The sequence below is a fragment of the Apium graveolens genome, chromosome 4, assembly GCF_009905375.1.
Source record: "Apium graveolens cultivar Ventura chromosome 4, ASM990537v1, whole genome shotgun sequence".
Lineage (NCBI taxonomy): Eukaryota > Viridiplantae > Streptophyta > Magnoliopsida > Apiales > Apiaceae > Apium > Apium graveolens.
The window spans coordinates 315,489,036-315,560,048 of NC_133650.1; the positions used below are offsets into that span (position 1 = coordinate 315,489,036).

General features: G+C 34.9%; 8 protein-coding genes across 10 annotated transcripts in view; 6 read left to right on the forward strand and 2 right to left on the reverse strand.

The window, feature by feature from the left end:
- Positions 1-7,498: 7,498 nt before the first annotated feature.
- LOC141721859 (uncharacterized) lies at positions 7,499-20,728 on the forward strand. Its single transcript, XM_074524999.1, has 9 exons — positions 7,499-7,938; positions 9,721-9,815; positions 10,528-10,607; positions 11,929-11,970; positions 12,060-12,187; positions 12,731-12,911; positions 13,195-13,373; positions 19,862-20,086; positions 20,161-20,728. The coding sequence occupies exons 1-9, from the start codon at positions 7,538-7,540 to the stop codon at positions 20,471-20,473; spliced, it is 1,644 nt and encodes a 547-aa protein (XP_074381100.1). The 5' UTR covers positions 7,499-7,537; the 3' UTR covers positions 20,474-20,728.
- A 6,993-nt stretch (positions 20,729-27,721) lies between these two features.
- Positions 27,722-33,041, forward strand: LOC141721860 (protein SGT1 homolog A-like). The gene is made up of 10 exons (XM_074525000.1): positions 27,722-28,033; positions 30,085-30,154; positions 30,318-30,442; positions 30,603-30,747; positions 30,881-30,977; positions 31,111-31,176; positions 31,838-31,976; positions 32,229-32,305; positions 32,420-32,524; positions 32,699-33,041. The coding sequence occupies exons 1-10, from the start codon at positions 27,868-27,870 to the stop codon at positions 32,804-32,806; spliced, it is 1,098 nt and encodes a 365-aa protein (XP_074381101.1). The 5' UTR covers positions 27,722-27,867; the 3' UTR covers positions 32,807-33,041.
- A 3,486-nt stretch (positions 33,042-36,527) lies between these two features.
- Positions 36,528-39,775, forward strand: LOC141721861 (reticulon-like protein B2). 2 transcript variants are annotated; one of them, XM_074525002.1, is made up of 6 exons: positions 36,528-36,866; positions 38,267-38,447; positions 38,520-38,661; positions 38,870-38,939; positions 39,061-39,239; positions 39,577-39,775. In XM_074525002.1, exons 1-5 carry the CDS (start codon positions 36,656-36,658, stop codon positions 39,228-39,230), a joined length of 774 nt encoding a protein of 257 aa, XP_074381103.1. In that variant the 5' UTR covers positions 36,528-36,655; the 3' UTR covers positions 39,231-39,239; positions 39,577-39,775. The 2 variants fall into 2 exon arrangements, with proteins under 2 accessions (XP_074381103.1, XP_074381102.1); XM_074525001.1 differs by lacking the exon at positions 39,577-39,775 and having other exon boundaries at positions 36,529-36,866; positions 39,061-39,386.
- A 1,214-nt stretch (positions 39,776-40,989) lies between these two features.
- Positions 40,990-46,126, forward strand: LOC141721862 (putative disease resistance protein At1g62630). The gene is made up of 3 exons (XM_074525003.1): positions 40,990-43,874; positions 43,948-44,364; positions 44,693-46,126. Exons 1-3 carry the CDS (start codon positions 41,193-41,195, stop codon positions 45,857-45,859), a joined length of 4,266 nt encoding a protein of 1,421 aa, XP_074381104.1. The 5' UTR covers positions 40,990-41,192; the 3' UTR covers positions 45,860-46,126.
- A 3,391-nt stretch (positions 46,127-49,517) lies between these two features.
- LOC141720266 (F-box protein At1g47340-like) lies at positions 49,518-50,212 on the forward strand. The gene is made up of 2 exons (XM_074522616.1): positions 49,518-49,646; positions 49,742-50,212. The coding sequence occupies exons 1-2, from the start codon at positions 49,518-49,520 to the stop codon at positions 50,210-50,212; spliced, it is 600 nt and encodes a 199-aa protein (XP_074378717.1).
- Positions 50,213-51,043: 831 nt separating this feature from the next.
- On the forward strand, positions 51,044-52,270 carry LOC141720267 (F-box protein At2g21930-like). The gene has a single exon (XM_074522617.1). It carries the CDS (start codon positions 51,044-51,046, stop codon positions 52,268-52,270), a length of 1,227 nt encoding a protein of 408 aa, XP_074378718.1.
- An 89-nt stretch (positions 52,271-52,359) lies between these two features.
- Positions 52,360-58,603, reverse strand: LOC141721864 (cell division control protein 48-like). Its single transcript, XM_074525004.1, has 9 exons — positions 58,334-58,603; positions 57,314-57,614; positions 56,660-56,818; positions 56,193-56,488; positions 55,184-55,288; positions 54,420-54,720; positions 53,501-53,659; positions 53,096-53,391; positions 52,360-52,639 (listed from the first exon to the last, which is right to left on the reverse strand). Exons 1-9 carry the CDS (start codon positions 58,487-58,489, stop codon positions 52,562-52,564), a joined length of 1,851 nt encoding a protein of 616 aa, XP_074381105.1. The 5' UTR covers positions 58,490-58,603; the 3' UTR covers positions 52,360-52,561.
- Positions 58,604-67,265: 8,662 nt separating this feature from the next.
- LOC141721865 (uncharacterized) overlaps positions 67,266-71,013 on the reverse strand; it is a 7,186-nt gene continuing 3,438 nt past the window's right edge. Inside the window, exons 8-16 of one of the 2 annotated variants that reach the window (XM_074525005.1) lie at positions 70,857-70,921; positions 70,256-70,752; positions 70,080-70,167; positions 69,812-69,970; positions 69,077-69,642; positions 68,364-68,499; positions 68,215-68,283; positions 67,985-68,110; positions 67,266-67,808 (exon numbers count right to left, since the gene is read on the reverse strand). In XM_074525005.1, coding sequence (XP_074381106.1) covers positions 67,695-67,808; positions 67,985-68,110; positions 68,215-68,283; positions 68,364-68,499; positions 69,077-69,642; positions 69,812-69,970; positions 70,080-70,167; positions 70,256-70,752; positions 70,857-70,921 — 1,820 coding nt within the window. In that variant the 3' untranslated portion in view covers positions 67,266-67,694. Of the gene's footprint in view, positions 67,809-67,984; positions 68,111-68,171; positions 68,284-68,363; positions 68,500-69,076; positions 69,643-69,811; positions 69,971-70,079; positions 70,168-70,255; positions 70,753-70,856; positions 70,922-71,013 lie in introns of those variants that run through there. The other variant, XM_074525006.1, reaches the window with a different exon arrangement.

Here is a 71,013-nt window from a genome sequence, read left to right on the forward strand (position 1 = left end):
TGATCTGATGTCAAAAATTAATGTCAAAGATTACTGGAGCTAACAATGTCATTAATCTTCAATGATCTGATGTCAAAGATTACTGTCAAAGATTACTGGAGCTAACAATGTTATTAATCTTCAATGATCTGAGGTCAAAGATTACCGTCAAAGATTAATGGAGCTAACAATGTCATTAATCTTCAATGATCTGATGTCAAAGATTACTGTCAAAGATTACTGGAGCTAACAATGTTATTAATCTTCAATGATCTGATGTCAAAGATTACTGATGCTGACAATGTCATTAGCAATCAGTTAAGCTTGGGGTCAACCCTAAGATTAGTTGTATTGTAACCTTAATCTGTAATTTATACTTGTAGCACTTAATGTCTGTAAAATGTAAATGGAGCAGGCTGGAGCATTTTTCCCTAAACAGTGTCAAGCCTAAGAATTCTATCTGGAAGAAGATCAAGAAGGTCATGCCTCAGAAGAATTATGAAGAATCTTGGAGTTGAATAATTCTGTTTGGTGAAAAATATTCTAAGTCAAGATCTCTACAAGTCACATAATTAGTGTTATAGAGAAGTCATTCGAGAACTTAGAAAGACCTATCGAGAACTCAGGAATTGTCTATCGAGAACTCATGAAATGCTATTGGAGATATCGATAAGTCAGTTACCCATTTGAGAACTCAGAGATATCGACAAGTATACATTCATTAGATAACTCTGAGTTATCGATAAGACAAAGTCCATTAGAGAACTCTGAGTTATCGATAAACCAAAATTCACTAGAGAACTCAGAGTTATCGATAAGTCAAGTCAACGATGAAGTTTCAGATATCGACAAGCCAACATGCCTATCGAGATGTAGAGTTCTCTACAGCTTAATTGGAGATCTCGAAGTGAAGAAATTTCTCTAAGTACAGAATTGCAGAATAGTTCAATATCCAAGGTTGCAAATCAATAAACAATTCATACAGCTGAATTGACAAGTCTACAAAAAACAACTTGAGAGATGTGCAAGGTTAATGGTAAAGATTAACTGACAAAGGAAGATTAAAGTGAACACGGGATGCTAAAGATATGTTAAGCCAAAAATGGAAGATCTGCTTTTCTATAAATAGAAATGACAAGTGACAGTTTAGAAAAGCTAATAGCATGTCTTATTACACACTGTGTAAACCAGCAGTTAACTGAGTTATAAAGCTAACACTGGTCCTTAGTCAGTTGTAAGAATTCAGATTAGAAATTGTATTCTCTCTCAAGAAAGAAGCTAAGTTCTAAACCAAGAACTTAGAGATTTTGTAGCAAAACACTGCTTGATTTTTAATATAAAATTAAGTGAGTTTTGAAGATCTTTGTTTTACATATTTGCGTTGTTATTTATGTTTAACATCTATTCTACCAAGTCATTGATAACAACCAAATGCTAAACCCAAAGCCGATCAAAAAGTAAACAATTAAGCCAAAACACATTCACCCCCCCCCTCTGTGTTGTATTCATATCTAATAGTACTTACTATGTACCAAACCAATACTGCAAATAATATTTGATCCATGCATATATTGATAATGTTTTATGGATATCTTCCAAACAAAAAGGGAAGAGAATTTGGACCCCTCTTAAATTTTCAAAACCTTAGATGTTGCTAGTTAAAACATTGTGCTTATATATATATGATAAAATCTAACAAGGTTTTTGCAGGAATTATCCTAAGAGAGGAATCAAGCTAAGTCCCACGTACTGTATGTGCAAAAATATTTTTAAAACTCATGCATACACCAAGGGGAAGCACACAATTGAAAAACTTAAATTTTATGTTTGTTTGGCAAATACCAAAAAGGGGAAGATTGAAAGGATATCTTCGATATATTATTTATTTTGGTATTTGTACGATTAAACATAAAATTAAGTACACATAGATCCTCTGCATTAGGACATGATTTTTAAGTGATCCAAATCAAAGTCAAAAAGTCAAACTAGCAAAATCATGTCTTTTAAAACAGATAAAAGAGATATTTCATTTTTGCAGAAATATCAAAACTATATCTTTATGGAATATATCTCAAGGCAATATGATCAAAGAAGAATTATAAAGATATGATATTTCCTAGATCTGTGTTGCAACAGGATTATGGCAACATGCTCGAATAAGGAATATATCAGAAATATTCTTTAGAGGTCTCGTGCTATATCAAAAATATTTAACTCTTCGCTCAAAAATATATTCTCACATCAATCAAAAAGAGTTTTATTCAAAGTTTATTAATATTCATGGTTGGAATATTAATATCCAGTTTTGCAACTCATTATAAATACTCATAGTAATTTTCTCCAGTTTCGTAAAATCAGCACTTCTCGGAGAAAATTATTCAAAAATACTCAAACACATTTCCTATCATCCAAATATATTTTATATATTAGGAAAATATATATTTTAAGTATTTATCCAAGTCAAAACTTTGGTCAAAAGATCCATCTCCTTCATTTCAAGACCTATGTTATTTTTACTCGGAAGAAAATGCTGACAACACAGTTTTATTTTAGATAAAATACTTCCACAAGCTAGAATGACTTGAAATTTGGTATGGATCATTTAAATGGTATTTTCTAAGTATGATAAAAATTTCGTAACATTCAGATAATTTTTGTCCGGACACAAAAATCGAGGCAATTGGTCCCACAGTTGACCATGTTTGACCTAGTTACCATTGACCAAGGTTGACCAAAACTTGTAGAACATCATTTTATATTATTTAAGTAATTATCATATTTTTTATGGTATTTATTTAGGAGTTTTTAAGGTGGTCATAATTAATGGTGTTTAATCCTTAATTAAAGTGATTAAACAATGATTAAAAGAAAAAGGAAAATATATATTTATTCAAATATATCAGCTAGGGGTGGAAAAATCCGACACGACCCGATACACGACACGAACCCAACCCGCAAAAGTACGAATTAGGGTTGGGGTTTTTGACTTTCGGGTCGGGTTCGGGTTGGGTAAAAATTTACCCGAAAAAATCGGGTCATTTTCGGGTTGAACCGAAATACCCGAAATTAACCCAAAATATATATATATGTAACTATGTATACATGTTTACGCAGGCATAATTCACCTCATCATAATTCAGGCTATTGTTTTGGCCCAACAAGCAACAACCCAATAACATTTAGAATGTCAGTTACACGTGAAGACAATCTCAACTCAATCCAAATTGCAATATTCCATACCTATCTTCTTTTGACAACCGCTCCCACTTCTCATCTTCTCATCTATACCTTTTTTCTATCTACTTTTTTCTGAGTTCCTGACTCATGTCTTCTCTAATTCTCTCTTTATCGAGTATGTTTTACTTAATTTTTATAAATTTAAAGACATGTCCAGCCATCCATGAATTTGTTATTAAACTAATGATAGATCGAAGATCTGATTGTTATTTACATAAACATGAACGTACGTATGTATATGCGTCGGTGCAAATTTTTTACTTCAATCCTCTTTCATATTCTTCAAGAGTGATTATAAAGATTCTGAAATTGATTTTTAGTTACTTTTTCTTTGTCAGGGATTTCTAGTTGCTTAAAATTTGAGATTAATTTGCTTGTTCACTCTGGCTCGGATCGGGTTAAAGCGACCCATTTGTAATTCGTGTCGGACCAGGTCGGGTTCAGGTAAAGTATGAAATCCCCAGGTCAGGTTCGGGTTTAATTATTTCAACCCGTTTCGGGTCGTGTCAGGTTCGGGTAGACTTAAAAATTAGACCGGGTACGGTCAATCCGACACGAAATTGACCCATTACCCGAAATTGCCGCCCCTAATATCAGCTGGGTTTTTGAACCCATATGTTGTTTGTCTTATATGTCAAGTTGCAAAGAAATACACTTTGCTTTCCATGTCATCAATCCAAGTGACATACACCATCCACCATCCATTTTTCTCAAATCTCCACCATTCAATCCACCCAACTTCTCCTATAAATAAACTCCCACCCCAACCCATTTTCTTCAAGCTAAAGAACCATAAAGTTGCTGGGATTTTTTCAAGAAATACTTTTCTTCATCTCTTTCAAATTTTGTACACACACTTCTTCTCAAAAACCTTCTCTCTCTTTTGTATACTTACATATATACAAGGTTTTTGAAACCCAAGCTTAGCTTCACCCTACCAAACTTTATCCCACCAAGTGAGCTCATCCACTACCACTTCCCGGCCTCCCGAAGGGCTGCCCAAGTTCGACCAAAGTGCCAAAATCCGGACGAACCTCCGGCGAATTTTTCCGACCGTTCTTTAAAAGTGGTAACTTTTAGCTTTTTATTTGAGCTTTGTATTTAACTTCTCTACTTCATCTTAAGCTCTAATACAAGATCTCTTATAAAGAAAGTTCTCAAGGGAAAAGAGAACTAAGATTCGAACTCGGAATTCGAATAAGTACTTGATCTTCAAAAAATCATTTCATCAAGAAGATCTATAAAGATAGGTACTTAATCTCCAAGATTGAGATTTAAATTTGACACAAGTTCACGAGTTAGCCAATTATTTTCACGCTCTTTAATTGGATCTTGGCTAACAAATATTCGTGCACATAAAATAATTACGAAGCATAGTTTAATCCCTTCTAACATCTTTAGTGTTTCGGGGGATTATAACTTGATCTATAAACTCTTCGTAATTTGTCAAATATCAAAACGGATTAAGTTCATGAGTTAGCCAATTATTTTGACGCTATTTAATTGGATCTTGGCTAACAAATATCGTGCACATAAAATATTACGAAGCATAGTTTAATCCCTTCTAACATCTTTAGTGTTCAGGGGATTATAACTCTATCTATAAACACTTCGTAATCATCTGTTATTTAAAGACGAATCAAATCCACGAGTTAGCCAATTAATTTCACGCTCTTTAATTGGATATTGGCTAACACATATCGTGTATATAAACAATTACGAGACATATCGTATAAGCCCCCTCTAACATCTTTCAGTGTTCCGTGGGGTTCTTATTCGATATATATAAACTACTCATAATTATTCGTTTAAACTTTAAAAGCACGATCTTATGCCAATTACTTGCACTTATCTTATTTGGATCTTGGCTAAGACTCATAAAACTTATACAAGTACTTGAAGTTAAAAGTATACTTTGACTACATAATTGTCAAATCATAAGTATACTAAAATCCTTAAGCCTACGAGCGTAAAGGATAAGTTACAATTCCGAAATTGTAACTAACGTATTATTCGATTTATAAATACGTTATCGAAAGAAGAAGAATACTAAAGAAGTCATAAGCTATAAGTGCTCTATATAAAATACTTCTCATATTACTCCACAACTTCATTTAATCTATAAAGGAGTAATTATAAAAATACTTGGACTACCATTTATTATCTTAAGTCAAGTATTCTTATTTAGTTTTAATATTATTATTTGAATATTATACTATTTGTGGGCTAGTACCGTAACATACTAGTTCAAAACAAATCTTTCTCTACTTGTTTTGTTTCGTGGATTGTCTTATTAGTTTTGTAGCGAGGCGAAGTGACGTGAGGTGATTCTCGTTCTAAGACTCAAGTCCTAGACGTACTAACGGGGAGTTAGTAGTCTTCACACCGTGAGGAAGAGGAAAGACCCAAGACCGGATCACTAAGTTCCAAGACCGACAAAAGCTAAGGAAACCGAGTCCACACAAAGGTTCTACAACAACTTTGAAGAAATAGCGGGGAGTTATCGTCTAAGATAAGTTGTGTAGGTTTTACATTTATTTTGAGGTGGTGACCCTTGTGTTATGCACCAAGACAAATACTTGTAAGGGTGTAAAAGCTTCTCCGCCTACTAAAGGAGCGAGTTTATTATAAGGGAAAATCCCGAATCCGGGAGAGGAGCTCGGGGACTGGAGTAGGGGTGAGCGAATCTATTAGAGGTTGCACCATCGCGAACCAGGATAAAATCACCGTGTGGTATTTTCTTTCATTGCACTTTATTTTTCCGCACATATAAACTGCAAAACCACTTGGTAAAGTTTTAAAAAAGGGATAAATTATCTTAAAACGCCATAACAATTTTTAAATTGGTAATTAAGCTATTCAACCCCCTTTTCTAGCTTAAAATAACCCTCTTACGGGACCTTACAAAATTACTTCTCTATATACGAAATATATTATATTTAGATTTAAGTATAATTTATTAACATAGTTCGTCCCTTACATGGGACATTAATCACGCAATATACGAAGTGATGATATATACTCCCTTAATCCATCTCAATTCTTAATATTCTTAATACTCCCTCGCTCTCTTTTTATAAGTGGTCACATTTGACTTTCTCTTTTTAATTGTCACATTTGACTTTGGTGTAATTAAATTAATTAAAATTTACTGAAATTTATTAATATTTTATAATTTGAACAAAATAAAAATATTTTTATTATTGAAAAATATATTTAATCTATTTTAATATATTACTTTCAGTTTTTATAAATAATGTAAGACTAATGTTTAGTCTTTGGTCAAAAATTAATTAATTTGACTTTTATAAAAAAATGTGACAAGTAAAAAGGGACGTAGAGAGTAATTAAAAAAATATATAGAATTAAATGGATCCCTGCTAGTTTACTTCGCCTTTATAATTTATTGTTAATATAACAAAAATTGGGTCATGCCCACAAGGGTTGACTCAGCTGGTTAAAGAGAGGATAACTATCCTCTTGGTCACAGGTTCGAATCCCACATTTATGAATATGTCTCCTGAACCAGAGCACGTCGTTTAAATGCGGTTTACCTTGGTTCACGTGATTTGCAGACTATTGTTTAAACCCGTGGGGTTAACCAGTGCGCACCCGAATGGTAGCGGCTGCGGGTTCCCTACGATAAAAAAATAAAATCAGGTCATTTTTGGGGTGACCTGAAATAATTGAACCCGACATGTGTTTATTTAAATAATTAATATATATTATACATGTATATGCATGTCTGGTTATATTTTATAAATTTTTTATAGCATTTTAGTTTGTTACATTTCTATTTTCTCTGTTAATTTGGCATAACATTTTATTTTTATAATATTACAAATTAAAATTCGTTAATTTATTTTTTATTAGTTTAATTTAAATTTTGGGTCATTTTTGGTCAACATGTCAGTCTCGGGTAACTCGAATATTTACTAGTTCGGGTTCGTGTCACAATTTTTTAACCCGTTTCGGGTCGGATTGAATTCCGATCAAAAGAGAAAAATTCAGGTATATCCAGTCTGACACAGACCCGACCGAAACTGAAATTGCCACACTCACCCTATCCATATATTTAGACTTTAGATGGATGTGGAAATGATATTTTAGATTTATTAAAATAATAATTAAAATATTGTTAAACATTATAATTTCGATCATGCAAGGTTTAAATTAGATGGGGAAATACATTTTGCTCGTTATCCGTAACTTCAGTATGCAATTTGCTAGATATTAAACTACGGGTACACAAAATGCACCAAGTTCAAACTACAGGTACACAACTTGCTTTTAACTCCTTTAATACCATACACACCAGTGTATGCTTATGGTATCACCACTATCCATAAAAATGTCTTCCTCTTCCACCACTTCCGAGAAGCACCACCCAATTCAACACCTCTCTAGCTTCATCTCCACCACTCTCACCTCTCTCCTCCCCAAACCCACCTCCAACCCGACCCGACCCACTCTTCTCCTACCCGTTTCCTCCTCCTTCGACCCGACCCACACCCACCCATCTTCTTCTTCAGCCAAGAAAACGAGCTTGTCTTCGGATTCGGGTTCTGGGTTTCCATCCACGTTGAGAATTAGTGGGCTTGATTCTAATGGCAAGGGTGGTGGGCCCGCCTTTGTGGGCCAGGTTTTTAGTATGTGTGATCTTTCTGGAACTGGGCTTATGGCTGTTTCTACTCACTTTGATATTCCCTTTCTCTCAAAAAGGTCTTTTCTTTTTTTACCCTTTTGTGTGTGTGTTTCTTGATTTTGTGTGTGTGTTTTAGATAAAAAGTTCATTTCTTTATATACCCATGTGTGTGTTTCTTGATTTTGTTGTGTGTGTTTTAGATAAAAAGTTAATTTCTTTATATACCCATGTGTTTGTGTATGTGTATGTGTGTGTTTCTTGATTTTGTTGTGTGTGTGTTTTAGATATACCCTTTATTCTAAAAGGTCATTTCTTTGTATTGTGTGTGTGTGTTTCTTGATTTTGTTGTTTTTGTTATTGAGTGTGTTTTAGATGAAAGGTCATTTCTTTATATACCCATGTGTATGATTCTTGATTCTTTTGTATGTGTTATTGGTTGTGTGTTTTAGATATTATTAGCTGTTATTGTGGCATCATTTTGAATTTTATCAAGTGTACATTTTTCGGGTGAATATATAATTTGTTGAAGTAATTTTCATAGGCTAAGAATTTTTAGTTTGAGTTAGATGATTTTTTGGGAGAAAGGTGTTTTTTTATCTTGTTTTGCTATGTGTTTTTGTGTGTGTTTCTTGATTTTGTTGTGTGTTATTGAGTGTGTGTTTAGGATAATGGCCATTTCTTTATAAACCCATGTATGTGTGTGTTTCTTGATTTTATTGTGTGTGTTTTAGATAAAAAGGTCATTTCTTTATATACCTATGTGTGTGATTCTTCATTTTTTTGTATGTGTTATTGACTGTTTGTGTCAGATATTATCAGCTGTTATTGTAGCATAATTTTGAATTTTATCAAGTGTACATTTTTTCGGGCGAAGATATAATTTGTTGAAGTAATTTTCATAGGCTAAGAATTTTTAGTTTGAGTGAGATGATTTTTTGTGGACAGAGGTGTGTTTTTTAATCTTTTTTGTATTGTGTGTGCGTATGGGTTTCTTGATTTTGTTGTATGTGTTTTAGATAAAAAGGTCATTTCTCTATATACCCATGTGTGTGATTCTTAATTTTGTTGTATGTGGTATTGACTGTGTGTTTTAGATATTATTAGCTGCCATTGTAGCATAACTTTGAATTTTAACAAGTGTACATTTTTTCGGTTGAAGATATAATTTGTTGGAAGTAATTTTCATAGGCTAAGAATTTTTAGTTTGAGTGTTTTATCTTGTTTTGCTATGTGTGTTTGTGTGTGTTTCTTGATTTTCTTGTGTGTGTTATTAAGTGTGTGTTTTTGATATACCCTTTATCTCCAAAAGGACATTTCTTTATGTTGTGTGTGTCTATGTTTCTTAATTTTATGCTGTTATTGTAGCATATTTTTGAATTTTCTCGAGTGTACATTTTTTCGGGTGAAGATTTAGTTAGTTGAAGTGAAAATGATTGTCTAAGTTTTAGATTTTGTGAGATGTTTTTTTGGAGAAAGGTTTGTTTTTTTAATCTTGTTTTGCTAATTTTTTGTGTATGATTTTTACGTGTTTTCAAGTTTTATGATTTTGAAATGCAATTAGTCGAAGTGACAATCGTAGTTTTAAGTTTTTACACAGGGAGTGATGTTTTTTTGGAGGAACGAGTGTTTTCATATTGTATTTGGTAATTTTTTATGTATATGATTTTACACTTTTGCCACTCTTATGAACCTTATTGAGTTTTCCTGCAATTTGGAAGAAAGTTGAATAGATTTTGGATGATTACGGTATGCGAATGAACCCTTTGCATCAGTTGTACTAGGCTCTAGGACGTCGACAAGATACGAAAGCCCTGTTTTAAATCAATATATGACATTTACTGTTTTTCTTTGGTCAACAGAACACCAGGGTGGCTGAAGAAGATGTTTGCAGCTGTTACAAAGAGTGAAAGGAATGGCCCGGTTTTTCGATTTTTCATGGATCTAGGTGATGCAGGTATTGCTTGGCCATATATACGTTCACTGCATATTTTAACAAAAAGTAGATGCAAGTATCAAAATCTAACGAGTTTAATCAAATCGGTTGTATTTGACTTCCCATTTCCTAAATGTTTTGGATTCTTTTATGAAATATTTTGCTGAAGTAATCTTAATTGATTGATTTGTCACTATTGACCTTGTAAAAGGCATGGTTATGATTGGATTAAATGACAGTATATTTAAGAGAAAGATGATGGATTTGTACTGTTCATCTTGAAAGTTTTTTACCCATTTCTTTGGAAAGGAGGCATCAATACGTCTATAGATTATTAATAAATAGACAACAAGCACATTTTAAGATTTGCAGTCACTAATTACTTTATCCGTTTTAAATAAATTTCTGTTAGTACTCTCCACGACCAGAGTAACATTTTTTTAGCTTTGTCAGCAGTATATACCACTTTTGGAGTAATGTTCTTGGATAATGTTTTCTTTAACTTTTGGTGTTCGGTATTTATTTTCAAAAGATTTGCGTGATATGTATATGATTGCGTCTTGTCTTCTTTTTTCTATTGTATTTGTTTCTGAAATTGTTTCATTAAGGAATCTTAGACTCTGTTTTGTTGATTGATAATGTATGCATGTTCTATATCTGTGTATATTCGTGACTATTTTTTCAATTCGGTTATCCTTCATTTTTAAGTGACCATCTACTTTTATGTTTCTAGTTTCTTATGTTAAACAGCTGAATATTCCAAGTGGTGTTGTTGGTGCTTGTCGTCTTGATTTAGCATATGAGCATTTCAAGGTATGTATGTTCTTTTGGGTTTTCTTATGTAAGATTAATGAATTTGCATGAAATGTTTACATATACCATATTACTACAGTTTTTTAAGGTTCCATGAAAACAATTCCCCTACCCTCCCCTCTTCCTCTTTTTAGTTTGCCCTAGTTCATGGTAACCTTATATCTTTAATCCATCTTCACGTCCACCTCATTGTCTTTAGTGTTTTTGTGTCTTCAGTGATATGCTGCCATCTCCTTATGGAGTATAGGTTTTGGGAGCTTGCTATTAGAAATCGTAGTTTAAGTTTTGGTGCCCTTATTTACTTAACACTTTAGGCGTTGTAGTTTATTTGTGTGGGACTACTTTGCCACAAATTTTGCTTGTTCTTTTGCAAACATGAACGACTTTAACTGTAACAAATAACAGGTACCTGGCTAATAGTCCATTTACTGGTTCAGTTGAGTTGTATTAGCACTAAGTTACCCGGACTCTTCTATTTTACCCTCGTACCGGTGTCCATCGGACATGACATGGGTGTGGGTATGGGATCTGAGTCGGATCCTTGAGATGGAGACCGGACACTTTAACATTAAGAAATCTAGTTCAAAATAATTTACAAGCCTCGCAACAACTTAATCCTCTTAATTCTAGGGAGGGATTTTTACAGATTACTATTTTAATGTTATCCTTTTGATTTATGTTATAAATATGACATAAACAATTATGTAAATGTTTACTTTATGGGGGAGAAGACACGAATTTACAAAAAGTAGGTATAATTTCGTTATGTGAAGGTTATTTGCCAAATCCCGGCACCTGTGTCCAATTTTGGATCCATTTCCACGAATCGTAATTTTTAAAAACTAAGAGTATGACACTTGGATCCACACCCGTACCGGAGTCCGGGTAACTTAGGATATCTTATTCTTTATATTTTGTTGAAACTACTTTTTCTTAATTTTGTTTGTTTAAGATACTCTCTAGTCTCATTTTTACACCAATCCATCACCGACTTAATTGGTCTCACTTAAGGGTGTTACACTTGTCTTGCCCATTATCAATATTTTACATTAATTTGTAACTTTTGGTCTAGCTATGAGTCCCTCATATGTGAAGTGTTTCCCAAGGGTAACTTTATGTCCTTATTCTGAACGGTTTAGTCGATAATTTTTTCTATAGATAAGCAGTTTGCTTATGATTGAATGGGATGGATGTTGCAGTGACATGATATTACCCTTCGGCATTTTATGAAGTTGATTTGGTTTTGACAATTCATAACCATATTTTTGTTTCATTAATTCTTATTTATGCGGATGTATGATACATTTCTGTTTTAATGCAGGAAAAGCCACACCTATTCCAGTTTATTCCTAACGAGAAACAGGTAGAAAGAATGATCTACTCTTTCCTTGCTTACAATAATCACCCTTTTTAAGTTTAGCATTCCTTTTCATAAATGAGCTCCTGATGCAGGTGAAGGAAGCAAATAAGCTTCTCAAGACAATGCCTCAGAACGGCCAAAGAAGTAAAGTTGAGGGCGTTCCTGTTTTTAGTGCCGAAAACTTAGATATTGCAATAGCAACCACTGACGGTATAAAGTGGTATGCTCTACGCAGTTTGTTGCTGAAATTTGTTAAATGAAAAATAGGGACCTATGTGAATTCGACTTCTTTTTAATATGAATCTCTGCAGTGAGTTCACATATTACGTATGCACACATTAATGTTATGCATGAACATTTTTGTTATTTGAAGTATAATAACATCATGGAATTCTTGTTGTGGGCATACGGAGTAACCTACAAGAGAACCCTCATAATAAGGTATTACCGAACAAGAAATTTCTGATATGAGACTAGCCAGTCTTCAAGTAGGAATCTATATGATAACAATCCCTCAAACTAGAGAATAGATATTAATTATGAACAACTTCAAGAAAAATAAATAAAATTTCCTGATGAATGGTCAAATTTTCTTCCCTATTGCTTTATTCTGGTCTGTCAGTTGTATTTGCATTTTCAGGATACAAAAAATATTATATTAGTACACTAGTATATGATTGTGCAATAATGATACTAGGGCTACACTCTCATCTACTTTCAATGCAGCTAATCCATCATATCTAAAATTTTGCATATTTCGAAGGTATACACCTTACTTCTTTGACAAGAACATGCTGGACAAGATTCTTGAAGAATCTGTGGATCAGCACTTTCATTCTTTAATCAAGACTCGCCATTCAAACCGCCGACGAGACATCATTGATGACAGTATGTCATCAGACGTGTTTGATGAGAATGCAGAGAGCATATGGGAACCTCCAGAGGTACACAATCAGCCTGTTGTAGATGTTCATCAGAATTCTAAATGATGTTGTGAAGGATAATTATGTAATAGGTTAAGCAGATTGTGGACTTGAGAAATGCTAAACAATGAAAAGGAATTCTTATGTTTGAGAAATAAAATCTTCTAGTTTCTTTCTAAGTACCAGAAATCATTTATAAAGTTTGGAATTTGGATTTTAAAAGGTGGTATTGGACAGCAAATTCAATTTATCAGCTCTGTATTTGCTCTTATTTGGAATTGATTGCTGCACTTCTCATTGTCAGGTTCAGGAAGTAATGGATGAGATTGGTCCGGTTGACATCCCTATGAGTGTCATATCAAAGGCCGCCGAAATTCAGCTGCTTTATAATGTTGACAAAGTACTCCTTGGGAACAGGTGGCTGCGCAAAGCCACTGGAATTCAACCGAAATTTCCTTATTTGGTTGACTCGTTTGAGAAAAGGTAACCAACCATTCTCAATATAAAGCATTCATGGAGTCTCTGAATTTTCATGTATTTGATGGCCTCATGGAACATTTTATCTTCAGTTGTTTGGGGTGGGGGTAGCGTTGTTTCATGGATCCAATATATTTATAATTTTATTACCAACCATAGTTTGCTCTGAATGTAAAATCTGCAAAAAATAGATTACCACTATTATAACTATATAGTACTGCATCAGAAATTATATTTTCTTGTTCAAGTTCTTCCAATTGTTTTAACTTAGCCCGTCACTGTAGCATATAATTTACTTCTCACTTCTCCGATAACAATTAATAAAGATTCAAAATTTCCTGGAAAGTGTTGCTTATTTTAGTAGTAAGATAATTCTGCTTTGCGTGTTTTTCTTCTTCTTTCTTTTGGTTTACGTTTTGACATATTTAACGCTGTTTGCCTATAGTAAGTAACTACTCACTGATGTGGGCAATTTTGTTTATGTGACGTATTACAGTATCATTAATAACAAACTTTGGAACTATCACGTGAGTGGACTACCATCTTAAAATTATCTTATATTTGTACCTATCATAGCTAATGTAATACAATGCGCTGGCTCCTGGACATTTTTGGCACACTTGAATGGAAAGTTCATTTTTATGGCACAACCATTCAAAATGTTCCAAATATGGCACAGAACGCCACCACTTTTGGGGGTGAGGTTCACCCCAGAGGCCCAGAAGTAGTGGCGTTCTCGGGTTTTATATATATTTTTTCTTTTTTTCTTTTCCTCCCCCGGTTTGTGACTTGTGTTTATTGTTTTTCTAAGTACAAAAAATCCTATGGAGGTCAATTTTTTAGCTCTAATAATAAATTGTAAAAAATTTATTTTGGTTTAATATTTTTTTTTGTTGTCGAGTCATGTAAACCTATTTTTAGTGTATATTTTTATTTTAACAAAAAGTTGTAAATATACGACTTTTGTAGTTTTAAAAAGGGTGTCATGTGAGTGTGCATATGTTATGTGAGGGTATGTTTTGCAATGCTCATATTTAATTCCCAAAAAATTATTTTGGTTTAATTCTTTTTTTGTTGACTAGTGACGTAAACCTATTTGTAGTATGTATTTTTTATTTTAATTTTAATTTTTTTTTGTATGGTTTTAGTTGCTTGGAAAAGTGTAAACACGGGGGAGTATATTTTGTCCTGACGATGCCTCATATTTGTTCTTAATTCATTTGTTGATAATGGATACTTAATTTCAAACCCAAATTCCATCACAGAACATAAGTTACATAATAACACACACAGTTGAAAAACCATGCCTACTTCGATCTACAATAATAACACGATACATAGATAAAAATGAGTAAGATGCAACAATGCTAAAAAACGAGCAACTAGAAGTTCACGTGGTTAAGTGTGGGCGCCCTGGGCATTTCTTGCTACGTTTGGTGTGACCTTCTTGGTTGCATACACTGCATTTTTTTCCTAATCGCGGACCATCAATCTTTGTTCGGACCCGCACCGATTGGCCGTTATCTCCACGTTTTTTCTTAAGTTTTTTCAATGACCCATCCAACACTAACTTTCCATAGCCCCGTCAAGGTAGAGGTAATTCGTAGTTCCAGTATTCAGTTGGTTGCAACGGATAAATCATTGGCCGGTACAAGTTCTCCATTGTCTGGTTCTTATGACAATTTTCAATGAAATGATCCCAACTCAATCCATATCTTATTCAACCAGCCATTGCGTGATAGCACATCATATGATGGGTCGCCCATTTTTCACACGTGCACGTACGATCATTGAGGTTGACTACCTGGGTTTTACCTCCCTTTACCCTTCCCTTAGCAGTTGTGTACTGATATTTAACTATTTTCAAGATCCCACGTACACGGAATAACCGTATGTCTTGTTGCCTTTCTTTGAATTTTTGCTAGCATGGCGGCTTAACGCGCACATAACAGTTGACTCTGTTGCAGACCGTCATCCACTATATTTCGATGTGTCTTAATAATTGTGACCGCCTTGTAGAAGAGGTACTCCATCATTGCTGTTACTGGAAGGAAACGTGCCCTTTTTATGTTGCCTTTGACATCCTCAAGCATGTTTGTGGTTGTTTGACCATAGCGAACACCAGTGTCGTGGGAAAATGTCCACCTCTCCACGGGTATTATGGCAAGATAGTCGGGGGGGGGGGTTTACCAATCCTGCCATGTATGCGTCATGTTTCGAGACTTGCGTGCTTGTTCCAGCTTTCCACATCAATTTTTTTAGTTCACCACCAGGGTGATGATGACAAAAGTTTGCTTCTGACATGGAATAGGCAGAACCTATGAATTCCTAATGGCTCAGCAAATCTGTTTTGAGGGTCTCGTATTGCAGAGATAATACTGGCTGCACGATCGAAGATGATGCACACGCCGGTCTTTTGGCGACAAACATGTCTCCTTATACGTTGCAGAAACCAAGACCAGTTCTCGTACGTCTCTTCATCAACCAAGCCATAGCAAAGAGGAAAAGAGTGGTTGTTCGAATCTACACCCATAGCAATAAGCAGCTTGCCTCTATATCTTCCCTTCAAGAAAGTTCCGTCAATTGAAATCACAGGACGCGCATGTTGCCACCCGTCCATCATTTCCTATAAAACACCAAAAGATTAGCTTGCGTACGGACGTGCCCCGTTCCTCAGCATGAGCAAGACATCGATCTCAACTTAACAATGGTTCCATGATTTGTATTCATGATGGCTGCAAAAAACACGGGAAGAGCTTGGTATGTTGTAGCCCAACTGCCATAGACTTCTCAATGGCTATTTGCCTGTCTCTCCACGCTTTCTTGTACCCTATTATATGGTTGTGCTTGTTGTTGATAAAGGGGGTAATGGTTTTAATGGGGATTTCTGGTGTATCTATTACCTGTTTCACATATCACAGTAAATGTCAAAATATTTTCGTACCAAATATGTAGCGAAGTTGAATAGTTATGTATGTGAAGTTGAATAGTACGGTTTCTCGTAAACATAGAAACAATACTATTCGACGTCACGTACATAACTATTCAATTTCGCTACATATTTGGTACGGAAATATTCAAAAAGTGATTTCGCGGATTATGAAACCACTTGTAAGCAATTTCACATCCATAACTATTCAACTTCGCTACATATTTGGTACGGAAATATTTTGACATTTACTGTGATATGTGAAACAAGTAATAGATACACCAAAAATCCCCATTATCCCCTTATCAACAACGAGCACAACCATATAGTAGGGTACCAGAAAGCGTGGAGGGGCAAGCAAATAACAATCGAGGAAGTCTATGGCAGTTGGTCTATAACATACCAAACTCTAACCATGTTTTTTGCAGCCATCATGAAGACAAATCTGGTAACCATTGCGGAGATTGATGTTGTGCCTTGTGCGGAGAAACGGGGCACGTCCGTATGCAAGAAAATCTTTTGGTGTTTGAAGGCAATGATGGATGGGTGGCAACCTGCGCGTCCTGTGATTTCAAATGACGGAACTTTCTTGAAGGGAAGATATAGAGGCAGACTGCTTATTGCTATGGGTGTAGATTCGAACAATCACCCTTTTCTTCTTTGTTATGGCTTGGTTGATGAGGAGACGTACGAGAACTGGTCTTTGTTTTTGCAACGTATTCGAAGACATGTTTGTCGCCAAAAGACCGACGTGTGCATCATCTCCGATCGTGCAGCCAGTATTATCTCTGCAATACGAGACCCTCAAAACGGATTTGCTGAGCCATTAGGAATTCATAGGTTCTGTCTACTCCATGTCAGAAACAACTTTTGCCATCATCACCCTGGTGGTAAACTAGGGCTGTAATTCGAGCCGAGCTTTTTTGAGCTCTACTCGATTAACTTGACTCGAACTCGTTATCGAGCTCGAACAAGATTTTAGGCTCGATTAAAAACTCGAGCCGAGCCGAGTTTTTTTGAACTCGACTCGATAAACTCGAACTCGGTTAATTTTTTTATATTTTATTAATATTTTTATTTTTTATATATGTTATTAATATTACTTGCACTTTCTATATTTTTATTTTTTTCCATTAATATAACTTGATGCTATTTTTATGTGTTATTTACATGATTAATGATATTTTATTTTACTTATATTATTAATATGACTTGTGTCTTTTTATATTTGTTATTTACATGATTGATAATTTTTTCTGGATATGTATATATAATTTGATATTGGTAGTCCTTTGTCACTTTGTGTATATTTGAGGGGACCCCTTCCATACTTTTGTTTCAAAACTAATTTTGTTTTGAACTGAATTAGATTTGTATTGCATCAATTATAAATATATTTATAGAAAAATAAGAATATATTAATTTGAAATAGTAAAACAAAAAATAATCTGGAGTTGAATCAAGTAAAATTGTTATCGAGTTTCGTTTGATTTTATTTTAAAATAAAAAGGACAGTTACGAATTTTACATCAAATAATCTATTCAATATAGGGTTTTTTTTTGTTTAAATCATGAATCTATAGAATATTCCTTTATTTTAGATTCAAAAGTTATCATTTATTTCAAAATCTAACGGTCCTTTATAGTAATAATGTATTACTACTATATTGATATTTTATTATAAATTTGATTCATACTTTTGATAGTTGTCTAAATTCTAATTGAGATGTCAACTAATTAGATCTAAATTTACAATTTAGTGATAAGTTAATAGGTATATTATACAACTATGATATAAATTACACGAAAAAAAGTTTTATTATGATTTATTGCTATTAATTAAAATTATTATTTTTATAATTGTTATTTATTAATGATTTAATGTCTATTGCGTACTTTTGTTTTAAAAAAGATAAAAATTATTTTTCTCCCCCGAGTCCCGACAATAATAAAATTATCATTTTACTTTATTTATCATATATATAAGATATACAATATACAATCTAGAAAAATAAGTACATTTTTAAGAAATATGAAGATAGAGTTAAACAAAATTAATAAAATAGATGATTTGAAAAAATATACTAACAAAGGTGTTGTTATTTGTTTTCTAGTTTATACATGTATTTGAATATGTTGTTAGATTTACCTCAGAACACATGTATATTATTTTGAACATTTATTTATTGTTATTAATAGTGAAATTAATGTTTTTAAATTATAAGTCAAAATTTCAAAAATGAAATATTTTTACAAAGGTAAAAATAAAACCTGAATAACTCGATAAGAACCCGATAACTCGAAAACATGTTAAAAACTCGATAAACTCGTAGGCTCGATAAACTCGATAAGGACTCAATAACTCGAAAATACTCGAAAACTCGATAAGGGCCAATCAGTGCGGATCCGAACAAAGATTGATTGTCCGCGGTCAGAAAAGAAATGTAGTGTATGCAACCAAGAAATGTAGCACAACAAACGTAGCATAAACGTAGCAAGAAATGCCCAGGGTGCCCACACTTAACAACGTGAACTTCTAGTTGCTCGTTTCTTAGCATTGTTGCATCGTACTTATTTCTATTTATGTATCGTGTTATTATTGTGGATCGAAGTAGGCACGGTTTTTCAACTGTGTGTTATTATGTAACTTATGTGATGGAATTGTAAATAAGACATCGGCAGGACAAAATATATTCCCCATGTTACACTTTTCCAAGCAACTAAAACCATACAAAAATTAAAATAAAAAATATATACTACAAATAGGTTTACATCACTAGTCAACAGAAAAAGAATTAAATCAGAATAATTTTTTTGGGAATTAAATATGAGCGTTGCAAAACATATGCACACTCGACTCGCATGACACCCTTTTTGAAACTACAAAAATCATATATTTACAATTTTTTGATTAAAATAAAAAATATACACTAAAAATAGGTTTACATGACTCACCAACGAAAAAAGATTACACCAAAATAATTTTTTTTTCAATTTAATATTAGAACTCAAAAATTGACGTCCAGAGGATTTTTTGTATACTTAAAATAACAATAAACACAAGTCACAAACCGGGGGAGGAAAAGAAAAAAATATATAAAACCCGAGAACGCCACTACTTCTGGGTTGAACCCCAAAAGTAGTGGCGTTCTGTGCCATTTTCGGAACATTTTGAATGGCTGTGCCATAAAAATGAACTTTCCATTCAAGTGTGCCAAAAATGTTCAGGAGCCACAATGCGCTTGTATATTTTGAAGTGGCATCCAAAATAGCTAGAAGACTAAGTGCTCGTCGAAACAGGTTGCAAAGATTCACATACCTTTTTTAGCTTCCGATAAATAGAGGGTTTTTCTCATTATAAAATTTCATTTCTTAAGGTTGACAGCCAGAGCCTAGAGGCTCTCTTTTTTGTTTTCTCTTTGTCCGTTAGTAGACACCATTATAATTTGAACCAGTGTTTTGTCCATTAAATTTCCCTATTTTAAGGTATTGTATTCATCTGTAGTAGCTGATTATATATTCCTGTTTTCACTTTTCTGAGCACTTGTTTCTAATTTCATTGCAGGACTGAAGCTTCTTTTCTGAGGGCATCTGAATCATCCAACTCTACTGCCGATGCTGAATTAGAAATTAATAGTCCCGAACACCCTAGTACTTCAAAAGTTGAATCAGAAGATAACTTACAAATTTCACGAGGACAGCAACGAGATTTTCAGTTTCCTTTTGGTGATTGGCTAACAAATCCATGGTTAGAGCCCTTGAAAAAGCAACAGAGTTTACCAGATAAAAGGTGCTCTCCTAGTTTTCATTATTTGATATTACTTCACACACCTTTTGTGGTTACATTTTCAATGCTTTTTTTAGGGCACAAAGGTCTTCACATGATTGCGAGAAAAAAGAATCTCAATCAAAGGTATTGTTACCTCAGATTACAATGGTTGGTATCTCAACCGGCGAACCTGGACAAATGAACAAGGCGGCTATGAAAAAGACAATGGATGATCTGACAAGAGAGTTGGAAGAAAGTGATAAGGGAAGTGTTAGTAGCAGTAACGACTACAAATCTGATGATAGGGATCCACTGTTTGTCGCCAACGTCGGTGATTATTATTCTGGTATGTCAAAAGCTGGTTCGGGTAAATGGGTTCGTGGTGAGTCGGCTAAAATGCGTCGATGAGGAAAGCATCATTTGTTAGCAAGATTTTAGCTGGGGAACTCAACAAGGAGATGTAAATTGATGAGGAATCATGTAGTTTGATGTTATACAAGGCTTTTATTACATTTTTTTACTTGCTTTAGCTTATTTCTTAGTGTACTTTAGGCTATGTAGGAAATTGTAACAGGGGAGTCTGGAATCTACTATTGTACATTAATACTCAAGATAAGTCAGATTTATAACTTCCAAAATAAAAAAAGAGCACCTTTGGTTTCATTATGGTGTTCAAATTTGGGTTTCATTAGCGCTAATCTATATATATATATATATATATATATATATATATATATATATATATATATATATATCTTAATATATATATATATATATCTTAATATATATATATATATATAAATAGAGTAAAGTTCTATGGAGTCCACCTTTAATTGGAGTCCTGGGAGTACATATATGTTCTGCAAGTAAAATATAGTTTAAAATATTGCAAAACATATTATTTTTCGACAAACATCACTATTCTATCAAAAATCTTGTAGATTGCATACATTTTAGAAGCAGAACATTGCAAAAATATATATTCTACAAAACATGTTTAGTTTGCAGAACATAAATGTTTATGTTGCAGAACATATTGCAGAACATACATATTGTACCGTAAATATATGAGATTTGCATGATTTTGTTGAAGTTATGCTATTTGTGTAACATGTTTTGTAAAATAACACGTTTTACAATATATTTTATTTGCAGAACGTAGATGGACTCCGAGGACTCCAATTAAAGGTGGACTCCATAAAACTTCCTTTTTTAGTCCCTATTTTTTAGAAAACAAAATCGAAAGCTTTTTTAGATCGAATATAAAAACATATTACAAGTAGAATAGGTGACCATTTTTTAGATTGAATATAATAATATATTAGAAGTAGAATATGCATCCGAGAATTTATTGGGAAGAAATAAAAAAAAATTATAATTGGAATATTGAAACCTCCTCTCTATATATATTTGAATTTCCGATCCAATCTTTAGCTCATCTTTTCAAGCGTTGTTTATCTTTATGTGAAAATTTGAAGGTAAATTCAGGATTTTGTTCCGGGCATGTTAATCTTACAAGAAAATATTTGATTATATAAACAATTTAATAATTTAGTCTTTGAAGGAAATGTGAACATCTCATCCATGCTTAAGCCAGTAAAGACTATATACTCATTGTCATTACACATCTTTCTATTTTTGGGCGGCTGATAGATTTGGTGTTTGCATTCTTATTTATCTCTTGCTATAACATATGTATGTAGCCGTGTTTATGAAGTCTCACAAATATAATGATTACGCTCCAAACTTCATTAAGAGATCCATAATACGTTCAGTTTTTCATGTAATCCAAATAATTTTAATTTAATAAAATTAAATTTTCTTTTATATATTGAAGTGTAATAAATATTTAGAAGTCAATGTATTTAAAATTTGTTTATTCGAATTAATAGAGAAGATAGTAAATATATTTAGAATTGTTTGTTCGAAATAATAGAAAAGATAATAAATATTTAGAAGTAAATAATTTATATTTTTTTAAAAAAAATTACCTTATACTAAACTAACTTAAATCGTATTTTTCTATTTAAATTTGAAATTCAAATCTATTATATAAAAGAGTATATACGTTCGAATTAATATAGAATATAATAAATATTTAGAAATCAATCCTATTTAAAATTTGTTTAAACATATTTTATCTTTTTGTCAACTAACTTAAATCATAAACACCTAATTATTTTAGAGTTTAAACCTATAATACAAAGGAGTATTCTCGATATATAAAAAGTAGACATCCACGAGCTGTAATATAAATCATATTTATCTTTTTTTCTTGAACTTCTCTATTTTTTTAATATTAAAAATTAAATTTTCTTTTTAGCGAACCTAATCTTTAGGTATTTATAAGAGACAAGTGCTATAAGAATTATATATCTTAATATATATATAAGAATTAAATTTTCTTTTATACATTCGAATTAATAGAAAATATAATAAATATTTAGAAGTCAATCTTATTTAAAATTTGTTTATTCAAATTATTTCGAATTAATAGGGAAAATAATAAATATATAGAAATCAATCTTATTTAGAATTTGTTCATTTGAATCATTTCGAATTAATAGGAAAGATAATAAATATTTAGAAGTCAATTCTATTTAGAATTTATTTAAACAAATTTTTTTATTTTCCTCAAATAACTTAAATCATAATTTCCTATATAAATTTGAAGTTCACTAAAAAACGGGAACTTCCTTATTTTTTTTTTTTTTGCTAAATGGGAACTTCCTTATTTAGTTTGTATATCTTAGAAAATAAAATTCAAGTTCATGTAGAAGTAGAAATAAGATCCAAGTTTATATAGATTAAAAAAATTTCTTATTTAGGTTCCACAATTTAGAAAATAAAATCTAAGTTAATGTGGAAGTAGAAATTAAATTAAACTCTATAGCGAAGTAGAATTTTATTAAATTATATTCGAAACTTATACTAATAAAAATTTATTTCAACTTATTCAAAATATAAAAGAAAAGAAATTGTTATTAACTTATTCGAAATGAAAAAAAATTATAATAACTAAAAATTATTATAATTTATTTGAATTAGAAAAGAAAAATAATTTAACACTAACATATTCGAAATAAGTTAATACCAACATATTCAAATATGTGTGATATTTAAACAATTTTCTGCATGCAGTGGTCAGAAAAGTCATGGGAGTTAAAAGGGGCCGATAGACCCTCGATCTACAAATATTTAAATTTTTTTATCATAACCCTCTTTTTTTATTTAATTTTGCAAGACGTTGGATTTTGAGTGTATATAAAGAAATCCAATACAATATTCTTTAATTGTAGAGATCTGCATTTGTTTATTTTTTTAATATTTAAATATTTTTTGTCTAAATTATAATAATTTTTTATTTGTATTTTATTTGACGGCAGGACGACTCAACCTAAATTTTATCTACATAATAATATTTTTTTTATTAGCATTGTGTTTGACGGCAGGGCGGATCAAACTAAATATTCTCTAAATTTAAATAATTTTTTCATTATTATTGTGGTTGACTCGAATGCGACACAAACTAAATTTTATCTAAATTTTAATAATTTTTTCATTAGAATTGTGTTTGACGGAAGGGCGACTCAAACTAATTTTTATCTAAATCATAATAATTTTTAATAGTATTGTGTTAGACGGGAGAGCGGTTCAAACTAATTTTACTTAAATTATAATATTAGCTTATATTAGGATTTATCTAATTATTTAGCGTCGGCCTAACAAAACCTCCTAATTTGTACAATTATTATTGACTTGTCAAGACGTGATATAACCTGGTATCATAAGTAAAAATGTACGCCACTTTGTTATGTTATGTATATTATAACATGTGTCGGTCTAACAAAGCGTGACACAAAATGAGCAATAATTATGAATAATTATTATTTTTAATTATAGTTCATGTTTTTCTTAAATTACCTTTCTATTAATTTTTTAGAAAAAATTTGTAGGGCAGCTGCGCAGCGCGGCTTTGTCGACTAGTACTCTATAAAATAAAATCCCAGATGGATCCCGTAGATGATGATGTGTATTCTTCTCTATCTTACATTCTTACTATGCTACTTTCTCTAATTCTGGGAAGAGGTCCCTATATTTTGAATTACTAAAATAAGAATTGGCATTTAGAATTTAATAAATATGAATATAATGACTTCATATTAATCACCTTTGGTAGGGGTATACACGGATCGGATTAGGCGGGTTAGGCGAATTTAGCAATCCAATCCAATTAATTCGGGTTTTCAAAATTTCAACACCACCCAAATCGTTTAAATTTGTAAACCAAACCAATTTGTATACTTCGGTTTGGTTCGGTTTGGATCGGTTTATTAAATATACAAAATTAATATAAAAAAGTATAATAAAACATAAAGTTTCAAATTTTAAAACACTTTTTTTTTTGAACCGAAATTCTAAAACACTTGAAAATCATTCTAAACAATATTGCAATTAAATCGGGTTGACATATTTTCAACTCATAAATGTATCGGATTGAAAAAAATCGGTTTGGTTCGACCAAAATAGGATCGGTTCGGTTTGAATTAGTCAGGTTGGCCAAACCTTGTAAACCCCTAACCTCTGGCATCCCTAACTTAATTTTTTTGAGCTCTTCATCTTTCAAGATTATGTAACTGATCACTTTCATCCCATATAAATTTATGGGAGCAAAATAGTTCTCATGCCATTTTGTCATGTCTCCATTTTATGCCACATGTAACTCGTGCATTGTTTTGCATTCGTATAATATTTTGGGTTGTGTATTTTTAATATTTTGTAGCGTTTTTGTTCTCAGCATTTTTTTTTATCATGTCGTTTTATTTTGTGGTGCAGGTTTGTTATTAGTTTATGTCATCATGTTCGTATCTAATATTGATAGCCATCATTCATGTCATTAATAATTAATATGCATTTTTTTGTGTTTAAAGTTGGGGAAATGGCGCAAGACTATTTCTTTAGCACATTCCTAAAATGCAAGCCTTTATGAATTTGATATATTTTTTTCTTTTTGTCATGATTTATTTTAAAGAGTTTGTTTTGATTAATTATGATATTTGATTTTTCTTTCTAATAGAAACAATGGATGATGTGGGAAATCTAAGTGCATAATGTATCTCTACTAGGCACTGGCAGGATAAAAATAGCATCGGGATAATTTTCATAAATGCAGTTATTGGCAAAAAGTCATAAGACACAAATTACTTACAATAAAATAGCAACAAAAATTTTGAAACCCTTCTCAAAACAGCTACTCCCTCTGTTTTTTTTATTTGTCGCTTTGACTTTTGCACGTATTTTAATGTGGTTTGACCGGTTAGTTAGAAATATGATTTTAAAAATTTTCTTTTTGTGAATTAAAATATAAGTTGTCTACTCTTTTATTTACAAAAAGAAAATTTTATAAAAGATAATTTTAACTAGCCAGTCAAAAAACATTGAAATGTGTGCAAAAGTCAAATCGACACATAAAAAAAACAGAGGGAGTAAATATGTTTGATTTTGGAAAGTATAGATTTGTGTGTTGACGAATTAATAGTTCAGCACATGCAAATGTCAAAAGTTGATCTCTTAACTTCACTAGAAGGAAAATGTACCAAAAATTGATCTATTATCCTCACTTGGAGAAAAATTTATAACTACAAATATTAATTTTTCTGAAAATACAAGATTTGAGCTTTCTAACAAAATTACGAAATATAATTTTCTAACAAAATTACGAAAAATTAATTATGAAGTAAAATTATTGACATAACCAAAGTTTTAAAAAAAAATATCAGTTGTTATGTTAAATTTGATTTAGGTCTTCATAATTTTGATCATCCCAATTGTTTATGAAGTATTATGCTTATACTATATATGTTGATTTTTTTAAAAGTTAAAGTATTGATTTTGAGTTATGTGCCAAATAAAATATTAATTTAAAATCTGACGAGGATCAAAATCTGATAGTTACAATAAGTCCGCAGAACATAACTTTTTATAATTATATTAACATCAATTTATTCGAACCACAACAAACGCGATTTTTCCACCTAGTTGTATCATATATGTAAATATTGATTGCAGTTGGAGACTTGTAGTGCATTATTGATATTTGTTTATACATTTTTTCTATAAATTTAGCTTGTTTTGATTGGTTATTCACAATAATGAGATCAATCAAAATGTACCAAATTATAAATTTTAGGGGTTAAATATCAAAGTAGTCACTGAAGTGAAGGTCATATATCACTTCCTTCACTAATCTTAACGGAGTATCATTTTGATCACTAAAGTCACGTAAATATCAAATAGATAACTCTAAAAATGCGATTATAAAGTAAATATTATCATCTGTTATGTTCTACACATTTTTCTTCAACGCTCCTATAACCAAATGAAAAGTTGTGAACTCTAGTATTTTAGATAATATATCTAGATTTTAAAAAAATTATTTACTATTTATTTTAAATTTTTATAGTTATTTTATCTTACTTAATTAAAAATAAATAGTAAATAAAAGTTTTAAAATCTAGATATATTATCTAAAATACTAGAGTTCATAACTTTTCATTTGATTATAGTAGCGTTGAAGAAAAATGTGTAGAACTTAACAAAAGATAATATTTATTTTGTCGACACATTTTTGGAGTTATCTATTTGATAATTATACGACTTTAGTGATCAAAATGATACCCCGTTAAGATCAGTGAAGGAATTGATATATCACTTTCACTTTAGTGACCAATTTGATATTTAACCCTAAATTTTAGTGTTTAGGGGCACACACAAGCTTTTGTATAATCTGAATTTAATAAAAAATTGCTATTTCCTTTGTCCTAAAATAAGTGTCGCTTTATCTTTTGACACATTTTTTAAGGTACTAAAAAAAGATATTTGCATATTTTTTTTTAATTTTTTTTTCCTGAATTAAAATTTTACATTTATATTTTTATTTAGAAAAAAAAATTTATAAAAAAATGTATATAAGTACCCTTTTTTAACACCTCAAAATACGTGTCAAAAGTTAAAACGACACTTATTTTGGGACGAGTATCTATTTGTCTAATAAAAAATCTAATGATATCCAATTTTTTTCACGTGTGATGAGTGGACAGCTAGTTTGTTGGATAGAAAATACCTTGTTACAAACTTCACTTTATTTGTTTCATCATTGTACACACTACACAGGTTGATGGAAGATGACAATTGACATCTATTAAAGATGCTCTCTTATCTACATAATTTTTTTAATTATTCTAGATCTAAATTTTACCAGGTCAAATGTAATGCTTTTTTAATTGAAAAATTGTGTATAATTATGTTATTTTTAAGTAAATAATTATATATTTTTGAAACAGGTATTCCAATTTTTTCTCTAAACTTGTTAAAATTATGAGTTGACATGTTTTAGTTAGAAAATTTAGATGTGTACGAGATAAGCCCATCATTTTGATTAATTTTTTTTTTTGATTAACTTGTGATGCATGTAATCTAGAAATATTTTGGAGACAATTTTAAAACAAATATGTTAATTATTAAGGGTAATATTCCAGTAGAAAGTGATTATTGTCAGATTTTAAAAACAAATAATGTTGATAATTAGGTTGATCTACCTTAATTAAATTAAAATAATAATTTGATAAAAGGAATAGTCGTATACGAGTACAATGATAACACAAATCAATCTCTCTCCGACTCTCCCTATAAATCTCGCCGAGTTTTATATTGTGCATAATAAGTGGCATCAAAGCTGAGTCTACTCCAAGTCTTCTTCTCATCTCTCTGAGTTTTTTACTTTCTCTCTCTAGAAGCTTCTAATGGCGTCGTGGTCGGATCTCGAGAGCAAGGCGAAAGAGGCGTTCATTGACGACCACTTCGAACTCTCCGTTGACCTATACACACAAGCCATCTCTCTCAATCCTAATCTCGCCGAACTCTTCGCTGATCGTGCTCAGGCCAACATTAAACTCAACAATTTCACTGGTACTCTCTCTCCCTCCCTCTCTCTCTCCCCTACTCTCCCTCTCTCTCTCTCCCCCCTTACTCTCTCTCTCCCTCTCTCTAATGTTGTATTACATGTTTGTTTTGTTATTTGATTGAGATTTTGATTAGGTTTGACTTGATTATTGCTTTTGAATTATGGATTTTGTTTGTATTGTTATTTTTTTTGTATGTTCATGTGTCAAATTTACTATAGCTGATACTGTAATAGTGTCTAGTATGTGATTAGGTACTTGCACCGGCTTAAATTTATCGGTGTGCTTGATGGTGCATTTTTTGCTGCCTAGTATAAGGGACTAGCTACTAGGGGTCGTAAGGTCTTAAAATTGAATTTGGCTAGGGAGTTTTATGAAAAAATACGACAATAGGGGAAGGGGTACTTTTCACTACCTTGAGCACATGTTTCTCATAAGGGGGTATTTTGAAAAACTGCAAGGAGGTGCATTGCATGGAGTGGTGCGCATTATAGAGATTTGTTTTCTGGTGATGCACATGTGAGTGATGTGTATTTCCCTATTGACTATCGGTAACAAACTATAGGCAATGCATGGATTGTACAGAAATAATCCTTTGTGCAAAAGGAATGTGATGTGTCATGCATGTCTATTTCTGTGCAATGTGTGGAGTGTGCACACATTTAGGTAGTAAGCATTCTCATAAATTTTATCTAATGTCTTAAAGAAAGGGAAAAGTTTTGGAGTATCTTATTCTAGGTCAACATTCCCCAAAATGCGGTAAAAAAGGCCCTCACCTGAATTATGATAAGCACCTTTTCTTAAAATGTTGGTAGTTGTTTGAGGTTTGGTTCAACTCTAATTCTCTAAGAACGCGCTGTAGTTATTTGTTGGTTGTTTTTTTTGTACTTACCCTTTTCATGTTTAGATGTCATGTGGACAATTTGGCCAAATTGACTAAATTTTGATAATATATACGAAATTTTATTTAGTTTCCTTTTTTCTACAGTACTTTGAAATTGTCAATCTATAAATTTATAATTATTAAATTGCGGTCAAAATTTAGTCATTTTGGCCATAAATTTGTTTAAAGGAATCCCTAGATATAGGAAAGGGGGAAGTTTATATATGAGAAACAATGTAAGGCATAGGGCCACAAACCTCAACAATTTATGATGACTTGTGTTTGATAAGTGACTTGGGTGATTAAGCACGAGGTTATGGGGGGTAGATGGCATCTATCCTTAGTAATGAAATATTTACAATTACTAATCCAAAGACAAGAAAAACAGTACATGTGCAGTAGAAAGCGAACCTTGCTAATATATGTGTAGGAGACGCAAACCTTGCTTTGATTATGTCAGTTTTTTATAGGGAGCAGGCTTTCGCGTCCTTAACAATGTAAACATTGTCAGTTAGAGATGGAGGGTTTTAATTTATGTGGTTCGAGATTGCTGCTTTTAGGGTTTACGGCTGGATTATTGGAGTACAATGGGTTGGTAATACCGTACATCAGATCACATTAAAATGTAAAGATGTCCTGGAATTTATGTATGCCGCTGGGACAGTTTCTCACAATGGCACCAAGAAGTTGGATTTATAATTTGAAATATCAATTTTTAAGGGTTTAGAAAGAATATAAGAGTTAATAGTTATTGTATATTAATATTAAGGTACATGAATACATTGATTCTAGTGAATTTTGTATCTTAATGATCCTAGGATTAAGTTTCCAGGTGAATTATAATAACAAAGTGGAGTATATATCAATCATGATAGTTCTGATGCTCCACCAATCCTCACAGAAAATGATGGTGGTTGGGGCTTCTGTTGGATTTTAGGCTTCTTAACTCTCCAACTGTTTAGTGTTTGTATATATATATTCTCCCGAGTCCCTATGCGTCACAAATTCTCGCAGTAAATGTGACAGTGGTTAGTGTCCTGAGGTCTGACAGTGAGAGTACTCTCAGCTACTTGCAGATTGAGACTGACACCTTTTCTTTTGTTGTTGTTTACACTTTACATGCTATATGTAATTTTATTAGTTTATTCTTTAATTGATCCAATTTATATGTGCAGAGGCCGTTGCTGATGCAAACCGAGCTATTGAACTGGATCAATCAATGGCCAAGGCATATCTACGTAAAGGGTAAGGATCTTCTTAAACTGTTGTGTGTGTGTGTGTGTGTATATGTATTATGATTTAGTTGCCTATGTGGCCAAAGATAAGAAGTGTGACATGCAAATAAATGTTTTGTGTAGTGGTGATTAGAGATTCGAGTACTTTCTGTTCATTATTTTTTTGCTCGCAGAACTGCTTGTATAAAACTTGAAGAATATCAGACTGCTAAGATTGCCTTGGAAAAGGGTGCTTCTTTAGCATCGGGAGATTCAAGATTTTTAAATTTTATCAACGAGTGTAATGACAGAATTGCAGGTAATGTTATCTTCAAATTGATGATCTGGCTTATGTATTTTGTTTCCCGGGTACGATGAGCTTACCAGACAATGTGATGAATTTGATGGTCTATCTGTGTGTGTATTTTGGATAATTTCTGTGCACCAATTATCTTATTGAATGGATCTTATTCATCCAGAGGAAATTAATGAACTAGCAGAACAGCCTGTTCAAGTTTCAAATGATAGTGTCACACATAACACTGATGTAACAGCAAATTCCGAGCCGGTTAATAATCCATCTGATCAGGTTACAACAGCTCCATTAACTAAACCAACTTACAGGTACTAATCATCTGAAATTTATTTACTAAAATTTGTATCAGGAAAATTTTTCCAGTTCCGAGTCACGACCTATGGCTGATTCTAAATATATATCCTGTCTTGCATGATGTTTGACGCAATGTCCAATATGCAGGCATGAATTCTATCAGAAACCAGAGGAAGTGGTAGTTACCATCTTTGCAAGGGGTTTACCTGCCCACTGTGTTACAATTGAATACGGTGAACAAATAGTATGTTCACAATATCTATACTATTTACTATTTAGTATCGACATGTTATTGCTGCTAATTAAACTCCTTAATTCAGGTAATCAGTGCTATTGTCCTCATTCTTGTATTTTGTGGTTGCTAATTGCTTTTACAGTTAAGTGTTACCATTGAAAAACCTGGCGAGGATGCATTTGTATTTCAACCTCGCTTGTTTGGAAAGGTGAAGCAGCTCTACATATTAAGCCGTGTCTTTGATTATGGAGTTAATCCTTTATTCTACATATTTAGTTAAAGATTAATGTGTTGAGATGAGAGTGGGGATAATTTTAACGATAGGGCCAGACAGTTAGATACTTAAGTTGAAAACCCACTTTTTGACGGTCCTTGAGGTATAATTTTCTCAGGTAAATAATTAGAATGATTTAATATGTGTGAGTTAATTGAATCAAATAATAGCAAAGAGTAGTCACTGGCTTGAGAAGGAGAATAATGAGAAATCTGAAACCACATGTACAATTTCCTTTTTGGAAAGCCATTCCACTTCTGCTGGCCTATAATAAAACAACACTTACATTCAATGGAGTGCAACAGTATCTGAGACAGACTACAACCTTCAGAGAAGGTCTATCTTTTTCATTACATCTGAGAGGTGTGGTTTTGTTGCTAGACAATGTTTAGGAAATTTGAAATATTTATGTTCTTTCTTTTAATATAATGATAATTTTTCCTTTTTCTTTTGCATAGCATCAGTCAGGTTAGTTTTTTGCTATGTGCAAAGAGAGTCTCCTCGGAGATTGCTTTGTGTTGATTATTTTCATGTCATTGCTGCTTTAAATGTCATAAACTCTTTAGTTGTAACTTTATTTTCTAATCCTTGACAGATAGTGCCTGCAAAGTGTAAGTATGATGTACTATCTACGAAAATTGAAATTCGACTTGCTAAGGCCGACACCATACACTGGACATCTCTTGAGTTCAGTAAGAGCACTTCAGTTCCTCGGGTGACAAATGTATCATCAGGTTGAATTTTTTTTTATTAATCATTTCTTTTAGCAGTAGGAAATTCAGTCATGCAAATACTGCATTTAACAAGATTTATTGTTCATATCACTCCATCTGTTCTGCAATATGGCTATTACTCCTGGATTTTAAAACATTACCAAAACCTATGTTTGAATTCTTTGTAATGTTTCAGTTACTTGATATCTTCTAGTTTCCCAAGGACTTTTTTTTCTTTTTCTGAATATTCAAATTTCCCTGTCAATTTTCAAGGTACTCAAAGACCTGCTTACCCTTCCTCAAAGCCAAAAAAGGACTGGGACAAGCTGGAAGCTCAAGTGAAAAAGGAGGTAGATTTGTGACCTAGGAGCTCGTGTTGTTCTTTCTGCTAAACTACAGTATTTTACAGAATTGGTAAATTACAAATATAATGTGAATCTAAATGTTACCGTTGTACTGTTCAGGAGAAGGAAGACAAACTTGACGGGGATGCAGCTTTGAACAAATTTTTCCGCGAAATATATCAGAGTGCTGATGAGGACACGAGAAGAGCTATGAGTAAATCTTTTGTAAGACTGCTAGCAACCATTATAGTCTCCTTTCATTACACTACAATAAGCTCCTTTTTCCCTTGTCTTGGGAAATGCTTTACTTGTATAGATACCCATCTGAAAGGATGCATACTACTTTGCCTGGTCTATTAATCTTATTGTGAAAAATGACTCTGTGTATTCCCTGTATAGGTTGAGTCAAATGGAACAGTATTGTCTACAGATTGGAAAGACGTCGGTTCAAAAAAAATCGAAGGAAGTCCACCAGATGGCATGGAGATGAAGAAATGGGAATATTAAACAGTCTTAAATCTCCCCAGACCTTTTGGATCAAAGTTTTTTAGTTGCTTGATTGTAATTGAAGTTTTGGATCATATTCTTATATTCCATTCATTTTCTATACTTGTCTCACAAATCGTAGACTTCTTGAAAAGCTCGTGTAAATGCCACTTAATTGTCGTTTGTGTAAACTTGGACCTAGACTTTGTGTGCAGTCAGGCAAGACCTTGTGAACAAAGTTTCATTTTTTACTGTATAGTTGATCGCAATCAGATTGGTAAAATATTAACATATAGCTATGCTTTCTGTAAATTCCGTTTGACTAGTTAAACTCACACGTACCCCCCCTGTCTTTGACAAAATTCGAATACTCTATTTCTTGTTAAGTGTGCGAGATGTTAAGTATAGAAAGAAGAAAGAAAAGTGCAGTCATTTTCCTGACCTCTTCATCCTTGTTTTGAAAAACCATAACAACTATTAGAAATTTATATCTAAGTCATAAACTGAAGAAGATGAGATTATAAATATTATCAAGTTTAGAGATGTTTTAGATCCTAACATCTGTTCTGTATCTGAATTTTCTATTGTATAAAATTCCTTGTCCACAAAAAATTTCTTAACAAATCGGAAATTGTTTTGAGCTTTGACATGTGAGATTTGGAAATTGTTTGGTGTTTGTCATTTCCAGAAAGCACAATGGGAGCAGGTGAGTGTTTTCACTGGTTCCTATAGTTTAATATTTGGACTTATTTTGAGAACAACCAACATATGGAATCTTAGATGTGGACATGCGGTATATGATGCGGTACTTTTATTTACAAATATGAATTTTATAACTTTATAATTGAATATATGTTCTCATGAATTCTCGGAATAAGCGAGGATTGAACTGACAAAACACACTGTTCTAAAAATTTCCGATTTTCTAAAAAATCTCCGATTAATCCCTAATTAATCCCCTACAAAGTATCCGACCGATTCGATTTTGAAATCCGATTTATTTTTACGAACTTTTCTTTATTGCAGTATATATAATTATTTATTAAAATTAAAATACTATATTAATTTAAATATGAATTTATAGAAATTATGATATAATAAATATATATTTGTTAATAAATAACTAATATAATCATAATAATATATTAAATATAATTTAATATTATAATACATCTGATTTTACCCCGATTAATTCCCGATTTTCAATTAATCCTAAATCGGTAACTCGACCGATCTTCCCCGATTCCCGATTTTTACCACACTGACAAAAGATAAACTATTAAATACTTGAATTACTCAGCCGTTCTCCCTCCTTTTTATTTTTTTATATTTTCTATTTTAAACAGTTTCTTCCATTTTTACATTACCCTATATCATTTTTTAATATATTAAACTAAGAAGGCTTACTTCAGAGCCCTGCCCCCGCAAATCTTTTAAAATTTCTCATTTACGTCCTTGTTTCTCAGCAACTTGGCAATTAATTTTATTATTCTATTCACTGTCTTGGTCTACGTGCGTAAATCATGTGACAACTATTCAAATGGACAGAGAAAGTAATAAAAATGTAATTTTTTGACAATAAAAAAATAATAAAACCGTATCAAATTCTCTTGTTTTTGCTATTTATCAGTTGGATTCGATTCATTATATCTATAAGCACATATTTAAGTTGGGTCTTACTCCATTGAAAATCTTTTTATTACGAGATATCCAATTATAACCACTCATTTTAAACCCATTATCAACCTCTCACCACACATTAATTTTTAACATTTTAATATTTCAACATCATCTTCTTTGTAACTCTACCACCTATCACTTCCAACCACCGCCGACCACCATTTTCCGGCGACCACCACAAGTAATCACTGTAAAATAAAAAATCATTGCCGTCAAATCAAAATCACCATCGAAAAACGAAAATCACCCCAAAAAATCACAATCACCACTGAAAAACGAAAAATCAATCCCAAAAATCAAAATCACCAGATCTGACCACTATCTTCGCCCACCAAATCCAACCACCTGCTCCTTTTATCATCTCCGACCACCAAAATTATAACGATAATCACCAAATTTAATTATTAAGCAACATATTTAAACAACTACAACACCACCAACATCACCAATATTTAAAAAACCACCTGCCACAACCCTAAATCACCGAAAAGTGAACACAAATCAATTAAAAGTGGAAAAATCACTCCATTTTCGTGTCTGCTATTATAAATCCGACTCAATCGTCGGAAAATCTTCTCTCGATTAAAACAAGGAAATTGAATAAATAAAGACTAAATATGGGTTAGTAACTCGAGAGTTTGGGTTGTTCGTGGCGGTGGTGGGACGGGGTCGATGGTGGTGGTGAGTGTTGAGATAGATCAGAAATTAGGTGGGTGGAAGGATATGGTGGAGGCAGGGGAAGAGAGAGGGGGCAATGAAGAGTGCGGGAGGAATGAAGTCACGGGGAAGAGGGAGTGCAGGGGTGGGTGGGTAAAAATTAAAAGTAAAACTTAAAATATAAAGTGTGTGGTCATGATTGAATATAATAATAATAAATGTGTGGCTCAGATTAGATCTTATATCTGACAATAATAAGGGTTCTCATTTGAGGAAAAGCCTAAGTGAATATACTCTCTATTCTCAAGAAGTATAAACCTATAAATTAAAAAGGGAGATCACCAATCAAATTGATACAAAACTCTCAGAAATCATCAAAAAAATTTAAAAAGGTCTGTTTGAACAAAAAAACTTAATGCCTTTCAACTAATAATAAAAAAATTATATTATATCTTACTCCTTCCGTCCTAGTTATTTGTATACAAATGGTTTGGGCACGGAGGACAAGACATAATAGTAAAATAATATTACTTTTGGGAATTTTGGTAAGATAGTGGGATGCGAGAGAAGAACAAAATATAATTTAGTGAGAAGAAAGTATAAAGTAGGGTAAAGTGGTGGGACTAATCAATATTTAATCGATAAAGTGAGTGTAGTGGGAGTAAGTGGTGGATGTAGTCATGGTTGTAAAAATCGGTAATCGGTACTAATCGGTTTAGGTATCGATTAAGGATTAATCGGCAAATCGGGGATTAATCGGAGGGATTAATCGGAACAAAAATCAGATATATTTAAATATTTTAATAATATTGAATATATTTACCTTATTTATTATGAAATATATAATTCAAAAATAATTTATAAATATTAATCGGATTTCAAAAAATAGATCGATCAAATATTTTTTAAGGATTAATCGGGAATTTTTTTAAAAATCGGGGATTTTTAGAACACTGGATGTAGTTGATTTTTATATTAATACTTTTTTACTATTTTTTGTAAGTTTGAAATATATAGAAATGGTGTGACATCTAAAAAAGGAAAGGAAAGTGTATAAAAATGGATGAGACGGAGGGAGTAACATTTTATGATTTTTAAAATATTTTTTTATTAAAGTAATCCTCCATCCCTAATTAGTTGTTATATTTGACTTTTAAATGTATTTTTTATTTTTTCTTTTGTAAAAAGAAATTAAAAATTAAAAATTTATTTATTTTTTTTAAAAAAATATAATTAACAGCGGACAATACAGTTTAAATTGCACGCAAGATACTAGAACTAAGAAAAGGCTGGCCCATCATCCAATCCCATCCCTCCACGTGTACTAAAACTAACGTCATCAATAAAGGTCCTTCAAAAAACAAAATCTCCACCGTTAATTCAAACTTTTTCCGTAAACCATCACCTCGAGCTCTGTAAATACACTCACTCCACTCCCATCTCTCCTTTTTAAAAACACACACGCACAAAAACACACACACACGAAAAACACACAGTTAGCGAAAAAAGCGGCTAGATTTTCGGAGATCGGCGATGTCGGAGCATGGCGGCGAACACGAACCGGAGCCGAAGGTAGAGTCGGTGTTGGAGAAGATAACGGAGAAGTTGCACGGCGATGATTCGTGCACCTCGGAATCAGATGATGATCGGAAGGAGGAGTCGACGATTGAGGCGGTGAAGAATAAAGTTTATCGCATTTTAGGCAGAGAGAAGCCTATTCATAAGGTCCTTGGTGGCGGCAAACGTATTCTCTCTCCCCCTCTCCCCCCCCTCTCTCTCTCTCCCTCTCTCCCTCTCTCCCTCTCTCCCTCTCTCTCTCTCCCTCTCTCTCCCTCTCTCTCCCTCTCTCCCCCCCTCTCTCCCCCCTCTCTCCCTCCCCCTCCCTCTCTCTCCCTCCCTCCCTATCCCTCTCTCTCCCTCTCCCTCCCTCTCTCTCTCTCCCTGCTCTCTCTTCCCTCCTCTCTCTCTGCCGCTCTCTCTCCCTCCTCTCTCTCTCCCTTATTTTTCTCTCTTAAAACACGAAGTTTGTTATATATCTCTTTTTACATGTGTGTCTGTTATGATTGATCAAGTGCAGATCTAGGTGAATTTGAGATGAATTTTATAAAAATTGTGCGGAATTGTGTATTTATTTGTGTATTAGTTGTGAATTTGTGATTGATGAAGTGCAGTTTGTTGTGAGTGATGAAGTGTAGATCAAGTTGAATATAGACGAATTTATTAGGTTTTGCTTGTATTAATTTGTTGTATATGTGACTGTGTGATGTGAGCGATTAGGTGCAGATTAATGTGTTAATTTATTAGATTTTGCGATAAATTGTGTACTATATGTTGCACCAGGTTTTATTTGTTAGTGATAAATTGTGTTCTATATGTGCCTATCCTGGTTTGATATGTAGTTTGTGTGTGTGTGTGTGTGTGTGAGAGAGAGAGAGAGAGAGAGAGAGAGAGAGAGAGAGAGAGAAGAGAGTGCTGATGAAGGCGAATGCGGATTAATTTACTATATTTTGTGATGAATTGATGTTTGTTTTGATGTCTTTGTAATTGTTTTTTTAAAAAAAATGTTAGTGAGCTTGCTCTATTATTATTGCTGAAGCTAGATGGATCCTAATGTTAGATATATGTCTTGATTTGTATTTATACCGATGAGAAGGAAATCATATTTGTTGGTATAATTTTAAATGTTGAAATGAATTATATAATAGAATAGCATGTCATTACCATTTGTGAGTAGATTGAAGTTATATAATATTGTTTAATCATCTTTCTATATAAAAAATGCAAATGGAAGCTCACTACTAATTATGTGGGCGGTAGGGAGGTAAATTAGGGAATTTGAATGCAATAGTTAGTTTTTTGGGCGCAACTAAATTTACTGGATATGTAATTGTATGGTTAAAATGGCAGATGCTTGATTTAGTTTACACTAACCTTAATGCTCCATTGTGGGGGGTCTTCTGTGCGTGTGCACGTGTATTGGCAAAAACCTTTTTGTTGCCATTTTGATTTCTTGTTATTTGTTGAAGTACTGCACAGGATACTATGACTTTGAAAATAATATAGCAAAGTTTTATTTTTGTAAGCCCTAATATCTCTTTCAACATTTATTGAGGTACCATATCTCATAAACGATCTTTGTTACAGCTGCTGATATATTCTTGTGGAGAAACAAGAAGATTTCTGCTGGGGTGCTTGGTTTTGCCACTGCTATTTGGGTGCTTTTTGAATTGATGGAATACCATTTGCTCACATTAGTATGTCATGTCACAATACTAACTTTGGCAGTACTTTTCCTGTGGTCTAATTTATCAACCTTTATCAACAAGTAAGCAATTTTATATTTATGTGTTTTGTTAAGCTATTAAGTACTCTTTACTGATGATTTTTATGTTATTAGGTCTCCACCTAAATATCCTGAAGTTTTTCTTCCTGAGGATGTTGTCTTGGGGGTAGCAGGTGCCCTTCGAATTGAAATCAACAGAGCTTTTGAAATCCTTCGTGATGTTGCGACAGGGAAAGACTTGAAGAAGTTTCTTATAGTATGTTGTCCTTTTCGTAATTTCATGGATTTAATATGATAAAACAGATGTTAATGGCAAGAGTGTGCCGTGTCATTTTCAGTTTAGAATATCAAGTGTATCTGTACATGTCGCGGTGTTAGATTATGCATATAACCATATTTTTTATAATTATTGAGTTGCTAATTATTGGTGGTTGACTGATGCTAATTATTTTTTCACGTCTCAGGTGGTTGCTGGTTTATGGTTCTTTTCGATTCTTGGGAGTTGCTGGAATTTCCTGACTTTATTCTACATATGTAAGAAATTTATTGAATGTTTACCGATAAAGCTGTACTTGAATGAGTGATGTTTTATTTTTGAGACACTTGCTCTTTGCTCTCCCATATCTTAAACCAATGTTTTCCTTGTTGAAACCAGCTTTTGTGATGCTGCACACCGTTCCAGTGCTGTATGAGAAGTACGAGGACAAGGTTGATGCTTTGGCAGAGAAAGCAGAAGCCGAGTTTAAGAAACACTATGCCGAGTTCAATGTGAAGGTTTTAAGCAAGATTCCTCGAGGCCCGTTGAAAGATAAAAAGATTTTATAGAGAGGGCAGGCAGGTTTTGTAGGTTTTCATTGATAAGTGGTAGCTATGTGATCTAAATTGTTGTTGTGATTTCTATCATCATCTAAGACTTGGGAGCCTGTTTTTCGTAGTTATCGTGGATAGTAATTTACAACATGAATATGGCGTTTTATGATTTGTTCAAGTGTTAGATTTCAAAAAAGTTATCCTTCAGCATTCCTCAACTGCGAGCATATGCTTTAAATTTTGATAGTCACATAATTATAATTACAAGTTTTTGTTTGTTAATGATTTGAGCAAAGAAAAGGGCCTCTCAAAGTTTTTGGCCTGATTTGTTATATTTTGCATTATTTTTAAACTTTTACAGAGGGAAGTGGGAGAAGAAAATAGCCGGCTGAAAGTTTGGCTTGATTTGTACTCTCTCAATCCCACTAAATAACTGAAAGGTAACTTGAAGTGCATTCTAGAATATGTATATGCTCTCGAGCTTGCAAGATTATATTTCCAGACGTGTTCCTTTCATTGACTTGTTTTTTAGTACTAGTGTGTTTCTGGCTTTTGGTTTTCACTGTTGTTAAGTATGTCTTATATTTTGCTGTTTCTAGTGGGAAATTCTTATAAATGCAAGTTGTTAAAGCTATCCATCTCTAGAAATGATCCCCGCTTAACCCCAAAGAAGTTTCCAAAGCTACTGCTACAAGCAATTAGCAAAGTAATGCGGAATATGATTTACCCTATAAGAAGAAAAAGGAACACGCTACTATAAAATGCTATTAAACTGAACATATCAGATAACCCTGAGCCCTTAGTTTAAATTTTCAAATATCTGCATCGTATTTATTAAAAAATTATGTAATTATGTAATATTTTTGAGTATATCGTCCTGTAAAGCTAGTTTTCTAATTATCAATGACTATTCTTATTAAACTGTAGTTGAGAGCATCCATCCATTGACTTAAAAGAGAAACGTTAGGTTCCCAAATTTTTTCTCCAAAAACTTCCTGATTTATCATATAGTAAATAGCAACTTTTGTAAACATAATATAGACCCGTGTACGGTGTATATTAATACGCGTTCATAAATTACTCTGACTTAAAATCCTGCAGCATGTCAAACACAAAATTTAATGTTTATTACCTGCTTCGTACTAAATATTGCATGTTATGCCTGCAACTAATTCATCAATTTCAATATCATACCCATTACTCCAAGATTATACTCCTCTCCTATATGGCTATATCAATTCTTCTGCTCTTTTGTGCTTCTATTGCAGTCTTAGCAATTCAGATTGTTCTCCAAAGAAAATGGCAGTTCAAATTGTAGCGTTTCAAAGCTATTGTTATTATTATTGAATTTTAATAATTAAGACCACATTAATGATTCTTAATCGACAACTTTTGTTCAATTTTAAATATCACATCACACATGGTTGTTCGAATGGACTCGAACTAAAAAATTCTTGCATTTCAAAAAATCATGTAATGAGTGCCCGGAGCCTCTATGATTGACAATCACTGTAATGAATTTGTTTGTCAAGCAGTTTAAATAATGAAGTCTTAAAGATTGGTTAATTTTCCTGCTAGTTAAACACATTCACGCAACTACTTGGTACTTCACGAGATTCGAACATCGCGGAGGGATTTATTATTATTTTTTGTTAAGAAAGAGGGGATGCACGCAAGTGCTTGCGCCAAGAATGACTCAAAACATTTGCATTATTGCTAATTATAATTAGTATCCTTATTAGTATATAGCTAACCATCCATTGACTTCAACTCTCCAGGCTGTTAACACAAATTTTAAAATGTTGATTAGGTGAGGTTTATATTTTCAAACACTAGTACCTCGTACTATAAATTGCACGTTATACCCTGCAACTATTTCATCACCCTCAATATCATACTCACTGCATCTTTGTTTTCTTACCATTCAATTTGAATCATATTATTACTACTAGTATTATTGAAAAATAACCACCAATCATGGTGAGTCTAAAGGACATCCCATGCGTGGGAATAGTTGTGGATAAAATATCTGAATACACAGTTGCAGCATTGTTTCGGGGTTTGAGGTACGTGTTCTGTTATATGGCTCTTGTTGATGAACTCAATTCCGAAACTGAGAAGCTTAACATTGAGGTGGCCAACATGTCCCGGAAGATTCAGGAAGAAAAAGATAATGGTAAAATTATCGAATACTATGTATTGGAATGGCAAAACGATGTGGAACGAGAGATCCGGAAGAGTGAAATAGAGTTATCACCTTCATGCAGCTGCATCGAGTTTCTGCCTATTCCGGATCCCGTCTCTCGTTTTCAAATCGGTAGGAATGCAGCAAATAAGGCCAAAACCGTAGTGAAACTCATTGGCACCGGAAAGGATTACCTTACTAAAGAAATTGCACACCTTCCACTGTTTGAAAATAGACCAAAGTCTAATAATGCATACGAAGAGTTTCAATCCAGAAGTGATGTCTATCAAAAGCTCTATGACGGCCTGGTAAACAAAGATAGTCCTCTGGTCCATGGCATATATGGAATGGCAGGGGCCGGAAAAACTAGAATGATGGAAAAATTCTGGGAAGATGCCATGAACGAGAAGATTTTTGACAAGGTGGTACCAGTAAATGTGGGAAATGAAAATTTTAACGAAATTAAGTTGCAAGACCAGATTGCTGGCTGTCTAAATTGTCATTTTAATTCGCAAGATGTGGAAAGAAGAGCTTCTCAGCTGGAACAGAGTCTAAGGAATGGGGGTAAGATTCTCCTTATATTAGACGATGTTTGGACTGAGATTCCCTTGGACAATATTATTGGAACTCCATTTACCGATAATAGTAATTCCACGGGCTCGAAAATCCTGTTGACTTCTCGACAGAAAGATGTGTTAGTGCTTAACAAGTGTGAGCATCTTGTCGAAATCAAAACCTTGAGTCCTGATGAGGCTTTATATCTGTTCGAGAACGCTGTTGGTACTCATACAGTTAACTCTCTAAAGGATGATTCCTTGGTACAAGAAGTGTGTTTTGAGTGTGGTCATTTACCATTACTCATTAATGCAGTTGGCAAAGCACTGAAAGGCAAGCGTCACAATTCGTGGAAGGATGCACGTGATCAACTCAAGAAGGGCCATTTCGAAAAAATTCCTGGAGTACCTCCAAGAGTATATGAGGGAATAAAACTGAGTATTGATTATTTAGAATATGATGATGCAAAGTCATGTCTTTTCCTGTGCTCTTTGTTTCCTGAGGATGCCAACATCGATATGAAGATGCTGATCCATTTAGCAATAGGCTCACAACTTATTCCTGATGGAGAATCAAGAATACTTGCTATGGTTGACTCTCTCAAGGCATCTTCTTTGCTGCTGGACTCTGGAAGATATAATGAAACTAAAGTTCATGATATCATCAGAGACGTAGCCAGATCCATGGCTTCCACAGATTCAGAATATGCATTTTTACACGTAAAATGCAACTCACGGTATTTTCCTTCTGATGCCGGTTCTTGTACTGGAAAATTCTTACGTTTAGATGTGGAGACTCATGATGTTCATTTCAAGGAGGATCCAGTATGGCCAGACCTGCATACCTTGTGGCTACAATGCAACAACCATCCACAACAATTCTCAGGCGGCTTCTTCAGAATGTTTGTGAATCTTGGTTTTCTGATGCTACAAAATGTGAACATATCTTTGGAGCATTTCTCTCTTCAACCTTTGGGTAATCTCAGGACACTTGATTTATTTGGGTGTGACATAAAAAAGACAGATTTTAGGCTGTTTCCCGAAAACATAATTACTCTTTGCATTTGGCATTGTGATCTCCCACGGCCGCTGGATGTATCAAACCTGAAATATCTTCAAAAACTAGAGATCCAACAAGATGGTGAATTGGTAATGATGCAAAATTTCGTATCTAGTCTATCCAGTCTAGTAGAACTACATATACCGAATGGATTCATCATTGACCATGAAGAATATCAGATGGAGCCTATAGTGATGGAGATCAGTAAATTGACTTTTGAAGATACAAATAATCTCTCTAATATAGAAAGATACAATATTTGTGTGGATTTCCCTGAGGTGTCTTATTATTCAAACAAACATTCAAGAATTCCATCAACAAAGCGGATTGAGTTGTTTGGTAATCACTGGAAATCCTGGGAAGATCTGATAGCGAGGGCTGAAGAGGTGAGATTGGAGAAGAGCGATGTTGAATTGAGTAGCATTTGCAATGACAACAGAAGAGCATTTGAAGACCTAAAAACACTGTTTGTTGATGGTTGTAACAATATGGAGAGTCTAGCAAGTGCATCACAGGATGAGATTCAGTATAGTCTTCAACCGGCAAACTGTTTCTTCAATCTAGGCAGTTTAACTATTCGTTCCTGCTCGAAGTTAAAATACCTCTTCTGCACTAGTATTGCAAAAAGTCTGGTACAACTGCAAGAGCTCAGTGTATATGATTGTGAATCTATGGAAGCCATCATAATGAATGATGGCACAAGTGATGGAGAAATCGTAAATTTCCTCAATTTAAAATCACTAAAAATCTTATATATTCCGAGACTGGCAAGCTTCTACTGGGAAGAGAAAAACATGCATTCAGGTTCAACATCATTGGTGGATCCCTCTGTTCAATATCAGCCTCTTTTTGATAGAATGGTATGCTTTTTTACTTCATAATTCAATATTATTTTTTTAAAAAAAATTTGTAATTCTTTGGTATATGCTGCAGGTTATGCTCCCTTCCTTGAATTTATTGGATGTCAGGTCGGCAAATGCGAGTGTTATTTGGGGAATGGATTGCTATGCTGACAAACTGAATTCTCTAGTTGCACACGACTGTGACAAACTGGAAATTTTGATCCCACAGGCCATGTTACACAGGCTTAATTATCTGGAATGTATACACGTATTTGGATGCAGCAGATTGAGAACCATGTTCCTACCTTCAATCGCAACTGATCTTAAGCACCTTAAGGAATTGAGAGTATATCGATGTGGGGAGATTAGTGAGATTATTGAGGCAGGCGAACAAGTAATTACTGATGATGGTATCCTGTTCCCTGAGTTGACGGATCTTGAGCTAAATAACTTGCCAAGTTTGACGAGCTTTTGGTGCTACCGGAGTGGGAAACATAATACTTGCAAGGTACATTTAAATATATATTGCTAAATGTCTCAATTTCAACATTTTATATGTTGGTCTGAGGATCTTCTATCAGTTTAGTAAATATATATGCATTTACACTGGACCATATGCCTCCAAAGTAGTGTTTTTCTTTTTTTGCAAGGTATCCCTGCCCTTCTCCAAAGTAGTGTTTTGTAATATGTAAAGAAATGAGTACTGGAAGAGGGAGGATCATTTTAATTAGGATTTTGAAATATCTGTATTTATATAGCAGATTAGCTAGGTGTTTTCAGTCTTTCAAGACAGGCAGAATTGTATAGCCAAGTTGACGTCTCATTAATTTCTGTAGGTTCCGCTCAGACTCCTTCAACTCTCCTCAATTGTTCTTAATGATTTGCCTGCTCTCAAGAGTTTTTTTCATGGTTCAAATTTCGAGTTACATATGCCGGCTTTAAAGAAGGTGGAAGTTATTAATTGTGGGCTCTCAACTCTTTTCACGGTCTCCATGTTCAGAAATTTCCAACCTGTAAACTTGGAAGTAAGGAATTGTAAATTGTTGGAGAACATTGTTGAGGATTTAAGAGGTGATGAGACTAGCAACGAGATTATCCCACTCTCTCAACTTACAACAGTTTATCTTAAAAATTTGCCAAACCTCAAAAGTTTTTTCCATAGCGCAAATTATGAGTTCTATATGCCGGTTTTGAAGAAAGTGAGAGTATTTGACTGTGGATTGTCTGATACTCTTTTCACACGCTCTGTCTTCAAAAATCTCAAACAACTCGAAGACTTAAAAGTAGGTAAGTGCAAATTGTTGGAAAGCATCTTTGAGGACGCAAGGGCTGATGAGGATACGAGAGACGAGATTATTACACTTAATCAAGTCTCTGCAGTTGATCTTGGAGGTTTACCAAAGTTAAAAAGCATTTTTTATGGTGCAACTTACTGGTGCTATATGCCAGCTCTAAAGAAAGTGACAATTGCTGGCTGTGGAATCTCTGTTCTTTTCACGTGCTCGGTGTTCCGAGAAATTCAACAACTTGAAGAATTGCATGTATCTGACTGCAAATCATTGGAACACATTGTTGAGGAGGTTGGGGGTCATGAAACTTCCGACGAGTTAAAAGGTAAGAGTATCGAATCCCCTAAACTCTCAAAAATTGTTCTTACATCTTTGCCAAACCTCAAAAGTTTCAGTTGCAGTCCGAGCTATGTTTTCAATATGCCCAATTTACATATATTGCATGTGAGGAACTGTCCCCAGATAGAATACTTCAGTTCCTCGAAAACAAACACACGGGCAGTACGTGTTTATATCGAGTGGAGGTATGAAGAAGGAATTCAAGACTTGAACGACTACATAAAACAGAATCACAAAAGAGGAAGCTTCTCAAGTGATTGTGCTGGAGAATCGAGTTATCGTAGTCAAGACCTGGGAACACAATCAGGGATAATTGAAGAAGAAAAGCCTCAGGAAACTGAGACTGACCAACCTGATCACAGTTCAGTCGAGTGAATCCTCATGTCAGTACAGCATTACCAAATCTTTAACTGATTTGTCATTCTTATCAGCTACTCTCCCGTCACGAGACAACAGGGGGAGTCCACAATACAATCGGGCACAACACAACCACTTTGTCCATCTTGTTGCCAAGCCCCAAGAATGTACTTGTATGTGTAGACTGTTGAATTTTGATTTGTGAGTTTTATTTAAGTGCTTGTACTGAATTTGTTGCATGTGAAATATAATAAAAGGGGGTGCGATCATACCAGCATTAATGCACCCGATCAGAACTCCGAAGTTAACCGTGCTTAGGTGAGAGTAGTAATAGGATGGGTGAACCCGGCAAGTCCTGGGACCGTTAGAATTTAGGGACCGTTAGTAATACGAGCATTTATGAATTTTTTTAACGGGGGTGTCAGTTATATCGAAGATATTAGGGACCGTTAGAAGATGATCCATATTAAAGACTCATACAATATTTGTTTTTTGAGAATTTACAAAAAAATACCAACTTTTCTAATTTTTTTTGTGATTTTACTGTCTTCCGATTTTTTTTTTTTGTAAAAACACGGAATCAACCACAATCAATCAAAAATCAACTAGTTGAATAAAATTTTTTTGGTTGATTAGAGGTTACATGTAGTTGCAGAAACTCGTCAAAATTGCATCCAGTGTCAAAAAACCGTATTTTTTGCAAAAAAAATATTGAAAAATTGTATTTTTGCAAATTAAAAGTATTTTTGCAATTTTTTTTAAAAATTGACAGTATTTTTGCAAACATATTTTTGATCTTGGATATTTTTCAAAAAAGCCCCTTTTTATATGAATTAGCCTATAACTGTGCGATTCATGCATTTTCTTTAACATTATATGATTTTATATATTTAATTTGAATTGGAAACTTTTAAAATATGAAATTTGTCTCAACGATTTTATTTATGTTCCAGACGATGATACAAATAATAAACATTCTGCGAAGGCTTGCTGTGGAAACACTGCTCAGATTCAAATCATATCTTACTTTAGTTAATTTCCATCTTCCTCATGGCTTGGAAATCAATGAATCTTTTGCATTCCACAGCAAACGAGATTTATATAATAATGCAATATCTCTCGGCCACATTGATTCCAATATTGTCAGTCTTTCTTATGTTGAAGGTGAGTTGTCCCGTGACTTGTTTGTAGTTGGTTCTTGCAATGGCATTGTTTGCATTGCTTCAATTGATCAAATTCACAGGTGGCTGGGCTGGAGTTCGATATTCTCAGGTGTCATAAACTTCGTTGCGGTAACTTACTTGGTTATGGGTGAAGGACAAATTTAGCCTATTTTTACACAAAATTGACAAAAATAACCAATTTCTGAAAAGTTGGCCAATTTTGGCCGATGGGATACCCAACTGTCAGTGGAGTATCCACTTTATATAAGATACCCAACTGGCAGTGGAGTATCCCATATATGAAATACCCAATTACCAGTGGAGTATCTTATACAAATTGGGATACCCAACTGACAGTAGGGTATTCAATCGGCCAAAATTGACCACTTTTCTCAGAATGATTATTTTTGTTAAATTTTTTCAAAAATCGGTTATTTTTGTCATTTTTTCCTTGCTTATTGCTATACTCTACAGATATATCTTTGGAACCCTGCAACAAAAAAAATCAAACCTCCTTCCTTCTCTACATTCCAACCTTCATAAACGCAAAAAATATATTATTCAGAAAAAATATATTATCCCTTCTAGCTTAGTTGAATTGCAGTGTGATTACATGTCAGCTAAAAAAATATATTACTCCAACTATTATAATTGTTAACAAAAAAATCACATATCTTGTATTCATTTTTTATCTCGTAACCATCACATAAAATATACAACCTTCTGCCTTATTTTAACCTAACTTTGCATATCAATATATACATATATTCATATGGTTTACTTTTTTTTGTATAGAGACCACTTATGTTCTGCAAGATAAATATTGCATAAAAACATTGCAAAACATATTATTTTGCGAATTATGCTCTACAAAGTTCCTTATTTTATTCAAAATCTTGAATATCATATATGTACTGCATGTAAAACATCACAAAAATATTTTATTCTGTAAAACATGTTAAGTTTGCAGAACATTTGTTCAGCATTCTACTTATTAAACTTAAATGATCTTCAATAATTTTAATGAATTAGTGATACCGGTAAAACATAATTCACAAAATAATATATTTTATAATGTTTTGATTGTAGAACATATGAGTTCTCCAAGATCTCCGATGAAACATAGAACTTTCCTCGTATAGGGATATTATATTTATATTTGATATATATGTGTTAAAAGTCTTATTTTATATTTAATATTTTAACTTTATTTTATATTAAGTGTCAAAATATGATTTTCTTATAAATGAGAAAAAAATCAAATTAGTTATATCTTAATTTATAAGGAGTTACATTTATTTATTTCACTAAGATGGAGATTTTCGCGGAAACAATCTCTCTACTCTTACCCTCTCCGGACACTACTGGTATGGTTGATTGATTAATTAATTTATTAAGGAGAGATATTTAGATTTATATAGAAATATTATAATTTATATATATATATTATAATAATTTTGTATTATTATTGTGTTTGACAGTAAGGCGGCTCAAACTAGATTTTATCTAAATTATAATATTTTTTTTAGTATTGTGTTAGACGGGAGGGTGGAAATAATTTTTATATAAAGTATAATAATTTTTTGTTAGTATTGTATTTCATGAGAGAAGTGCTCAAACTATTTTTTATCTAAAATATAATAATATATTATTTTCATTAGTATTGTATTTGATGGAAGGGCGGCTCAACCTAATTTTTATCCAAACTATAAAAAAAATTTATTAATATTTTTTTTATGAGAGGCAGCTCAAACTAATTTTTAACTAAATTATAATGATATTTTATTAGTATTTTGTTTGACGGGAGGGCGGCTCAAACTATTATTTATCTAGACTATAATAATATTTTATTAGTATTTTGTTTGACGGGAGGACGGAACAAACTAATTTTTATCTAATTTATGATAATCTTTTATTAGTATTGTGTTTAACTGCATGATATATAGCTTAAACTAATTTTTATCTAAATTATAATAATTTTATACTATTTACTGTGTTTGACAGGAGGACGGCTCGAACTACTTTATATCTAAATTATAATAAATTTTTTAGTAGTATTATATTTGACGGGAAAACGGATCAAACTAATTTTTATCTAAATTATAATAATTTTTTTATTAGTGATGTGTTAGACGGGAGTACGACTCAAATTTAATTTTAATAAATAATAATAAATTTGTATTAGAATTGTATTTGAAGAGAATGTGGTTCAACCTAATTTTTATTTAAAATATAATATTTTTTTAGTAATATTGTATTTGACGGGTGAGCGGTTCATATCATTTTTTTTCTAAATTATAATATAAGTTCGTATCGGAATTTATAAAATATTCATAACTTCACGCCGGTTTTATGCAGTAGTTCTTATCGAATATCATGACCAGATTTTAAAGAAAATTTTCAATATTAAATTGAATATCGAAGAATTTTAAGAAAATAATAGAATCCGGATTGTGTATATATATATATATAGCCCTAAAAGTAGACATTAAAACCCTACATTCATACGATTCATGGCTACTTCAAAAGATGCTCGTCGTCGTCCCGATGCTTGGCCTGGACAATTGTTCGTGCAAGCTCTCACCAGCTATTATATTCCAGACGATCTGATAATGAACATTCTGTCGAGGCTTCTGATGTTTGTGTTGCTACGAATAATCGATATGAACATTTGAGTTATCGTAAAGATCTTCTCCTTGCCTCTGGTATATATAATTCTCGTTCCCTTACTCTACAGATCTATCTTTGGAACCCCGCAACTGAAATATCTACGCTCCTTCCTCCTCCACATTGTCTAGCGACAAATTTTGCTATGGAACACGTAGGATTTGGTTTTGATCCACTTGTAAATGATTATAAGGTTATTAGGATTCGTCACACCTTTAGCGGAGACACACATGCATTGGTATATTCTACAAATGCTAATGCTTGGAAAGAGATTGAGTGTCCGAAAAAACGTCCACATCGTCCCATCTGTGATGCTTGTGTCAATGGAGTATTGTACTGGGCACGGGACCGTAGTATGCTAAGATACGATCTGAATAACGAGGTGTTTTCTGATCATAATTATCCTGCTAATGTGCTGAGGACTGGATACGGAAATTTCTTATATGCGCGAATATTGGAGATGAAGGATTCTATTGCTATTATTACGTATACCACTTATACCTGGATTAGTAAAAGTAAGGTGAACTTGTGGACTATCTGAAGATCTCGGTGAAATGCTGATGAAGATGAAAATCGAAGATCAGGAGATGCAGATAAGAAATTAGCTGGACCTGAAGAGAATAATATAAGAGCATAGAGAATTCTCTACAGCACATCAGTTACTGCCTTGTATTGCAGGAGTGGTTAGTTACTACTCAGCCTAAAATTACTTTTTGCTATCAATTTTAGATAACACTACTAGTTAAAACTGTGTAATTTTATTTGTCGTCTAGTAGTTTAAAATTTATATTTTGAGTTGGTGTCAATTCCTTAAAAGGGTGTCTGAACCTGTTCCAACTGAATTTGAATCCAAGTTCCAAGTTTTATCTACACTACACTAAAACTTTTAGTTTTAGCAACTACAATACTTTTCCTCGTATGATAATCATATTCAAGCATGAAGAAGCAAGTAAGGGTATATTTTCACTTTTAATGCTAATTCTGAAAAACTAAAATATCATACCAAACACAGAAGTTTCGAAATTTGTACATTACTGGCTAACAAGTTTAGAGTATTGCTCTTAACTCACTCTTTATAAATAATATAAATTATTGACTCTTACTCATTTAATATATCCTAATCTCTAACAATACTCTTTAAATTGACTCCTTGATTTATTTTTTTATATTAAAAACATCTTGAATTCACAAGAAAACTAAAGTAATAAGTGAAAAGAGAAAAATAATGTATAGAGAGTGTGTTCTTCTCTTGATAACTAATTAATATTGATAGACTTGATAATATCTTAGTTATGGAGATAGAGTGGAACACTAATACTATAAGAAAGATGTTAAACGCAGACTTCAAACCCTACTTTTGGAGGATTCATTCATGGCTAGTTCAAAAGATGTTCGTAGGATACCTGGTCTGAAGAACAATTTCATTCCAGATGATTTGCTAATGAACATTTTGCGAAGGCTTCCTGTGAAAACATTACTCAGATTCAAATCAGTCTCCAAGCACTGGCTTTCATTTATCACAAACCCTACTTTCGTTGATTCCCATCTTCGTCATGCCTCGGAAAACAATGAATCTCTTTTATTCCACACCACACGAGATTTCTATCATAACGCGATATCTCTCTGCTGCCACATTGATTCCATTGTCGATCTTCCTTATTTTGAAGGTGAGTTATTGCGTGACTTCTTTATTGTTGGTTCTTGTAATGGCATTGTTTGTGTTGCTTCAGTTAATCGAACTCACTTGTGGGTAGGGTTCCATTCTAGGCGTCGTTACCTTTGTACTGGTAACTTCCGTACTTATTCTGTTACTCTACAGTTATATCTTTGGAACCCTGCAACTAAAAAATCTAACCTCCTTCCTTCTCTACATTCTCTGGTAAAGGTAGATTCTAATTTTGAGTATGTAGGTTTTGGTTTCGATCCAATTTCAAGTGATTTTAAGGTTGTTAGATTTACTGACAGCCGTGCAATGGTATATACGACAAACACGAGTGCTTGGAAAGAGATTAAGCATCCGGAAAAAGTCCCAAGTGATTCTATTTGTGATGATTGTATAAACGGAGTTTTGTACTGGACACGAGGCGATAGTGTGATCAGATACGATTTGAATAACGAGGTGTTCTATATTCATAGGGTTCTTGCTGATGTACAAGGTACCCTATCCCCCAAATATCAAATAATGGAGATGATGGATTCTATTGCTGTAATTATGTATGAGGCGCTAGTTAAAAGTAAGGTTACCTTCTGGACTGTGGATGATGGATTTCAGAGATCTTGGACTCTAAGATACAGTTTCGATGTGGCCTATGCAGTGGAGAGGGTTCATGGTTCCATAAACAACAATGGTGATATTTTGTATAAAACTAGAGATGGAGTATGGTGGTTGCATAACTTGGACAAAAATGAGAGAAAAATTGTAAGAGTTCCAGAAGGTACAAGTGAAGTGTTCAAGCATACCGAGAGCCTAGTGTCGATTACAGGATCAGGATCTGAAGAATTCAGTGAAATGCTAATGAAGAGGAACACGAAAGATCAGGAGATACAAGTAAGAAGTAATGGGAGCTCAAGTACTGAATTCTCTAATGGAACCTCGTAAAAAAGACAATTCCAGAGTTGCCTCTGTATCAAAGTGCAGAGTCTTCAGTATTGGACACAACACATAATACATTTATAGAAGTCATCATGTTCTTGTTCTTTGCATTCTAATAGATTTTAAACTAAATTTATCAGATTGAATTTCAAAACAACCGTGTTGGTTTCAAAGATAATGTGATGAAAAGCTCAAAATTTACATGATCTGGAGATATGCTCAATGCGATAAAAAGACATGAATTCATTTCAAATGCTAGAAAATAATCCATGCCTGGATATGCATACTCCTACCATCTTAACTATCAGCAACTTTTGTTTTTCTTTTTGCAGCAAGAGCTTCCTCCAGATCTTTTTGTGATAATGGCCTGGGTTCCTGACAAATAAAGCATATAAAAATGAGTGGAGTTATAACAAAGTGAAAATAAAAATCAATTTAGCAATTGTGATGAATTGGCCATACACAGAAGATTTAATCCTCCTACATATTGAACTCAATACTAAGTGCATAGGCAGGATTTCGAGTGTATAATCTATGTCTTAGACAGATGAGACATTATGTTTGTGGTCACTGCCACTCAAATACACTCCTAGGTGTCGTTTGGATCATGTGATTTTAAAACTAGTTAATGTGATTTGAGCATTAGAATTTCAATACAAATATGTACTAGAATGTCATTCTCATTCTCGTTAACCGGGTTAGAATCCAAGATTGAAATGATTGACGGGGCTAATGCGAAAAGTTAATAGTCATTCTTTCCTTGGAGCTTCATTTAAAAATTTATTTATAGTGTGCCTTACAAAAGTAACATGTAGGACAAAAAATACTCACCAATGATTCCAGTCCACTCTTTTCAGCATTAAGAAGGTCCCTGATGGAAAAATAGGCTGCCTGCTTGCAGAGTTCAAAAAGATCTGAGCCGCTACACCCATCACATAAACTAGCAATGTGGTCAATGTCAATTAGACTCTCCACCTTCTCCCCCTTCAAGATAACCTTCAATATATTAACTCTCCCCATGTGATCAGGAAGTCCAACTTCAAAAGTCTGTGGCAAACGTCTAAGTACTGCTTCATCAAGCTCTGATGGACGATTAGTGGCCGCAAGAACCATTACCCTTGCATTTTCTGCATAAAATATCAGAAATTAGTAAAACCTTAACTAGAAATGAACAAAATCTTAACTAAAAGATGTAACAATTCAGGGTAAATCAAATAAAATTTAAAGAGAGCGTACGATCAGTGATGAGACCATCCCATAGCGTCATGAACTCGGTCTTCATTCTTGTGTCTATTGCATGTTCTTTGGAATTTCGTTTTTTCAAACAGCTGTCGACCTCATCAATGAATATAATAGCAGGCTGGAGTTTGTGTGCCATGCTAAATAGAGCAGCCACTGAAAATTATTTTGCAAATATTAGTTTCAAAACTAAATTGCATATTCCTCCATTACCAGCCAAGCTGCTTCTGAACAACTTAACAAAAAATGTTTTGGGACTGGAACACAGGAAAGGATAAATGTAATTTAGAGGACACGAAGCTCTTACATACTAATGTAGGACGGAGACTTATTTCAGACCAACTGTAAATCCTTTTTGAATTCTTTCGAAGTTTTTGAATCATCGAAATTAAAAAGTCAGGTCAACTTGGCTCATATGCACAACTATGATTCTCCCTTACTAGCCAAGCTGATACTTTATACCTTCGTGCATAAGACACATGGAAACAGGGGCGTAGCCAGAGATTAAAGTTAGTGGGGTCAAAATTTGAAAATTTTCGATAATTTAAATATTTATTATATAAATTTTATTTTAGTGGGGTCAAAATATTAATATTATGTGTAAATTTTGACAGAAATATGACTTGTTTAATAAAAATTAATACTTAATTTCAAGTTGACTGGGGTCAACTGACCCCACTGCCCAAAGGCTGGCTACGCCCCTGCATGGAAAAGTCCTTGGACCAGACACTATTTGATACTACTCTTGGACTAAACATTATTTGATACTACTAAGGCAGGCAGCGACAAAAAGTTGTAGAACTGAATAATTGAAATATAAAATTGGCCCATGCAAAAGAGAACATTGAAATCAAATATAACAAAAATTTATAAAATTTGGATCATGCGTCTAATCAACCTGATACTATACACTCACCATGTTTCTCTGCATCACCTATCCATTTGCTGACAATGGTTGAAAGCTTTACGTTAATAAAAGTTGCCCCCGACTCTTTTGCAATAGCTTTTGCGAGCATAGTTTTTCCTGTGCCTGGAGGTCCATATAACAACACACCTTTCTGAGGACCAAGGAGTTTTCCTTGTGTAAAAAGTTCCGGTCTACGGAGTGGGAGAATGATCAATTCATACAGTGACTTCTTTATGTTTTCCAGCCCTCCAATTGAATCGAATTCCACTTCGATTTTATCAGGATTAATAACATCCTGAGCTATGGCATCCTGTACAATATCGTTATCTCAAATCATCAAAATGAATCGAAAACTTATACTTAAATAATTATATACTTTCAAAATGACATCTCTACTTAGTGTACGTGAATATGTTAAGGATGTCTTAGTCTCTTGTCTTAAACCAAGATTCAGTGTAATTAGAATATGTTCAGCATAATATAACTCTAGTTTTCTTGCGAACATGTTTCCAAAATTCGGTTCAAGGAGAGATCTCGAATTCGAGGCCACTCACCCCAATTATACTTGTTGATCTATTTGTCATATGCAAAACATATTTTTACTAACAAGGAAACTTCAGCATATGGCGTACAAATTGGATTATTATAAGACGTTCTATGATATGTACTTAAACTACTACAGTTATCAAAAATAATGCAGCTAAGATATATGTGTGGAAACTTTCAGAACTTTGATGAATGAAAATGCATATAACTATATAAGATATAAGTACCTCGAAAGAATTGGTTCCAAGTGCTTTTGTGTATCCCTGACGTTTTGTTTTTTGTTTTGCAGCAAAAGCTTCCTCCAGATCTATTTGTGATAATGGCCTGGGTTCCTGAAAAATAGTGCACATACTGAAGACTCGTATGTAGGAACTTGATCAACATAGAAAAGCAGTAGAGTTATAACAAGATGAAAATAAACTGAAACCTTTAGAGCAATTGTGATGAATTGGCCAAACACAGAAGATTTCATGATCCTCCTACATATGGAACACAATACTAAGAAATGCATGGACAGGATTTAGAGTGTATGATCTATGTCTTGGACACATGGGACATTATGTGTGTGGTCACTGTCACTCAAATACAGTCCTAGGTGTTGTTTGGATCATGTGATTTTAAACTGGTTAATGGTAATGAGAATTAGATTTCAATACAAATATGTATCAGAGTGTCATTGTTATTCCCATTAACTGGGTTAGAATCCATCTCCAAACTGCATCTCAGTCACATCGGTAATAAACTTCATAGTTCTGGACATACATATTTTCAACCTGGACATTCAGTACCCTGTAGTCCCATGTTTAGGATCGTGAATGTTTTAGGTCCGACTTTCATATACTAATATTCAGTATAACCTACCTTTATTACTATAACTATTTAATTTGGTACCTAAGGCAAACAACTCTGAATCTACAAGTAAACTAGTGCACTAGTACTACTTAATGGTTATGCCAAGCAGTGAATATAGTGAATGCTTACAAAGGCGACGAGAAGTTTCTGGACATAATAGTTTAATTCTAGCTTAGGATAACTTCCTCAATGAGGTTTGCCATCACAAAAGAATGTCCGATTTTCTAAGATTTCCGATCAGTAATTAGTTGTCCCCTACACAAGTTTGAAATAATTGATGGGGATGATGCGAGAAGTTTATAATAATTCTTTCCTAAGAGCTTCATTTAAATAACTAGTGATCTTGTGCCTTACAAAAGTAACATGTAGGATAAGAAAACTGACCAAGGATCCCAGTCCACTCTTTTCAGCATTTAGAAGATCCCTGATAGGAAAATAGGCTGCCTGCTTGCAGAGTTCAAAAAGATCTGAGCCGCTATACCCATCACATAAACCAGCAATGTAGTCAATGTCAATTAGACTCTCCACCTTCTCCCCCTTCAAGATAACCTTCAATATATCAACTCTCCCCCTGTGATCAGGAAGTCCAACTTCAAAAGTCTGAGGCAAACGTCTAAGTACTGCTTCATCAAGTTCTGATGGACGATTGGTGGCCGCAAGAACCATGACCCTTGCATTTTCTGCTTAAAAATATCAGAAAACAGTAAAATCTTAACTAAAAGATGTAAAAATTGCACTAATTATATTGGCACTGATCCGTGAAAGCTAAACACAGTTATGACATGAAAAGAGAAACTGTGAGATTAATATTAAATCAGGGTAAATCAAACAAAATTTTAAAGAGAACGTACGATCAGTGATGAGACCATCCCATAGCATCATGAACTCAGTCTTCATTCTTGTGTCTATTGCATGGTCTTTGGCATTTCGCTTGCTCAAACAGCTGTCGACCTCATCTATGAATAAAATAGCAGGCTGGAGTTTGTGTGCCAAACTAAACAAAGCAGCCACTGGAAATTATTTTGCAAATATTAGTTTCAAAACCTAAATTGCATAATCTTCCCTTACCAGCCAAGCTGCTTCTGAACAACTTAATAAAAATGTTTAGGGACTAGAACACATGAAATAATAAATGTAATTTACAGGACATGAAGCCCTTACAGACTACTGTAGAACAGAGACGTATTTCAGACCAACCGTAATTTTTTTTAATTTTTTTCGAAGTTTTTGAAACATTTAATAAGCCAGGTGAACTAGGCTAATAAGCACAACTATGATTCCTCCTTACCAGCCAAGCTGATACTTTATCATTGTACCCCTTCGTGCATAAAACACAGTCAGAAGTCCTTGGACCAAACATTAGAGCAATCAGTAACGACAAGTTGTAAAACTGAATAACTGAATTATAAAAATCGGTCCATGCAAAAGAGAACATCGAAATCAAATATAAAAAAAATTTGGAAAATTTGGATCATGTGTCTAATCAACCTGATACAATGACTCACCAAATTTCTCGGCATCACCTATCCACTTGCTGACAATGGTCGATAGCTTTACGTTAATAAAAGTTGCCCCCGACTCTTTTGCAATAGCTTTTGCGAGCATCGTTTTTCCTGTGCCTGGAGGTCCATATAACAACACACCTTTCTGAGGACCGACGAGTTTACCATGTGAAAAAAGTTCCGGTCTAAGGAGCGGGAGAATGATCAATTCACGCAATGACTGCTTAATGTTTTCCAGCCCTCCTATTGAATCAAATTTCACCTCAATTTGATCAGGTTTTATAACATCACCAGCTATGGCATCCTGTACCATATCATTGTCTCAAATCATCAAAATTATTCAAAAACTTGTACTTACATAACCATTTACTAAATGTTTTTGGTTTCTTGGTCGATTTTTCTCAAAAGTAAAACGACGAATGCAGCTAGAAAAAACAATAAATTATCTAGAATCGGTGTTACAGATTTCGGAAATCGGAACTATTCGTTTGAGGTACCGATTTACGATTTATCGGACAATTTTTAAAAAATCGGATAATTTATCGGCGATTTATCAGAAATCGGTCAAATCGAACAGATATTTTTGACCGATTTTTGAGCGATTTATCGGTGATTTTTGAAAAAACGACCGATTTTTATAACAGAGTCTAGAATCATCAATGGTTCTCACGGGTATTTCGTCAAACAGGTCACGTACTTAACTTTAGTACAGTACTCATTAAAAAAAACTATGTAAACTTCGCAAAAAAAAAACTATCTATAAAATAAAAACTCATGCTTGAAATTACAAAATTATAACAATGCAACAAAAATAGATAAACTCTCTTGCTTTCTCCTGAGGAGGTCAATAATTTAATATAATTTCACTCAAAAAATAATTAATATAACAAAAATCTCCCAAGAAGGTCAATAATTCGATATAAGTTAAAAAATGCGGGAAGCTTTTAACTTCTCCGGAGAAGGTCAATAATTCAATAACAATAAAAATACATAAACCTCGAAGAATATATAAGAAAAATATACCTCGAAAAAATTATGGGTTATAATATTTTTAATTTTTGTGGGACGCCGCTTTTTAAATCCGAGTTGATGTCGGTTGGAAAGGAACATCCATGCTCCAAAAGCAGCCGTGAGTGCATAAACGACGCAATCTATGGGAATTATTATTGGCTCCCCCATGTGATTGATGTGATTTTTTTCTCGAGATTTTGCGGAGAAAGTATGCAATAAGATCTTGGTTTTTATATAGATTTTTGGTCTATGTAACTTGCTCTGCAAGATTAGGTTATAATACTTTTTCCTTGATTTATGTGTCCTATTATACTTTTTTTTACTATTAAATTGTGCCGTATCTAATAACAAATAATAATAACAATTATATAATGGGAATTGGAAAATATATGAAATTATTTTTAGTTTTTTAAAATAATGAAAATTGGAATTTTAATTTATTATCAAAGTTGAGTCAAATTAATCCAAAAAAAAATAATGCTAGATCCACAAAATTGTATACAAATTTAGCAACAGAGATGACATTTGAGTACTGACAGGCCAGAAGTAACCAAACCCAAATAAAGGAACAGAAGCCCAAAGAGGTAACAATCCACGCCCAAGCTGGGGTGGCCCCCCGGCGCCACGTGGCACAGGACAAAAGAGTCAACTGTCTCATGTTACCCAAAATGGAACAATTGCATCCCAGCTGTCCATAGGTAAAGATCCCAAGACAACTCTGATGGAGAAAGGACATCTGAGCACACAGTCCATCCGAGCCATCCACGCACTCACCAACCAAGAATGATCAAAGGCTAGGATGAAGAGGTACAAACCCCAAAACCCTAAATCTTGGGACTATAAAATGCCCCAAAAAGAGGGTTTTAGGGGTTGAAAAACATTTGACTGCTACACACCTATACACACACCACTATACATATTTTGAATAACTTCTTTTTCCCTCTTCTTCTTCTTCTTCAAAAAACCCATTTCTTACTCTCACACCGGAGTTGCCGCGGGAAACAACCCCCCTCCGGTTCTGTTTTGCAGAGACCCCTACCTAGCAGGTTGACCTCACTCCAACCGCTACGGAAACTGGATTCTAGCTCACGTGAGAAAGGAGAAGACCCGGGAAGAAACAGAGTTATCATTGGCGCTAGAAGGAGGGGCTGAACCTCCGGTGGTGTGGTGTCATCTCCAGCTACATTACACAGCTCCAAAAGCCAAAGAAATTCTTTCTCTGGTAAGAACAAAAACCCTCACTCTCTTCACAGCTCACTGTTCTTATTTTTCCCTCCAGAACATTCACACACCCTGGTGCACCCCTACTACTATCTCCCATAATCTGTTCTGAAGCTAATGACCACGAGAAAAAGCAAAACTTCGATCTCCGGAACTATTCAGCCCACCGTTTCCCCGCTCAGGGACGGCGAGATGGAAGATATAGAAGAAGAGCCCCCCATAACTCGTGCTTCATCTCAGCTCCAGCCCGGAGACTAAAGGATAACTATAGGGAAAGCATCCCACAAGTATGCTGAAACCTCTACAAACCCTTGGGGAAATATGACCCCGGAGCAGATTCAAGCGGCTATGAACCTGTGGAAAGAAAAGAACAAGGCTCCTGAAACCCGCCCCGAGGACCAAGAAGAGCACTCGGAAGAATCGTGGGGCTCAATTTTGGACCGAATTGGCAGAACTAAGAGGCCGTCAGAGGACGCCCGAGATGAGATCAAGAGGGCCACACTCCGGGACCGCATTCGGAAGGAAGAAGAGGCCAAGGCGAAAGCTAACATTGAAAAGAGGGTCCAAGAGGAGGAAGCCAAACTAAAGAAGAAGACACGCCGAATTCATGTCTCTTCGGATTCAGAACCAGAGAAGGAATCTAAGTAGGAGCAAATGGCCCGGGTTCTCTGGGATCTCAAAAGAATGGTGGAAGGAAACGTGAAAGTCGGGGCGGCGGTCACGCCCTTCACCAGAAAGCTGGAATCCACCCCAGGGAACCAACACTCAAACACTTCAACTTCGACTCTTTTGACGGGCTTGCCGACCCTGAAGAACATCTCAACTACTTCGAACAGATCTCAAACATATATGATTACAATGACCTCACCAAATATCATTTCTTCGCTTCAACACTAAAGGGAGGGGCACAGAAATGGTTCAGCAGAATCTCCTCCTGGAGCATTGACTCTTGGAAGGACTTCCGGGAGATATTTTTCAAGAGGTTCAGGTCGAACCGTATGAACGAGCTACAGATGTGCCACCTGGTAACCATTCAACAACGAAGCAGAGAAACTCTACCGGAATTCATCAAAAGATTTCAAGAATCAGTCAACCAGCTCTCCAACCTTGAGGAGAAGGAAGCCGTGAATATTTTCCGGCGTAATCTCCACCTGGTTTCGTGCGAAGGCTACGTGAAGGACCTGATCCATAGGGAGCCCCAAAGCCTTGCTTCAGCTTATGCGATGGCTTCGAAGTTTTATCAAGGAAACCGACTTCCTCACCTCGATGAAGATGAACAGGCGAATCCGGGATGATGATGAGTCTCCGGAACGTCGCTCCACCTACAGGAAAGAAAAGAGACACAGGACAGACAGACAGACCAATTATGTACAGCAATCTCGGGGGACCCCATCCCGGGACGACTACTCTAGACCACAGAAGATTGAAAGAAAGCCCAAGCCCAAAAGGGAGCCAAAATCGGAGCCCGAATGGACCCCACTCAACCGGCCCCGGGCTGACATCTTGAGAGAAGTCAAGGGAAAACCCTTTTATTACCCTTGAAGCCGCTGCTGGCACCCCCGGAAACAGGGCCCGAGACAAACATTGCGGGTATCACGAGGATCATAGCCACACCACGGAGAACTGCTTTTCCTTTAAAATGTTCATTGAAGACCAAATCAAAAAGGGCAACATGAACCAGTACCTACAAAGAAGACTCGATGACAGAGATAAGCCCTCTGGCGGCGGGAAACACGTGGTCAACATGATCTTCGGAGGAACCTCCTCCCCATCCCGGAGTCCAGATGTGAACAATGATGTCCTGATGATCTAGCCTGCTGAAGATGAACGCATATATTTCTCTAATGCCGATTATGAGGGCCTGGATCCCGAGCACAACCAAGCCCTGGTCATGACTCTCGACATCGCCGACATGAGGTACAAAGAATATTGGTTGATAACGGTTCCTCAGCTAACGTTGTTTTTGAGCATACCCTTAACAGGATGAAGTTGGGACACCTCCGCATGGATCCATGCCTCGAAGACCCTCTCTATGGATTCGGTAACAATATGATCCCGATCTGCGGGGTAATATACCTCCCCATGGTCTTTGGTGCCGCACCCCGACAGGTATCTCATGTCATGAAGTTCTACATGATAAGTGTTGCATCCTCTTACAACATGATTCTAGGATGACCCACCATCACCAAGCTCTGGGCCATCCCGTCTACAATTCACTTGAAGCTGAAGTTTCCCACCCCGGGAGGCATATGAGAACTCAGAGGGGACCGGGGCACATCTGGAAAATGCTACGAACAAGAACTAGTCATGGCCGAAACTGACCCAGAAAACATAAAGAAGGCGATGGCCTTACCCAAAGGCCAAAGCCGCAAGAATATCGCGAATATTTCGGCAAAAGACTGAAGTTGGACGTCAACATGATAGAGGATTCGGGATACAGCGTAACCAACGCCGACGCCCGGATACAGAAATTTATGGAAGTAAAAGAGAAAACCAAGGTAGAACCTGCTGCCCAGACGGAGGAAATAGAGTTGGACCCCGGGAACCCCACCCGGAAGTTGAAAATTGGAAAAGGCCTAGAGACATCCTTCCAGGAAAAGCTCATCTTGCTGTTAAGGGAATATGCAGATGTATTCGCATGGGCACCGGAAGATATGCCCGGGATTGACCAGTCTGTGGAAATGCACAGTCTGGATGTAGACCCGAGGAAAAGATCGATCAAACAGAAAAGGAGAAACTTTGCCCCCGAGCGATAGCAAGCAATAGACGAAGAAATTGAGAAGCTGCTCAGGGCCGACATCATCTGCGAAATCAAGTGTCCCGACTGGCTCGCCAATATGGTCCTAGTCAAGAAACCAAATGGAAAGTGGAGAATGTGTGTCGACTACACGAGCCTCAACGCTGCATGTCCCAAAGATTCCTATCCCCTCCCAAACATTGACCAGCTAATCGACGCAACTTCGGGTCACACCATGCTCAGCTTTATGGACGCCTTTTCAGGATATAACCAGGTCCGCATGAATCCCGAAGACATCGCCAAAACAGCCTTCATCACTCATAGGGCAGTTTATGCCTTCATCATGATGCCTTTCGGGCTCATCAACGCCGGAGCCACCTACCAGAAAATGATGAACACAATTTTTAAATGCCAACTAGGGAGAAATATGGAATCTTATGTAGACGACATGATCTCCAAGTCACTCACGATCCCAGATCACATAAAAGACCTCAATGAGTGTTTTGACAACCTGAGGAGATACAACATGAGGCTGAACCCGGAGAAATGTGCATTCGGGGTACCTTTAGGCAAATTCCTGTGATTCTTGGTCAGCGAAAGAGGAATAGAAGCAAACCCAGAGAAAATCAACGCCATAATAGAAATGAAGATACCACACACTCAGAAGGACATCCAGAAGTTGGCTGGATGCCTGGCGGCCCTACGGAGGTTCATCCTGAAGCTGGCGGAAAGATGTCTCCTATTCTTCGAGTTACCTCCGCCCGGAGGGATCCAACCAACTGCTCAGCAGCCTCCCGAGCCTTCACCGCCTCAGCAACAGCCTCCTTATGCTCACGGGACTCCCTCTTCTTCACCTCCCGGTACTTGGTGAATGTTTCCTTCTCCTTGGACAGCTCCTTTACCACGGCCTTATTCTTGGCCTCCCTTATGCGGTAATTGTGAAGAATGGTGGAACAGCCGCTGATCCGAGCGTTGACCTGAAAATAAACGACTCAGTACTAAGGCAAGGGCAGGAAGGAAAATGATAAGGGAACAGTCTTACCTCCGAAATATCCCGGACAAGATGATCAAGAAAGGTATCCAGATCCTCCTTGGCATAACAATCGAAGTCAGCAGGGGTGGCATAGTTGTCAAACATCTCATTCCGGCGCTCATCCAAAGTCATTCGGGCTAAGAGGTTCTTCAACGCATCCTCCTCCACCAACTTCTGGCTCTCCTCCTCAGTAGGGCCCGATCCAGAAACCCTCCTACGCTGGGGAGTTCCAGAGCCACCATCAACATCTCCCGCGGCCTTCCTTTTACGATGATTTAACGCTCCAACTTCCTCCTCTTCCAGCTCTGGTACCTCAATCTCCTCGGGCTCCGGGACAATAGGTGTAGTAACCACCGGGGCACTTTGCCTTACACTATTGCCCGAGGAACCAGCATCCCGGGCCTGAGAGCCACTACCCACACCAGCTGCCTTCTTTCCCGAGTCCAACTGCACAGCGCCACCAATCTTCTTGAACCTTCCGGCCAAATCCTTAAATTGTTGCGACATAGCGTGATGGAAAGGGTTAAGGAAGGGAAGACATGCACAAGGAACAACAGTTTTAAAAAGAAGCACCAGGGCAAAGATATACATCAGGAAAAGTACAAGGAAAAAACTACTAATGTAAAGCACTTACAACCAACATTAAACAATGTTTGGTTATTTAAAAAGGTATCCCGGGTCCACTGGGCACCAAGAGCAACCACAAAATCATACATCTTCACCAGGGCATCTCCACCGAAACATCAACTGTTTCTTTGCAAATAAAAATTATAAATCAAAAACAATAAACAACAACCTGTTCGATTCACCAAAACTCGACACAACAAAAGTAAACTGATTCAGATGCTTGGACACGCATGCATTCTAAGAACTCAGACTACAAGTATTTATTAAACAATCACGAGAAAGAAAAGAACGAAGAAAAGTTCGAAAACTTACAAGAAAGCAGGAGATATAAGGCGGCTTCAAAGAGAAAAGCTCCCAAATTCGCCTTGGAGAAAAGTTGCAGAGAGTTTTTGTGTTTGTAATTGCGTAAAGAAAAAAGAAATGACAAAGGAGGAGTATTTATAGGCACAAATGAAGAGGTAACCCACTCAACTGCCACACAATCGTGTCCGTCGAATGAAGACACGTGGCACAATCCTAAGCGTCCAGAAAACAACCGCTGCAGTTAATGATTACATCGCTGTAATTATTTAACAGGTGCGGCTTTTGAGGAGAAAAGGGGGGAAAAACTGCAACGTTTCATATATATACATATACGCACACATATATTTGTACAAGAAGCTCAACCGCCGCCTGACACTCCGGGAAAAGCGCTTAAGTACTACACACCTGTCGCATCTGCACCCAGTCACCCAAACACAACCCCGGGGACTTGTATCCAACAACACCCCGGGGTTAGGGGTCACAGATCAAAGGAAAAAAGATAAAAAAAATTTCAAGTGTCAAGAACCAAAAGGCCTACCCAAACACAACCCCGGAGACTTGTATCCAACAACACCTCGAGGTTAGGGGCCACAAATCAAAGGAAAAATGATAAAAAAAATTCAAGTGACAAGAACCAAAAGGCCTACCCAAACACAACCCCGGGGACTTGTATCCAACAACTCCCCGGGGTTAGGGGCCACAAATAAAAGGAGCGATAAAATTTTTCCAAATGACAAAAACCAAAAGGCCTACCCAAACACAACCTCGGGGACTTGTATCCAACAACACCCCGGGGTTAGGTTCCACAAATCAAAGGAGTGATAAAAATTTTCAAAGAAAACTACTCCCCCATCCGGGAAAACCCGCATAAGGGAGTGGGAGGCAAATGATAGGCCAGAAGTAATCAAGCCCAAATAAAGGAACAGAAGCCCAAAGAGATAACACCCCAGGCCCAAGCCGGGGTGGCCCCCGATGCCACGTGGCAGAGGACAAAAGAGTCAACTGTCTCATGTTACCCAAAATGGAACAATTGCATCCCAGCCGTCCGTAGGTAAAGATCCCAAGGTAACTCTGATGGAGAAAGGATACCTGACCACACAGTCCATCCGAGCCATCCACGCACTCACCAACCAAGAATGATCAAAGGATAGGATGAAGAGGTACAAACCCCAAAACCCTAAATCTTGGGACCTATAAAAGGCCCCAAAAAGAGGGTTTTAGGGGTTGAAAAATATTTGACTGCTACACACCTATACACAGACCACTATACATATTTTGAATAACTCCTTCTTCCCTCTTCTTCTTCTTCAAAAAAACCCATTTCTTACTCTCACACCAGAGTTGCCGCGGGAAACAACCCCTCCGGTTCTGTTTTGCAGAGACCCCTACCTAGCAGGTTGACCTCACTCCAACCGCTACGGAAACTGGATTCTAGCTCACGTGAGAAAGGAGAAGACCCGGGAAGAAACAGAGATATCAAGTACAGGAGATGAATTAGAGGAGTCATTGTAATCCAAGGGTCATGGCAGAGAAGAACGCGATCACCTGAGCTGATAAAATACTGAATATGGTGGAATTGAATTAGAATTAGAAAAGCATAGGTGCCTTTTAATGCCAACTCCATCTTCCATAACCGAGAGACAACAACATTATTGCCTTTTAATACCAACTCCGTCTTCCATAGCCGAAACATAACAGCATTATTGGTGTCTTTTGATGCCAATTCCATCTTCCATAACCGAGACATAACAACATTGATACCTTTTAATGCCAACTCCCCATACAACGAGAAAAGAACAACACTGGATTTGAACTCAGCCAGGCTGGAAAGCAGGGATTCGCCACTTAGGTGACGAACTACGTATCCCTCCGTGCGGGGGTGCGGGAGTACGCCGGAGTGCGGCCGAGTGCGTACGGGATTCGCCGCCTGGCGTATCTCGGAATTTTAGGGCAGAAACATGGCGGGGTGCGGCAGAGGGGGTGCGGCAGTGGTAGAAGTTGTAAATTCCGACCTTGATTTTTGACGATATTCTTTCTCGGACGTCTTCATCTTCTTCATAGTTGATAAGAGGGTTATATTGGGGTTATATTGGGTTATATATTGTATGTCGACGTATGTATATTAGTACTTATATTAGGAAACAAAAGTCAATAAAGTAGAATTTTGGTTACTGGTATGTCACTCAACTCACATGGGTGGCACGGTTTTGTAGTAAAAATAATATATTAACACTGTTATAAACTGAGTGGCGAGTGCAGGAGTTGTTGGATGTGCCACATGCCCACAAATAATAAAGAGTTAGGCAGAGAATATGGTTACTTTAAGTAATTGCAGGTATTATTAGCCGGGGTATCTTGTTATAAATCAACTGAGTTTGAGAATTTTGAATCATTTTTATGTATTTATTTAAATAGATATTAAATTATCTTAAATAAAAAAATAATAATATATTAAAAATATCAGATATATATAATATATATTTAAAAATATTATTTTATTTACCGTATCCCGCCGCACTCGAATCCCCATATTTTCAAATTTAACGAATTCGTGAATCCCCGCACCGCGTATCCCCGCACCCGCACCCGTGCTTCCTAGCAGCCAGGTATGCAACTGGCTTACTGCTCAGATTACCGAAAAAATGTCAGTCTTCTGACCCCCCCCCCCCAGCTGTATCTCAGCTTCTCAGTGTCTCAGGCAGTAGTAGTTCATTTGTTTATGTATAGAATTGAAAGTTCAAATATTTCATGACAAGCTTGCAGTTGCAGTATGACTTCAACTGATAGCACATATATAATCAAATTTCCCAGAAACAGAAAAACAGTCATGTATCATAATTCAATCAACTCGTTTACAGTACAATACTAACATGCCATGTGTTACTACCAACCATGGCATATAACAGTTCATACTAAAATAAATAAGCACAAAATACAGAGAAATCACGAGATACACATATGAAGTCACAAAATAGTTTAGAATGTATTTTTGCTGAACTAAATATAACTCTGCATATGAGCAAACTTTGCAATAGCCGAAAGATTATAATTTACAGTAACGTTAAGTATAAACGGAGACAATGTACAGAAGTACTAAATCAATCTACTACCCTCCCCTCCTACATAATGCTACTACACAGGTTACAAATGAATATCCTAATTTTGCATTTAATAGCATTCCAATAGCCACATTATACATAATTTACATAGCGAAACACTGGCATACGGTTGGTAGAATGGCCTAATATATGTCTCTACATTTATCTATACCAAGACCATGTATACACCATAAAAATTATGAATGGCATGGGTATTCATGTATTCATGGCACCTGAAGGGTTGAGCTTCCCATCGGCTCAAGTTCCCCGCAAGGCTTCCAGATTTCCAGGAATGCCTCTCGCTCAAGAAAGCCTGATGCATTTCATGACATTGTTAACATTTCAAGAGAACACTTAGAGGAAGTAAGTTAATTGCTCCTTCTTTCTTGAACCTCCCTCTCCATACAAATCATTCCACTGTTTTAGCTCACTCATTACAGATCCTTCCGAGGCAAAGCTGGCTGCAACCTGCAAAGTGATAGATGATCTTTTAGCGTTAATGTTTACTCCGTTCAAATATTAACATAAGAATTAATTTAAAGTTGTGGATGCACAATATAAAAAAGAATATCCCATAAGTTTGATCAGGTCTTGGGTGAACAAACTGAGTGCAAAGTTAATGGCAAGAGTAAATTTATATTTACCTGTTTTTTTGCTTGTCTCATGTCTTCCATGTTTAAAGGCCTCAATGTAATTACTCTTTCAGTTTCTTCCTTTTCTTCTGAAGCAGCCTCTGAATTCTTCTCTTGTTCCGCTTTCCGCTTCTTTTCCTATAAATAAGCAGATGATTGAGAACAATTACGTATAAAGAGCATCAAAACAAGCACGAACCAGAAGGAAAAAATAAGGTATGGAGGTCAAATCAGTAGATTACCAAATCCTTCTCTCTTTCTTGTTTTATCAGCTCCCTCACAGGTCGATAGGCGGCTGTTGTACAGAAGATCTGTTTTTGATAGGTAAATGCTAAGCCTCTTATTTAGGTTTCAGAAATTGAATTTAATAGCATTATGAAGTTACACAAACCTTAAGATCGCTTCCACTATATCCTTCTGTCATAGTCGCGAGCTCCTTGAAGTCAAGCCCGTCCACCTTTTCCTTAGCCAAAAGTGTTCTCAATATCTTTTCTCTGCTTTCCGCAGTTGGTAAACCAACCATGATTCTGTTCACAAAAGTGAAACAAAGAAAATCTAAAGGTTTAGAAAAATCTAAATTCACCAACAAGATACTCCCTTCTTTTGTCTTTTATAGCAAAAGCGAGAGAATTTTTTTTGGATATAAAATATGAAATTTCATCAACTTCGTAACTAAAAAAAGTAATAGATGCCCAGATGTGTGATTATTGTCAGAGATCAAATATAAGAGATTAAATATCTACTTGATTACCATTGCTTGAATAACTTCAACAGAAATCTTATAGCTTGAAATGAAGAATAATAACAAAACAAAGGGGGACGTAATTCAGACAAAAAGATCAGAACTTCTATTCTTTCATTTAGTCATGTAAGAACAATGTTTAAATGTCATGGTGATGAATGAGACGAGGATTAGTGAATTGAAGATGGTGCAGGTGCTGGCCAGTAAAATAGAAGACTGATGAAGAGTATTTATGAATGGCATAGTTAAAATAGATATCTAACAGGTTATCTTTTCGCTAGATATTGGAGTATTAAGGCACTGTGCTTGGGGGTTAAGAACCTAAGATTATAGGGTTAAGAACCTAAGATTATAACTCGTACCTTCGCTCAAATCGCCTAATAATTGCTTCATCAAGGTCAAATGGTCTGTTTGTAGCAGCAAGAACAAGAATGCGCTCGCCAGATTTTGATAGAAGCCCATCCCAATGTGTCATGAACTCATTTTTAATTTTCCGCATAGCCTCATGCTCACCAACCCTTGTTCGTTGTCCAAGCATGCTATCTACTTCATCTACAAAAATAATAGTAGGAGAAACTTTTGCTGCAAGTGTAAAGAGAGCTCTGACATTCTTTTCATCTTCCCCGAACCATTTTGAAGTGATTGTCGACATTGATACATTGATAAAACTTGCTCCGGCTTCCCTGGCAATGGCCTTTGCCATCATAGTTTTTCCAGTACCAGGAGGCCCAAAGAGTAAAATGCCTCGACAAGGCTTGAGGAGGCCACCAGTAAATAGGTCTGGTCTTCGAAGAGGAAGCATGACCAACTCCTGCAATGATTCCTTGGTTTCTTCCAATGAACCAATATCTGCAAATGTCACCCCAATTTCATCAGCTGGAATGACCTCTGGCCTTATACGCTTTTCGAATTCATTGTCAGGAACTTCCTGGAAGCACATCATAGTAAATAAGTTTAGGCGTACGTTGAGGTCACGAATTATCTAATGTCCTAAACGTGATCATCCAGATAAAATTCGGATACATAATCATTATTATAAAGAACAGTATCCAGAATCCTTATATCCCTGTTAACTAAGAAAACATAATTTGCCTCACCGGTTTTGGGGGAGCAGGATTCTCACTGTCTTTCTTTGCTGCAGAATTTGATTTTTCTACCTCAGAACTTGATTTTTCTACCTCGGTTTTACTTTCAGTTGTTGGGTTTTCCGACTTCGATTCAGGCTTTACACCAACAATTTCTTTCGCTGTAAGTGCCTAAGGTTGAATAAAACAAGGGAACATGTGTAAGTCTAAAATCAACATAAAAAGTCCATATGTTCCAAAATTGTTCATAAGGAATATATGTAGATGAGTACATAAATACCTTAGAAGATTCAGCATTTGTGTCCAGCTTGCAATTATCCTTGCCACTGACTTTACCCTCCTGGAAGAAACTTAACCCATGTGACAAACTGTACAAAGGAAGAAAGGGCAAATACATGGAGTTTAGTAAAAGTTAAAAAATGAAAAACAATTTAATCTTGAAAAACTAGCGTCTACCTCTGTGATGATATGATAAGCCTCCCATTCCGATATTCTGGTACTTTATTATTCATCAAATGGAAAGAAATTGCGGATACCACAATTTCTTCAATGTAATTGCCCAGAACAATTGCATCTGCATGGCAGATCGTATTTAGGTCATCACATTCAAGATCATTTGCCGCAAGTACCTCAGAAATATGATTTTTATTATCCTGAGCCTGTATTGTCTTCAAGTCCTCTTCTAATTGGGTTTTCCAGCTCAGAAGACGACCCTCATCTTCAGGAGGCTTAATCTCGATAGTGTAAGGAAACAAATAAGTGAGCCGTTCATCTATTTCTCTGGTATCATCCTCTGACTCCAACATCCTGGAACCAAGAAGTAAAACTGGTCCGGATAACTTCTTCAACATTTTATCAAACAAGTTGTATAGCCTTGGAGATTGGAGAAGAAGCTTCTCGACATCCCTGATGTACAGTACGACGGCTGTATTACTAGAGACAGAAACCAAAACCTGTGGTATAGGGAACAACTGTTTGTCAGCATTTTATGGGGTTGTAAAAGTTCCAAACGTAAAACTTGACATAGACAACTCAAGAGAACATATCTGGTAAGTACCCTGTAAAGCGCTTGTAGAAAAACCTTTTCATCAAAAGACAAGGTGCTGATGCGCTTTGAGGCACCTAGAATAAGTAATCAGAATCTAAAATCAGAAAGTAAAGTTACCAAATGAAAAGTAAACACCTGAATAGAGTCTATCATGAAACTTCATGTC

Coding starts and splice junctions, on each gene's coding strand:
- LOC141721859 (XM_074524999.1), top strand. CDS start 7,538: ATGCTTATGGTATCACCACTATCCATAAAAATGTCTTCCTCTTCCACC. Junction 12,188..12,730: donor ACCACTGACGGTATAAAGTG/GTATGCTCTACG, acceptor CATATTTCGAAG/GTATACACCTTACTTCTTTG. Junction 13,374..19,861: donor GTTGACTCGTTTGAGAAAAG/GTAACCAACCAT, acceptor ATTTCATTGCAG/GACTGAAGCTTCTTTTCTGA.
- LOC141721860 (XM_074525000.1), top strand. CDS start 27,868: ATGGCGTCGTGGTCGGATCTCGAGAGCAAGGCGAAAGAGGCGTTCATT. Junction 31,977..32,228: donor GGTGACAAATGTATCATCAG/GTTGAATTTTTT, acceptor TCAATTTTCAAG/GTACTCAAAGACCTGCTTAC. Junction 32,306..32,419: donor AAGCTCAAGTGAAAAAGGAG/GTAGATTTGTGA, acceptor TGTACTGTTCAG/GAGAAGGAAGACAAACTTGA.
- LOC141721861 (XM_074525002.1), top strand. CDS start 36,656: ATGTCGGAGCATGGCGGCGAACACGAACCGGAGCCGAAGGTAGAGTCG. Junction 36,867..38,266: donor GGTCCTTGGTGGCGGCAAAC/GTATTCTCTCTC, acceptor TCTTTGTTACAG/CTGCTGATATATTCTTGTGG. Junction 38,448..38,519: donor TTATCAACCTTTATCAACAA/GTAAGCAATTTT, acceptor TTATGTTATTAG/GTCTCCACCTAAATATCCTG.
- LOC141721862 (XM_074525003.1), top strand. CDS start 41,193: ATGGTGAGTCTAAAGGACATCCCATGCGTGGGAATAGTTGTGGATAAA. Junction 43,875..43,947: donor AGCCTCTTTTTGATAGAATG/GTATGCTTTTTT, acceptor TATATGCTGCAG/GTTATGCTCCCTTCCTTGAA. Junction 44,365..44,692: donor GGAAACATAATACTTGCAAG/GTACATTTAAAT, acceptor TAATTTCTGTAG/GTTCCGCTCAGACTCCTTCA.
- LOC141720266 (XM_074522616.1), top strand. CDS start 49,518: ATGGCTACTTCAAAAGATGCTCGTCGTCGTCCCGATGCTTGGCCTGGA. Junction 49,647..49,741: donor TGTCGAGGCTTCTGATGTTT/GTGTTGCTACGA, acceptor CTTACTCTACAG/ATCTATCTTTGGAACCCCGC.
- LOC141720267 (XM_074522617.1), top strand. CDS start 51,044: ATGGCTAGTTCAAAAGATGTTCGTAGGATACCTGGTCTGAAGAACAAT.
- LOC141721864 (XM_074525004.1), bottom strand. CDS start 58,489: ATGGGGGAGCCAATAATAATTCCCATAGATTGCGTCGTTTATGCACTC. Junction 53,660..54,419: donor AGGTGATGCAGAGAAACATG/GTGAGTGTATAG, acceptor AATAATTTTCAG/TGGCTGCTCTATTTAGCATG. Junction 53,392..53,500: donor GGATGGTCTCATCACTGATC/GTACGCTCTCTT, acceptor TATTTTATGCAG/AAAATGCAAGGGTAATGGTT.